The sequence below is a fragment of the Calliphora vicina genome, chromosome 2, assembly GCF_958450345.1.
Source record: "Calliphora vicina chromosome 2, idCalVici1.1, whole genome shotgun sequence".
Classification (NCBI taxonomy): Eukaryota; Metazoa; Arthropoda; class Insecta; order Diptera; family Calliphoridae; genus Calliphora; species Calliphora vicina.
In genome coordinates this window covers 121,732,863-121,804,951 of record NC_088781.1, presented here as the reverse complement: position 1 = coordinate 121,804,951, position 72,089 = coordinate 121,732,863, and the positions used below count along the sequence as shown (strand labels likewise).

The following is a 72,089-nucleotide window of genomic DNA, read 5'->3' as shown; positions in this document are numbered from 1 at the left end:
TTATGAATATTAATAACACGAATAAAAAAACCGAATATTAATGAGAGTCACTGTGTATCGAAATGTGTAAAAATAGTTAAACATATAAAAATGGAACGTATTTTCGAACGCCGTCAATTCGCAAGCAATTTCACTTTAAATCTAAAAATTCAATTCGTCGACATCTATGTTTTTCGCTCAACCAATTATGATTTTTGTAGTTTTGCGCAATGCTTGGAAACACCTCGCGAATTTGATAGGATTTTTATTCGGTAAACGGCAGAAAGCTATAGGAAATTGAATAAATCCTGACGAAATGTCAACGAAGATTTTTATATTGCCAATGTCCAGCAATTACTTTTAAAGAACTTCTCCAAATTAGTTACTTTGAATGAACTTCTCCACACGCATGTTCGTAGTCAGTTTGTCAGTTAGTTCATCGGCTGCCAATAGTATCATAGCACCACCAAACCGTCATTGATTGTTTCGTGAAACTTGCATCGTTTTGCTTAATCTCTCCAAAGTCTTTTTATGCGCCATTGTACACTCATTCCAAACGATCAGTTTGCTTTGCTGCAAAACATTGACGATCGCACTGTTCTTGGAAATGTTGCACGTTGGATTCTCATTGATTTGCTTATTCAATGAGAACTTGAGTGCTGAGTGAGCAGTGTAGCTGATATTTCTGATGAAGCAAGTGCTAGAGCAATATCATTCTGCGAGCGCATCCTTGCCAAACTCAGTGCGACCAAAAAACTTTTTCCAAAAAAACACATCCTTCAAGTTCCCTCACAACTTTCGTAAGAGTGTGGTACTCATAGTTTTGTTGTGGATTTAATAGTGCACAGTGGGGCAGAATCAAATTTTTTTGGAAATAAATCTACCATTTCTAAACTGCTGGTCCGATCGGGATAAAATTGAACGCCGGGATAGCCAAGGAGTATTAGAGTTTAAATTATTAAAATGTACCCTACAAATGCTCCAGGTCGACACTATGGATGCTCAAATTAGGGTACCTTCGACATCTAAAATTTTTAAACACGTGCCATTTTTTTGTTACCCATCCGATTTGAAAGATTCATGGAAAGCGCTCGGCTAGGCCTAGAAATGTGCTATATATCTTTTATAATTTCCGAGATATATGCATTTCAAAACTGAAATTTTAAAATTTTGCCAATCTTAAAAATATAATTTTGGACCGAATGGACTCGAATTTTTTTTGTTAGTTAGACAACTAAAATATACAAAAGATTTAAGAGCAATATCAATTATGGATCCAATAGATTTTTGATGCTTTTTGGCCGAAAAGTTGACTTAACTCTTTTTTATTAAAAAAAAAACTTTCTTTAAGAATATATAACAATTTTATATTTTTCTATAAGTTATCTCTACAGAGAACATTTTAGTATAAAAAACATGTCCTATTATTCGACTATGCCGCAACTACGCTTTTGGAATTTGTTATATTTTTATCAGAATTTCAACTTTGGGTCACATGTTCTAAAATCTCAAAGCTGGGATCAGAAAACGAAAAGCAGCCTTGGAAACCTTGATGTGTTCTTTAATTATTCCTAAAGTAATTTCTCAGCCCCCAAGGAAATGTGGACCCTATGAGGAAAATGGTAAAAATACAATTTTTGAGATTTTCGGTAAAAGTTTTAAGAATTTACGGAATTTTCCTTAACTTTTTGACAAGTTTTTTTACATTTTATTATTTAGAATGACAAATTTAAAAAATGGTGAATATTTCATTGAGTTTTGTTAATAAATAAAGATTTTATTACACATTACATACAGTGGTCGACATAAGTCTACGAACGACCAAAATTTTTGCCACTTTATGAGAGAAAACCCGGTAAAGAAAAAAGTAATAATGCAGTTTTGTTTGAAATTTATTTTTATTGCTATGCACCAAAAAAAATGTTGTTGCAATGTAAACTTGCAAAATTATTCATAAAAAATATTGAGAAAAGTCTACATACGACTACAGCATGTCCTGGTTTTTTGAATACTAACAGATAAGCAATACAATTTATTAAGTCTACAGTTCAAAAAATATTCAGTGACTTTGAAAATACTGGTAGAGTTAAAAACAAGCTGCGAAGTGGTCGCCCAAAGAACCTACATCGTAGAGATGTAATCTTCATTTTAAAAGTCAACAAAAACCCAAAAGTAAATACCACAAAATTGGCCGAAGAACTCGCAACAAGATCAGAAGTTATTGTTCATCAACGAACAATTCAAAGAACCTTAAATAATAATGGCAATTAAAGCAGAAATCATCGTAAATTAGCGAACGGATCGTAAACTTCGTTTGGAGTTCGCCCAAAAGCACTTTGAAAAGGACATGGAATTCTGGAAGCGAGTTTTGTTCACTGATAAGTTGAAGTATAACATATTTGGAAGTGATGGGAGAGATAAAGTATGGCGCAAAACAAATACAGCAATGGATTTGAAAAACTTACTTGCTACAGTTAAGCATGGTGGTGGCAGTGTAATAATTTGGGGTACTGTCGCTGCTTCTGGAGTGGGAAGTTTGTGATTATTGAGGGTAATATGGATAGTTATCAGTACAAATCCATTTTGGAATAAAATTCGAGAGCACCGGTTGATATTTTAACTCTTGGTTAAAGTTGGATTTTTCAGCAAGATAACGATCCGAAATATACATCTCAAATTGTTAAAGATTGCCTACTCTATCATGCCCACGACAATTGTACATACCACCTCTAAGCCCGGACTTAAATGTTATTGAGCACGTGTGAGAAATTCTACAACATAAGTTTCGAAAACATCTTATTACTTGTGAACCAATGTAAAAGGAGAGCTTCCAGAAGAATGTCAAAATATAAAGTCCTCAGAACTGGAAAATTTAGTTACTTCGATGTCCAGACGCTTGTAGATGCCCGTGGTGGCCCAACGAAATATGAATTTAATGAAAATTTGTATTCGCTGAAAATTGTTTATTTAGACTTTTGTCAAAATATTTTTTTAATTTTTTGTGAATTATAGTTTAAATTAATTATAAATTTAGCGATATTTTTTTGTTATATTACTTAAAATGCATTTGAAATAAAACTGCATAATTACTTTTACTTATTATGGTTTAGAAGTTAGTTACGAAAATAATGGTCGTACGTAGACTTTTGTCGGTCACTGTATCTATTGAGTTTCTAAAACTAAAATTTGTATCAAAATTTTAATAGGATTGCAAATATTAGGAACAATTTGATCCACATTTATTTCGAACTAATTTTAGGTCTTACAAAAAAATTTCAAGTCAATATCTCAATTAGATTAAAAAATATGCCACTTTAAAACTCCTTCCTTCAAAAACGGAATGACAAACTTAGTATTACTTTGAAAAATGTGCTGCATATTTTTAGGGTTTTCAATAAAATTAACAGTGAATAAGAATTATTGGATGATCCTTTATTAAAGTAGTTAAAAAGAACCCTAAAATACATTTAAATTAAGAAACTCAAATAAAAGTTAATAACTTTGAATTGACAGCAATTTTGTTCTGAGTATAATTAGATAAGATATTTCAGGTCTCCAACAAATCTCTTAAAATAACAATAGAAATTGTGTTAAAACTATTCAAATGAATCCTTGAGAAATCAATTGGTATTTAAATAATATAATTTTCCTTTCCAGTACAATTTACGGTTAAATCATGTCTTTAAATATAACCCCTATATCTTCCTATTTAACAATTAAACATCCTTGTAATCTAAAGAGTCAAAATATTTATTTTCACTTAAACAAATATACTTGAAAGAGCAAAAAAAAAAACGAAAACTTAAAGCGTCGTCTCTTACAAAAAAAAAAAACAAGAAAAAGCTAAATAAATAAATAAAATACATGCTTAAAGTGCTGTTGAAGTTCACAAGAGTGTTAAAAATTTATTTTAAATGAGTTACAAACAGACACATTCATACCAGCTCATTCCAAAAGTTAAACAAGGCCCTGAAATGCAATTGAAAATTAAAAAGACACAAGACACAACACTTACAATACAAGACGTCGTTGTATTTATACACTTCACACGCTAAGAAAACTCTTTCGTTTTTCTGCTGTTTCTTTTTTTTATTTTGTTGCTTATAAAAAATTTTCTTTTGAATTCTCAAACAGCATAAAATATTTGGTTACTAAACAAATACATGCTAATGTTAAGAAAATATTCGTACGTGTTTTTAATATATAATTTTTGTTTTTTTTTCTTTTTATTTAACATTTTCACTTTTCATTTTCTTATTTATTTTTATATAAATATAAATTTCTTTGCGTTTAAAATAAGATAAATCCACTTACACTTAGACTGTGAAGTATCGCAAAGAATGAAAGAAATGGCTTAAGTTTGGCTGTGAAAAGGAGAACAATTTTGTATGTTTAAATAGGGGTATTTTGGAAGGAGAATTATTCTGAAGACCTTGATTACTTGTAAACTTTTTCATACATATGTAGGTTATATTAATAGTATAAAATTAAAACAGAATATGAGTTATGTATGTAAGTACTTTTGATACATGTTATCATGACAAATTGTTATCAGGGGCCGAATTGCCGCATTAATGATCGAATAAGCTATCGTATCGAAAAATAATTTCGATATTATCACAAAATATACTAAATTGCTTACTCGATATCGAATGCCATAATCTCAAATAAGAAAATTACGATCAGTTTTACTCAATATCTAATACGGTAATTCGGCCCAGTTCTCAATATAAAATAGATTTTCCTTCAAATTAAAATCTCAACTTTTTGATAAATTTTAATTATTTGTGATTAGTTTTTTTTTTTCAATTTTCATAGAAATGAAAGGTTTGTGGAAACAAAATTATTTTAACTTTCATTAAATATTTTTCTACTGATCTCTTGAGCCGCGTGGTTGTGTGTTGGTAAAAAAAAACTTTCTAAATGCAAGTATAAGTTACACATACAAACATCATTATATTTATATGAGAAAAATCAAAAATTTTGCAGAATCATTGAAGCTGCATTCAGATGGCTTGTATTTTTTAAAGCTTCTTAATCCATTGTATGCTCGCATTAGTCAAATAAAATTTTGAAATTTGCATTTAAAATTATATTGTAATTTGTAACAGTTAAAAGTATATTGATGCCTGATCATCATAATGATGGCTGATCATTAGAAATATAATACAACCTTCTCTAACTTTAAAATAACACTGTCCAACAAATTGAGACTTTTCGATTTGGAACAGAATAGCGACCTTATAATTCTGAAAGGGCATGTTGATTAGATAATTTTTTAGAATAAATTTATAGTTCAGCTTGTCTGAATTTTTTTATAGTGGTTCAAAGTTTTCACTTTTTTGTTGAAGGCAGCATTATACTAAATGAAAAAAGTGTTGTCGTTGATGTGTGAGAGAATTCTTATTGTCAGAGTTATATTGTGGAATTTTTTGATGATCATATTTGTGGAAGATCTTAACCCTCTAGATCCTCTCTTTAAGGGTCAACTCCTTTCAAAAAGTACACTTAAGGATTAAGATATTCTATGAAAATCAGCGGGGGTCACCAAGTTGTAAATAAATAAAAAAATTATTATAATTATTTTAAATTTCAAAAAAAAAATTTAGTGAAAAAAATGTAAGACAAAATATAATTTTTGCTGGAAAAAAAATTGCTTTAAAAAATATTTTTCCCGATTTTGACCCATCGCACAGTGGGGAATCTGAAAAAAATAGTGGAAATAAATCGGTAACTTCTAAACGAATAGCCCGATTTTAATAAAATTTTTGGGCTTAAACAACCAAGGGGGGGCCGAGCCACAATGCCCCAAAGTAAGGCACCTCGGGTATATCAAAAATTAAAAATGATGCCAAATTTTTGTTTGCGATCCGATTTTAAAGATTTTTTATATATGGAATGTACTAGACGAGATCTACAAAAAACATTGCTTATAGCCATATATTATCTCTTATAGTTTACGAGTTATTCGCATTTGTAAAGTAAAATTTTATTTTTTTTGCCTACTTTGGTCTGCCATTTTGCTAATAACGGATCCAATTCTTTCCCGATTTTCTTGAAGTATCTTTTTTTGAATTAACAACAAATTTATTAATAATCTTAAAAAATATCTACTGAGTCAAAAGTTATGTGCATTCGTTTTTTCGCCATTTTTTTTCGAAAAAAGTACCTACATTAATTTTAAATTATACAGAAAATGGGAAAAAAATAAATAATGTATTTATATTTTTCTGAAAGATAACATTTCGGGAAATATTATAAAAGCAAAATAATATCAAAATTCGTATTATTGCGTGATCCAGAGCCTTCCGAAGTAGACCTATTTTTTATGTAAATTTCAACTTTAGACAACATATTCTAAAATCGCATAGCTGCTTTCAAAAAATTAAGACCAGTTTTGTATGTCCCAATCTGTTCTTCAATATCATAGCCCCGAGCTTGGTACCTTCAATAGATCCAAAAATCAAAAAAATCCCAATTTTTGGATTTTTGGGAATTGTGGGATTGTCATTAACAATTCACAAATATCTTTTTCACTTTTGGATTTGCATCGAACGTTTCTATATAAGTGTAAAATTTCATTAAAAACGATTCATAAACAAAACTTTTATTGCATTTTAAAATTTTAAATTTTCCAAAAAAATCAGCTATATTTTTTTATTCGCATATTTTTGAAAAAAGTCTTCAATAATTTTTTTAATTCTTAAAAATTTTGTACATTTTTGAAAAGAGGACATAATTTCCTACACGCTGATATATAATATTTATATCTTTTCTTTTCCGCTAGTCAAATTTATGGATTCAAAATCAACAACAAACAGAAAATTATAAAATCTTGCCGTTTTGTAATACAATTTATAGCACTGCCTTGCCGACTGATGCATAACCAAATACCGGTGAACACTACAAGATGAAGCTAATTACTGTGAGTTATCTAGAAAAGATATACATATTATACACACAGCCTCAAAAGTGAGTAAACACCACAGAATTTTTTTGATTTTTTTAAGATCATGAAAATCATTATAGTCCGACTTAAATCTTTATTTTTCTTATCCGATTCTATTATTCAGCCCAATCTCCATCTAACCTAAACGTTTAAATTTTAATCGACGGATAAATTTTAGGATTTTTATTATATTAAAAAAAATCAAGTATTTTGTGGTGTTTACTCACTTTTGAGGCTCACTGTATATCAGCGTGTAGGAAATAATGTCCTCTTTTCAAAAATGTACAACATTTTTAAGAATTAAAAAAATTATTGAAGACTTTTTTCAAAAATATGCGAATAAAAAATTATAGCTGATTTTTTTGGAAAATTTAAAATTTTAAAATGCAACTTAAACTTAAACTTATCGACACCTCCTCTATAGCCATGGGAAATTTTAATAAAATCGGGCCATTCGTTACACATTTATTTCCACTTTTTTTTTCAGATCCCCCACTGTGCATCGTCGGTCTAACGATCTAACCTTGTTTATATCAATGACTTAGTAATCAAGATATACACACTGCCTCAGAAGTGAGCATACACCAGTGAATTTTTTGATATTTTTAAGATCATAAAAATCATTACATTCCAATTTAAATCTTTTTTTTAAAAACCGAATCTATTATTCAACTCAATCTCCAACAAACCGAAACTTTTAAATTTGAATCGATGGATAGATTTTAGAATTTTCATTATCTAAAAAAAAACCAATTAATTTTTTGGTATTTACTCATTTTTGAGGCTCACTGTAGATAAAAAATAGGCCAAAAATCGAGGTTGTCCTGGTTTTTCCTTGTATCTCAGCCATTTGTTTACCGCTTATCTCGATTTTAAATAGCAACCGAGCGGAAAGAATTCCTGATATATTGATGTAACAATCATGTTTGTACGTTATTCGCTAACTATGGCGATCCAGGATATATATACTTTGTGGGGTCGCAAATGAAAAATGTAGAAATTACAGACAGAGATCAGCTGAAACAGCTGCTAAACACGAATGACGTCTGGAGGAAAATCGCGAAAGGGCATTTACATCTAGAACCGCAGAAAAGGAAAGAGAAAGCAAATGCGTAGCAGTGCATCTTGATCGAGAGCTGCAGAGACATTTCAACAGCATATCGAAAGACTAGAAGCCAATCTCTCCCGAATGGCTCGATCAAGAGAAAGAGTTGATTTAAAGTTGAGGAATTTTATTACAATAAGGACGATGGCTTATTCACAAAAGTATAATAAACTAGATATTTATTGTTTATTTCACATAATTTGGAAAAAAAAATTTAAACATTTTGCTCTACATCACAGAGATTTCTTGTATCTAGCGTATGTGTCCCAGGGCGAGTTTTGAGGTTTAATATGAAGTTTTTTCATACTTCAAATTAAATGACCGAAAAAACTGTTGTCACTTATTGTTCACTACTATTGACATTCTATAACCAACCAATATCTTTTTTGTATCACAAAAACTAAAGAAGTTAGCACAAAAAATTCGCACGCTGAAATATTTTAACAGCTTGTTGAAAAATCATTAATCGCGTCTGGCTCACATCATATATAAAATTAAACTTTCAGGGATGATAAATAATTGACAAACGAATACATAACTTGATAATGTAACAAAATCGATTACTCGGTTTTTAAGTTATTCGGTGTTGGCAGATGTGCCCCTATGGCGAATGATCCCCCTTCTACCCTACTTCGGGGCAACAAATATCGTAAAAAACGTCGGCTTCATGCCCACTTTTAAATTTCAAGGCCAAATGTACCACAGAATTGGATCCCATGATGATGCGAAATTCCTTCAAATTTATTTCACTGTAAATGAAGCTACAGAAGCCGAACGCTATCGACAAACATTCGTGTGCATTTGCTGCAAGACCCTTCTGCCGAATAATTTTAAAAACAATTGTTGGTCATCGTAAATGGAAAAATTCCAATTGATACCGCCATAAATGAGATTTCGTTTCCGAACTACTGCCATATGCAAATGAATATTCAATACTTATACAAAATCGTCGAGCTAGATAACATTTATATTATGAAAAATTATAACGCCAACAGTTTAAGTATCAGCGTATAAAACTGCAAAACACCGTTCGTAGTTTTTTAAATATTTTTTATTCAATTCTCCAAAATTTTTGATTTGCTTCATATATATGTTTGTAATTTTTTAAAACAATTTCATATAAATTGTTATACACATGTACTTAATACGTGTTTGGTTTATTAGTAGGTGTATTGTTTTACTCTAATTCATATTTGTATCTGTAACTGAGAGAATATGTATGCTATATATCATATGTATATGCAGCTTCTAAGTGTGTGTTGGTATAAAAGTTTTGACATTTATTACAAACTGAAATATTTGCACGTACATTCTTTTGAAACAATATGTTTTTTTTTTAAAATAATTTTTATTTCTTGGCTGAAAACAGTTTAAATTTTTAAGAAATAAAGAAATAATCCTAACAATTAGTGTTGAAATAAGGAGTAAAGCAGATCACTATTATAATTATAATATACTCCAACTCTAGTCTAACCCTAGACTAACTCTAATCTAAATCTAGTGTAACTCTAGTCTAACTCTAGTCGAACTCTCTTCAATCTCTAGTGGAACTCTAGTTTAACTATAGTCTAACTTTGGTCTAACTCTAGTCTAATTCTAGTCTAACTCTAGTCTAACTCTAGTCTAATTCTAGTCTAACTATAGTCTAACTCTAGTATAACTCTAGTCTAACTCTAGTCTAACTCTATTCAAACTCTAGTGGACCTCTATTCAAACTATAATGAAACTCTAGCCTAACTCTTGTCTAACTCTAGTCTAACTCAAGATAAACTCTGTTCTAACTCTAGTCTAACTCAGGATAAACTCTATTCTAACTCTAGTCTAACTCAGGATAAACTCCATTCTAACTCAAGTCTAACTCTAGTTTAAGTCTAGTCTAAATCAGGATAAACTCTATTCTAACTCTAGTCTAATTCTAGTATAATTCTAGTCTAACTTTAGTGTAACTCTAGCATAACTCTATTCTAATTCTAGTCTAACTCTATTCAAACTCTAGTGGACCTCTATTCAAACTTTAGTGGAACTCTAGTCGAACTCTCTTCAAACTCTATTCAAACTCTAGTGGAACTTTAGCCTAACTCTAGTCTAACTAAAGACTAACTCTATTCTAACTCTAGTCTATCTCTAGTCTAACTCTAGTTTAACTCTAGTGGAACTCTAGTCTAACTGTGGTCTAACTTTAGTCTAACTCTAGTCTAATTCTAGTCTAATTCTAGTCTAATTCTAGTCTAACTCTAGTCTAACTCTAGTTTAACTCTAGTCTAACTCTAGTCTAACTCTAGTCTAACTCTAGTCTAATTCTAGTCTAATTCTGGTCTAACTCTAGTCTAATTCTAGTCTAACTCTAGTCTAACTCTAGTTTAATTCTAGTATAACTCTAGTCTAACTATAGTCTAACTCAATTCAAACTCTAGTCTAACTCTATTCAAACTCTAGTGGACCTCTATTCAAACTATAGTGGACTCTTGTCTTACTCAGAATAAACTCTGGTCTAACTCTAGTCTAACTCCAGTCTAACTCAGGATAAACTCTATTCCAACTCTAGTCTATCTCTGTGTTTCTCTAATCTAACTCTAGTCTAACTCTTGTCTTACTCAGAATAAACTCTGGCCTAACTCTAGTCTAACTCCAGTATAACTCAGGATAAACTCTATTCTAACTCTAGTCTATCTCTGTCTAACTCTAGTCTAACTCTTGTCTTACTCAGAATAAACTCTGGCCTAACTCTAGTCTAACTCCAGTCTAACTCAGGATAAACTCTATTCTAACTCTAGTCTATCTCTATTCTAACTCTATTCAAACTCTAGTGGACCTCTATTCAAACTTTAGTGGAACTCTAGTCGAACTCTCTTCAAAGTCTAGTGGTACTCTAGTCTAACTCTTGTCTAACTCAAGACTAACTGTATTCTAACTCTGGTCTAAGTCTAACAATTTTCTGCTACCTTCATCATATTTCTTCGATGTATACGTTAGGATTACTTCTTATATTTTAATTTTTTCTTCATCGAGAGCTATTTCTCACAACCAATAAGCTAAATAGCTACTCATGCCTATTTTTGCCTCATATGCTTGTTTAAATAAAATTCTATATATTTCTCTCAAGGCAGCATACACCTTGAAATAATCATATAAAATGTTTACTTTATAATTCCTGGCGTAACATTGCTAGCTAAAAGCAAACGAGGCAACAGCAGCAATAGCTTGAAAAGCAAAACTGTAACACAGCCAACTTAAGGCCTCTTGTTGACGCTGCTCAACTAAATGTTAAACTCTGTATAAATATTGTATCCTTGAAAGAAAAATTTCTTTGGCATTGTTTTTATTTAAACCTTTTTATTTTGCCCCTAGCATGTGTGTAATAGATCTTTGGTGCCTTTAGCGCAGAAAGTAAAGGTGATGTTACACGTTGAGAAATTGTTGGATACTAAAGGCGAAAATTGGATTGTAGAAATATGAATAACAATGAATGAAGTATATTTAAATTTATTTCAATTTGTTGAAATTAAAGTAACATTATTCCTTTCGAAAATATTAAGAAAACTTTTTTACAATTTTAGAAACTATTTAGCATTTTTGAAAGTGTATTTAAGATTATTTACCAAAGGATTTTTCCCATATGACTGTTGGCTGGGTACAGTTTTAAATGTGTATGTACTTATATATTTTATATTTATATATGAAAGACTAGCTTGGAGAACGTGCTGGTGTTAGAATTTTTATAAGTGATATGGCGAGAAATCGGAAGAGGGAGTAAAAGTATAAACATATTTTACATATGCTTGACTTTAATTCCCTGCTGAACATTAGCGTAAAATACATACGTATATACAGCGTAAAATATGTATGTGGCAGAAAATGAAAGTCACTTTTTCTTCTTGTTGCTATCGTTTCTGTTTTTATTGTAATTGTTGCTGTAATTTTTGTCATACATATGTGTGTATAATAGGTTGGTCCTTATTTTGCACTTTTTGGAATTTAAATGTTCCCAGAGTATCTGAAATTGTCTTGATTCTTTCTTGGCCACAAAAGATGAGTAGTTATTTTGGCGCCGAATTAGGGTTCCTAAATTCCAGGGAATTCCCAGGGTCTTGTTATAAATTTAGTCTTAATCGCCATAAAATCAACAAATTCTATAGTTTGTTGATTTTGTTTTTTTTTCAAAATTGTTTTTGAAAATTATAAAAAAAATGTTGTTTTCAAAATTATAAAAAAAAAAAAATTAAAATTTATTAGTGAAAAAAAATGTATGACAAAAAATTTTAGACAATGAGGACCAACCTATTATTAATGTCTTTGGTTGGATAAAAACAATGAATGCTTGTTTGTTTGGTTGGCTGATTGTCTAGTATGAGTTGTTTTGGAATGGTTGGTTTGGTTTGGCTGCATGGTTGCTTTTCTTGATGTTGCTTTCATTTTGTTCAGTTTCTTATACTTACATACATAGTTGGTGCTTGCTGTTGTTGTCGTCGTCGTCGTCACCGTCCCCATTGTTGTTGTTATTGTTTGGTGTAACATTTAGTGTCATGCTGTGTCACGTTATTTATTTATTTTATTATTTTAGCATGCTAGTGGCTTTATTTGCATGTTTTGTTTTTATTTGTATGTTGCATACATGTTTGAAGGTTTTTACTGTTTTTTTTTTTAAATAATATTTGTTACTTATAAATATTTTTAAAGGAAATTAAATAATATTTCAAAAATTATTTATCACTGACGTATGATTAACATGCAATTGCAAATATTTATGTAAATATTACTCATACGCACTGTGGTAGGTATTGTTTTTAAGAATGTGTCAAAAAAGGTTGCATGAATTCATCATTTAAGGCATATGGTTTGAAATATTAATATTTATTTTGAAAACTTTGAAGGAAATACGATCACATACGTATGAATAATGGGCAATTAAATATATTAGAATATTACTCATACGCACTGGATTCGTTTTTAAGATTGACTTTTGCATATTAGAAAGAAGTCTTATGCCCAGTTTTTGACTTGTTATTTAAATACGTATTTACTTAATTTTTACTTAAAATTAAGTTGTATTTAAATACAGTTTGAGTTTTTCAGTGCTACATAATTTGTCTTATTTAAATAAGATAAAAGTATGGCAGCACTACTAAATATCAAAAAATTATCGATAGTTTTGCTTAAAACAGCTGTTCAACCAAAACAAAAATTGTTACATTTTGCCCAATAAGAAATGAAAGTTTATTAAACAATAAAATTATTGGTAGGAAAATGCACAAAAGAAGCTCCAATTGCCCCGCATCGGAATTGTAGTTTTTGCAAGACGCTTTTTTTAGCAAAACGCTGCAGCGCGCTGCTGTTTGGTTTTTTTTCACTACAATAGAGTCGAAAAAAAAACTAAACAACAAAAGTCAGCTGTCAAAAACATATGGTAGTTTATGAAACTTAAATAGAATTTAAATGGCCAACGTTGGCCATTTAAGTATCATTTAAAAAAGCACTGAGAAACTCATTTTCGTATTTAAATAGAACTTAAATATAATTCATATTTAAATACGAAGTCAAAAACTGGCTCTTAGAAATCTTATTACAAATACATTAAACATTCAGAACGTATGAGCAATATTATCTATATACTTATATAAGAGTATCGTAACTGACTTACTGATTCATCATCGCACAGCCCAATCGACTGAAGCTAGAAGCATGAAATGTTAACTGTGGGTTCCTCGCTCTCCAAGATGATCCACTAAGAAGGGATTTTTGGAAATTAGAACGATTAGGGGGTAAAGGGTAAAAACGGGTCAATTCGGTAACCTTATATCTACAAAAAAACTTAAGATTGCATGTTACTCGATTTAAAAATTAAACTGACAGGTGTTTGATGCTTTTTCGAAATTCGAAATTTTTAAGGGGGCAACGCGTTGCAACGGGTAGAAATTGTATTTTGGTACTTTTTTGGCAAACTATGTATCTTTAAAACCACTAAAAATAGAAACAAATTTTAACTCGAATTCTTTACTTATCAAAAATTAGCAAATATGAATTTGGTACTTTTTGGAAATTCGAATCCTTTAAGGTATAAAAATTGTGTTTATTTTTGGTACTTTTTTTATAAAATATATTTTTCTCTAAATTGATATAAACATATGAATATTTTACTATGAGCTTTCACTACGATACCGAAATTTATTTGAATTTATTTACCACAGAAATGGGGATAAAATAAGTACCAAAAATGGGAAAACATTTTTTTTTTTTGAAATTATTAAGCCAATATTTATACAATTTTTAACATTGGTTACTGGATTCATACAAAAAACAAGTAAGAAAGTATGGTCGGTCAAGCCCGTCAATACCCTACACTAAGTAAAAGAGCAAAAACATTTTTCTTTTAAAGTTTCAATAATTTATATTTTTGATTGATTTTCGGAAGTGGGCCTTATATGGGGGCTACGACCAATTATGGACCGATCATCATGAGTGTGATTTGGCTATATAAAAGTTTACTATGTTGAATTTTGTGAGTATACCAACATTTTTAAGCTATTTATGCACGTTAAAGTGATTTTCGGAAGCGGGTCTATATGGGAGCTATGACTAATTATGAACCGATCGTAACAAAATTTGGTGACATGAATTTTGTATATATAAAACTTATTTGGAGCGCAATTTGTGGAGATATATTTATAAATTAAAAATTTATGAATGATAAAGTCAAATTTCGGAAGGACATTTGTATGGGGGCTAGGTGAAATAATGGACCGATTTCAGCCAGTTTCAATAAGCTTGGTCCTTGGGCCAAGGAAATAATATGTACCAAATTCGATCGAAATATCTTCAAAATTACGACCTGTACTCTGCGCACAATTTTTACATGGACAGCCAGCCAGCCTCCTAATGAAACTTTTTTTATATTTTGAATTATTAAAATTATCGATATTAGAGTTATGAATAGGTACCGAAATGTGTGAACGGAACTATGGATACTTTTCGTTCTTCTAATGGTACTTTTTGAATTTCCATTATTAAGGACCTAGAAATAGGAAATAAATCTTATATGATTCTAAGTGAATAAGAATCCAAGGTACTTTTTTTTTATTGTAATACATTTATAATAATGGACGTGGAATCATGAAATTAGATACATCTCAAAAAGGTCTATTTAGTGGTACTTGTTAAATATATTTTTTTATTACTCATACGCATTGTGAAAGTCTATACAGAGAAAACAGGTTCGTGATAACAGCCGAATTTGTTGCCAATCCATTGATTTGGTTGTACACATAGAATTTTTCGGTTCTATCAACAGAAAGTCAGTTGATAAGGAAGAAATTCAGTTGAGCAACCAAACTTTTGTTACCCTTTCTAAAATTTTTTAGCCACAATTCTGAAATTCGGTCACTAAGGTAGAATAATGCGAAACGAAGTCCGAGTAGAAGTTTCCTTAAGATTATTCCATGCACTAGATAAATGTTTCGTAGAGACTCACCAATAGTTTGTCTACGACCTACAATAAGACTTAAAGGGCTGGCAGGTAGCATTATTCAGAAGCTGAAGTGTTTTCGATCGGTTTTTTACATTGAAAAACTTCTTTTTACAAAAAATTACTACAAATATTTTGTGTAATAATTCTTCAAAGAAAGTCAATGTCTTCCAAGTACTTTTGTTTCCTTTTTATTCAATAGTCTCCCATTTTGCAACAACCATTAGTTTAACTCTATGATTTCCGGCAGCATTATTACATACGAGAAATGATAGCTAATCATTCATTGCTTTTTTTTATCAACTGGTGCCGACATTTCTTTTGAATTCACACGAGATTTATCAGGTAAAATTTTCCAAAATTAGCATTACTGCTGCTAAAAAAGTCCGTGCCTTTTTGAATTTCCCGCCTCTGAACAAGCTGCATCACTAAGTTTGTGTTTGACATCCATTGAGAGCAGAATACCGCATGATTTGAGGACAAAATGGATAAAAATTAATTTCGTGTACTCATTATGCACTATTTATTGCGGAAAAAACGTCACTATAACTGTTTACGCGTAATTTCAGTTAAATTTTAAGTGCGTATATTTCAACGTCCCTTAGTGTAAACATCTCCATTCGTAAAGTTGTTTTGTACTCTCTCCCTGATCTCTATGCTATAAACCTTCTTATATGTACGTGTAATTATAAAGAAAAGAATTGTAACATTTTACTTGTTGATCAAACCCCGAAAGAAAAAGGTACCCGTTTTTATATTTTTTTTATAAAAATATTTGGAAAAATCTTTCGATTTCTACCCCAACAATAACCAAGGCTAAGCATTCCAAATACTACGGAAACCCTGCACTATAAATTTCAATAGTAAGAAAGTGGTGTACTGAATTTCGTTGTGGCCGTACAAAAGCAAAAGCAGCTGCAAAATTTGGACACTCGTCTGAGGTCTCTACAGCTGAAATAATTGATAAATTCACGATATGGTGTTGGCCAATCAGATATTCAAAATGCGAGAGATTGTGGAAGTCATAGGCATATCATATGGCTCAGTGGTTTCAATTTTAAAAGTCCACTTGGGTATGAGAAATCTTTACGTAAGATGTCTTTCGCGTCTGCTCACAATTGGTTACACACCTGTGCAGTTTCCATTGATCTATGAATTAGGCTACAAATTGCTACCTCATCCATCATATTCACCGGATTTAGACCCGAGTGACAATTTCTTGTTTCCAAACCTGAAGAAATATCTTGGTGGAAAGAGATGAAATCATCTCACAAAAAAATCGTATTTTAATGGCCTCAACAAACCTTATTTTTTGGAAGGGATACAAAAAATTGGAAAAACGTTGGACAAAGTGTATAGAGCTCAAAGGAGGCTATGTTGAAATGTTGAATAATAAAATTATTTTTGATCCAAAAACCTGTATTCAAAAAGTCACGGACTTATTGAAACGCCCTCGTATATCTGCTCCTTTGTTAAACATCCTAGACAATTTCCTTATTGAGTTTACCCAAAAACTGATCGATAGAATCATTCTTGTTCGACAACTTTTCTCCACATAGTTGTCAGCCTATCCATTGCTGGCCTTGAAGCCATCTGTTTTTTCCTGGATTTTTTTCATAGAGTAACTTGGATTGTTTTCCTTCATTTTTTATTTGTGAGTTGTGTGCTCTTTGATTTGCTACCCATTTTGACAAGGATTTTCTTTTGCCTAGGCCGGTTTCATAGCAATCTCAAAACGTTTTCGATCAGCTGGATTCATCGAAAAGTTGGAAAATTGGGTAACAAACGAATGCTGAATGAACTATATAGAATGCACTTCACTTTGGCACATAGTTTCCGATATTAGCTTGATTCGTTCTTGTCTCCAAACGATGAGTAGTTCTTTTGGCTCGGAATTCATATGTTGCCAGACAGATGGGAAAAGGTCGTAGCTAACAACGGCAAATACTTTGAATAAATTTGTATTGCCAAATGTTTCAAAATAAGTGCTAAAAAATTTTTAAAAATATTTGCAAAAATCACACCCAATTATAATACTGACGTATGATTGATAAACAATTTAAAATATTAGTATATTGCTCATACGCATATGTAGAAAAATTAAATTTTAGGATAAATAAACTATTGTCTAGAATAATGATATTTGGCTTAGGAAATATAAAAATCTATTAATTAGGATGTAATAAACCTTCTCACTAACATTTTAAGTAATTCACCTAAAAGAAAATATTAACTCCCAAGTAATTTAATTTTGTTTTTCAATATCTTTAACAATTTATACAAAAAAATCCACTACCATCAACCAGCTTCTTACAAAAAAAAAAAACCTGCCATCTATTATTCCGTTTTCTCTTTTATACAGATTTCCCTTTTATACAAAACACTTACAATTAGAGCCAACCAACAAATGAACACCGTTACAAAATAAAATAATTATATAAATTGAATTTTTTACCTTTATAAAAAATAGAAAATGCTGCAGCAAAAAAAAACAAACTGAACTTTAGTTCAATATTTATTTAAATTGATTAGAATTGCTAGAATATACAATGTTAAGAAATATAATTATGAAAATTAAACTACCAGCATAAAAGATGATTGAAATTGAAGGTAAATGTAGATTTGTTGGTGCAGCTGAAAATAATAAATCAAAATAAATATTTAGTTTTAATAAATTTTTAATTAATTGTTAGTCAAAGAAGAAGATAGATAGTAATGTAAATAAATTCATTTAGAAACTATATAATTGTAAATGATAATAATTGCATTTTTATGAATGTATAAGGAATTTAGAGGTATCAAAATAAGTTTAACAATTAAATTTCAATGAAATTAAATTAGAATTTTCAAGTGTGTATAACTCTTTAACTGTAAGAGATAAGTAGTACACACAAGCATAATACTAATGGAAATCTTCAATAATGATTTAAAATCATTGATTTTAGGCAAACCAAGTGTTTTAAAATTCTGAAAAATGCTGAGATGCCCTACTTTGAGACCCCACAGTGCCTCTCCTGGATGGGGAGGCTCTCAAATTCTCTTCTAATATGCCTGTGTGGCTGTCAGTCGCACAAGCGAGTTAGAAATGACTTATTTATTTCAAAAATATTTTGTTTTTGCACCAGTTTGTAAATTTTTACGCAAATGTTCTTCACACCCAGCAAAAATTTTGTGAATTTTTGTAATGACAACTAGTTATTTCATGCATTATTTTGTAATGAGTGGTGGTTACCCAGCAAATTATTTTATTTACTAGAATAAGTACTTATTTTTATACAGGTTGGTAATGAACTTTTGCATTTAGCACAGCTATCTAGTGTGTTTGACTGGAAAACGGGAGGTTAGTGGTTCGCCACCTGTCAAAACCATTTATTTTTTTGTTCATATCATATTCATTTATATGTTGATGTTAAAACTATTGTTAACTTACAATAAAATAACTCGTACATGGAGCAGTGAGTTAGCAGCTTGACTATCAAACACAAGCAAATAATGTGACTGTTCGATTCCTACACAAGGCAATATTTTTGGTGTTTTTTTTTAGCTGTGAATTTACTAAATATTTCTTAACTGATTGTAAGTACATTTGTAAGCTTTACCCATGATTTTTTTAAAAATCTCGAACAAAGATTAGTAGTGCTTCAGTCAAATAATAAGTAGTTATCCCTTGGCTCCAACATTACTTGCTGGCTTACTAAGTAAGTAAAGTTTTTGCTGGGCATCTTCATCTCCACATCAAATTTTGGTTTATAACTGGAAGATTTCCCTTTACAAATGAAGACATTCAATTAGATTAACATTATTTTTCTCCTAAACTTCAATGATGTAGTGAACGAAATAAGTAATTTTCAAGAAAGTCGAGTGTAACTATGTTACTGAGACTTAACTAGTAAACAAAACAGTTACAAGATCAACTATTTTCAACAAACTGAGAAATTGTGACTGAAATATCTGGCTCCATCTAGGTGGTGCAACTGCACACACAGATTGGACCATTTTAATGGAGCATTATTTAATATATATGAGGGATTTCATGTCAAGTGAACCAACTTTTATAATAGATGTCTTCCGATCGGGATGAAATTTGCATCGAGGTTAGAAAACACACAGCCTCAAAAGTAAGTAAACACCCGCGAAATTTTTGATTTTTTTAGGATCATGAAAATCATTATAGTCCGACTTAAATCTTTTTTTTTTACAACCGAATCTATTATTCAACTCAATCTCCAACAAACCGAAACCTATTTGGTTGGTTAGTGGGCTGCGAGTGGGATATATAGCAAAATAAATGTTTTGTAACTCAAGATATACAATTATTGTTTTTTTTTTTTGGCAAAATCGATTTTTTTTTCCAAAAGAGGGCCTTTATAATTTTTTTTTTGCTCAAAAGAAAGCTGAGGTCTATTCCTTTGATCTCTTAGTAGGATGTGAGAGGGATAGTATCAAAGTAAATGTTTTAACAAAAAAATTTTATGTCTTGAGTTATAAAATATTTATTTTGATAGATATTCCACTCGTATCCTACTAAGAGACCAAAAAGCTCTTAAAGGAATAGACCTAAGCTTTCTTTTGAGCAAAAAAAAATTTAAAAAATTGGAAAAAAATCGATTTTGGCAAAAAAGAAATAAACAATTTTATATCTTGAGTTTCAAAACTATAACTAAACTATAAACCTATGACTCAGAAAGTTCTTGACCGATCTTCTTGAAAGATTGTGTCTGAATTACTATGCAATAGGTCTAACCTCGGTGCAAATTGCATCCCGATCGGAAAGCATCGATTTTAAAAGTAGGTTCACTTGACTTGAAATCCCCCATATATTTATATAATATAATTTCACTGTCTCTGATTTCTCTGTTTCAGACTTCTTTCTTTTGGAGTCCGAAGGTTTCGCCAGAACTATTGAGTGATTACGACTTTTTTAGACTTTTTATCCTATTTAAATGTTACAAATAGGGTGGTGCAGAATGAGGTGACTGTTATTATTTCATTGTTCTTTTCAGCATTTTGTGAAGAAGAATTGCAGAATTAATAACTATACCACTCATGGTGAACTGTATAACAAGTGGCATTTTAATTTGTTATTGTTTGATTCCTATTATTAAATTGTTGTTGTTTTGTTTCTTAAACATATAAATTATTTTACTTATTATATCAAATAAGCTCAATAAAGAAAGATACTGAAAAAATATGAAAATAAACGAAAAGAGTTTTATTTTCTGCCAGGAAAAATAAATCTCATCAAAAGAGTTTTATTTTTTGACGCGAAAAATAAAACTCCTCAAATGAGTTTTATTTACAACGGCTAATTAAAAATCTCTTTATAAGATTTTCTATCGAACTTTTTTTTTTCGTTGAAAAATGACGGCTTCAATACGAATCTATCTATACAGTATAGGTCTCCGTTGATTCTAACATGGAGTGTGTTTGAGTGTAAATTTATGCTGATTGAAATTTTTTTTTTATAAATACTTTCACATAGTAACATTTTAGTGTTTTCTCCTATTCAAATCATCTTTGAAAAAGGTTTCGAGTATTTTTGCTTTTTCAGTCGTGATTGTCATTCTCGTGGAATTGTCCACATGATATATGGCAGCTATGACTAATTATGTATTTTGACACCGATATTTTTAATGCATTTATGCTTGTTAATGTGATTTTCGGACATGTGCCTTAAGCTGTGGTCAGTTATTGGCCGATCCTCATGCAATTTAGAAATATGTATATAATATGTAGATATTTCTACATTTTTACCTTTTAAAAAAGGTGGTTTATTTCCATAGGATACTTTTGATTGCAAATAAAATCAGTTTAGTAGTTTAAAAATTTTAACAAGTCTTTATTAAATTTTACACTATAACACACAGTGGATTATATAAGGTATGCATCTCATAAATGATTTTTGCAACTGATTGAAATTAACCATAAAATAAATTGTAACGTAAAGTTAGGATGTCAGGTAATAATTATTTGCTAAAATTGTAGTTATTATATCAACAGAAGTATTCGAAAATGGCGACAGAATACACTACTTTCCACTTTAAAGATTTAGGGAGTTAAAATCATACCTTATTCAAGGGCGTATTTTTAATATTTATGATTATTTTTTTCAGAATTGTTATACCTTATTGAAAAGGGTCCAGATTCTAATTTGTAAAGAGTTTTGTATATATTGTTAGCAGATTTAAAATTTATTAATTTAAAATATATAATGGTTTTTGGCTTACCTACGCAACTTTGACTAGGATTTTAACTATTGAAGCCGTTAACCGCCGATCTAGTTTTAACATAAAATTAAAGCTTAACTTATTATCTAAAATATATATCAAAATTAGCTGCCTTTTGTTGCTTATAAACAAATGGCAACTCAGAAATTTAAGAAAAAAAATTATCAATTTTTTTTTTGATTTTAGTTGCTTTTCATAGCTTATTTTGCTATGATAGGTTATACAAATTTATAACCATATATAAAGCAAATCTAGTTCTTAACAAAACAGTGTTTTAATTATTTCAACTGGATGAAAATTGTAAAAGTTATTCAACTTTTCATTAACACCTTTTATAGTATTTTCTCAGCGTATCCCAGCAAAAACATTACTTACAAATAAGCCGCAAAATAAGGGGAATTTGACTATTCGACTTCTTATTTTTCTACTGTAAGAAGTCATTATTTTTGTTCACGATGTCCCAAAGTAATCCTTTATATTTTGGCCGGAATTAAGTTGTTTTGTTAGTAGAGTTATTTATAGAATTTTGTATTTGCAAACAAGAAATAAAAAAAAAAATAAGTCGCAGCCAAGAGTCGAACCACCAACCAACCGTTTGCTAGTCTGTTGTTGTACTCACTACACCACTGCTTAGTTATTTCATTGTGCGTCAAATAATGGTTTTCACACAGTAATGCAATATTCTTTTCTGTTTTTCTAAAAATAAACATGCAATGACAAAAAATGGGCAAATTGAAAAAAAGTAACAGCTTTTTTGTTTTGTTTGTTTATTTTGTTTTTTTAGACTTTACTACTTAAAAAGTAAGTTATTAAAAAAGACATTATTAAAAAGACATTGTAGCTTTTTAAGCGAAGTTTTTGCTGGGATATGTATAAAAAAAACAAAAAACTTTGTATAAAAAAAAAATTTTGTACAATTTTGAATTTACAAGGTAAAGTTTTTGGAAAAAGTTTAATAACTTTTGCAAATATAAACCGATTTTAACAAGTAGTGTCTCATTTTTGTCCATAGAAAATTGTCTTTAAAACACTATGCAAAAAAAATTGGTTTTCATAAAAAACATTAAAATAACTATTGTAGAATTTGAAAAATTACGAAAAAAAAAATAAAAAAATTCTAAACTTTTTATAAAAACTTACATAATGTCATGAAATATTCAGACATTTATGAAAGACTAATTCGGTGTCTCCCCATAATTGTATAAAATTTGTAAATCGGTTTAAAAATATGTGATTTAGAGGTACTATATATAGTTCTTACAGTAGAAAAATAAGTAGTTGAATCGTCAAATTCCCCTTATTTTTCGGCTTATTTGTAAGAAAAGTTTTTGCTGGGTAGTTCTATTACTTTTATACAAAAACTCAAAAAATATTAATAATGTATTTTTAACCGTTCATAACTTTTTTTTATAATTGGATTTTTATGATTAAAAACTTATATTAAAGCTTAAAGTCCCACCTATTCAACAAAAAAAAATCTTACAAAAATCCTCATCCATTCAATTGTTACAGATTTTTGATCCGAAAATTACCAAAATTTTCCAGTTTAAATATTCACTATTTGTTTTTTTCCAAATACACGTTTATATTTCACAACTTATAGAGCACACTGAAAGTAAATTTATCTTTTCTGAACAATGCTTCCAATTAGACTGACTGATACTGCATTACCATTCAGATGTTTCCAGCACCATCTTCAATGCTGTTAATCGTCCGGCAAACAACATTGTCCACAATTAGAAGTTTCCAGAAAAAGAAATGTTGCAAATTTAAACCATCCGTTAGAAACCATTATGTTTGAATTCAAATACAATTTCTGGTATGTTTTCCAATTCAATTTTTTTTTAAATTTTACTGCTAAAAATAGTTCAAAACGAAAATCACCAATAACCGAAGAATAAATGTTGGTTTTCAATTTGGTTTTTGAGCCATGAAAATCGGGAGTTCTGTTAACACCGATCACGATACTACGATCTAAAATCGATCAAAATTGGATATGTTGTTATTTAGTTTGAGAAGCACTGTCTTCTTGAAAAGAACTGTTGTATCTACCGATTATAAATGCAAACATTCGTCAATAAAAAAACACTGCCAAAAAGTATACTACAGATTTATAAGCAATAATTAAGCAGCAGAGAATATTGTGAGTTTATACAGTTTTTTACTCATAAATAAAAAATAAATTTTAAGGCAAACAGTAAAAAATTAAAGACAAAAAATATAATGAGTAAAATTAACTGAGTATGATACCACATGACCCTTAAAATAATGCTAAAAAAAATACTTAGTAGGCGTCAGAGAAAAACATTCTTATACACTTCTACAAATGTTTGAGGTTAGTTTAATTATTTGTGGCTTAACTTTAATTACTTTCAACTCATACTCATAGCTACTAAATTCCTTAATGTGCCATATTAAATACTTAAGAGCATTAAAAGAAACCTTTTTATTTTGTCCCCATAAACTTGAAATATTATTTTTTTGAAAAAATTTAAAATTTCTCTTGAAAACAAAACAAAAAAAATGTACAGAAAATCCTGTTAATGCTCCATGTTTTTGGTTGCTAGCACCCCACTAACTAACTGAACACAATATAATAATATTGTATGGCTTGCTATAACAATGACTATTGTTTCCTTATTGAAAGGGAGTTCCTGTTGAACACAAGGACTTATGCTTACACATATCCACACATACATGTGTTCTAGCAATACTTTGGTTGTAGTAATAAACTTGACAATCACTCATGTGTGGCTTATTAAAGTTGTGTAAAACTACCCACACAGTTTTAAAAAGGGATTCATGCAACACTCGTACTAGCACTAACTATTTACACTCACACAATAACGCATTCACATTCTTGTACTTGTTTAAGGAAAGCTGCTTCCCTTTCACATTGTGGCAGACTTATTTATGCAGCATTTAACATCGTCAATGTTTGTGTGTGTCTGTATCAGGGGTCATTACTGTGGTCTTACACATTTATTTAATGTCCTTGCTTTAGACTCAGATTCAGTTATTTTTTTGTGGCTGCATGACTTTGTAAACATAAAATTAGTTACGCCCTTCATCAAGCTTTTTTGAGTTTAGCTTTTTATTTACATTTTTTTATACTCTGTGTTTTCTTGAAAATAACTTTTGTAAAGTTTAATATGGTCAAATGAAAATATGTTGTTAATAGCTTTAGTTGTATGTTGTGATTAAGATTTGGAAATATTAATGTAGGATTTTAGTTATTTAAGCTTAATGATATATTTTTCATTATATTTTAAAAGGGAAAGCTGTGTTATAAAGACTTGTAAGATAGAGAATGTGTAAAAAACTAGTTAAATCCTGCATTTGATTTTAAGAAATCCTAAATGATCTGCACCTTAAATATAAATTACTCATGAATCGTATGAATTTACGATATAGATAAATAACACGATATTCTGAAATTATTGGTTGCTCAGATGAGTATTCAGTATTAGTGCTTTTCACTTTTTCATTAATTTATGAAAAATAACTAGTGAGAGTTACTGTTCCTTAAATCGACTTGCGAACAATCGAAGCTCAAACTGTCAAACAATCCATTTCGAATTGCAAAAAAAAGCAAAAAATAATTTACTAAAATAATTTTGAATTGAAAGTGCAGTAACTCGATAAGCCATCATTCAAAAAAATATTTGATGTGTTAATTTAAGTGCTAAAGATTCTTTCAGTAAGCGCTTCCTATTTAAAAAAAAACTCTTTATTCGTTTAAGAGTTCTTCCGATGCAATTATGTATTGTGCAAATGTCCGCCGCGGATTCTCTGGGTGGCACGCATTCGAAATATAAAATTTTCCATGACTCTGGCTCATAAATCGGGCTGAATTTGACCGAAGGCATGAGTAATGTTGGCTTTGAGGCCCGCTGTGGTTTGTGGCTTATTCGTATAGAGCTACGAGTTAACCCTTTGACGACGAAGAATTTACCGCTGGAAATTTTTAAAATTGTTTTGCTGGTTCTTACTCAGAAAGGCTACATTACGAGACTAAAGTGTTGTCAAAATTTAAAAACTATTACTCCTTGTACGAGAAAAATCATGGGACATATGTGTCCCATTCGTCGTCAAAGGTAAAAATTTGGAAACAAATGCATTGAACAATTAAAAGCATTTTTCCGTTTGAAAAAGTGAAGTACTGCTTTATTTACATTGCAAAACCATTAAAATCGAACAATGCAAAATGTGTTCCCAAACCTAAAGCAGCCAAAGAATTTTTAGTTAAATTTCTGAGGAAAAAAACAAACAAAATTACGTTTCGAAAGCTTATACCGACCCTGATTGCATATACGGGCAGGTTTTATACCCAAAGGTATTTTAGAAGTGTTCAATACAGTTTGAGAGTTCGACACACTAATATAGTACATAATTTCCCAAACGAAACGTTCTTGTGATCCGAAAGGTATAATATTTTTCATAAGTAAAGAAGAATTGAAAGCAGTGACTATCCACAAATTGCCAGAAATAAGATTATACTGGTTTACGATGGAATATAATCAGTACCGTTTATGTCCATGGTTATGATTCGAGGCAGTTTTGAAAATATTTTTTCAAGGCTACATTATACCATTGAGCCTTCAAAATACAACCAGTAATACATAATTTCAACTCAGCATTTGGAAAAACTTTGATACAACGCTAATCATTATTAGTATACAGACGAGCATATGGTAAAATTTAAGGGCCGCTGTATACACACAGACAAAAGGACACATAGAGAGTTTGACATTGGCGAATCTGTGGTTCAAGATATGACAGCAGACCTAGAAAATGTTATATTTCGATAACATTTCCAATAATCTAATATTATTATATAAACTTATGATTAATCGAAGATCAGATTTTATGTTCGTCTGATGACTGAACTAGTGGACTCAAATTTATCTATTACACTCGGTAGAACTAGTATGGCGACCTTAAAATAGCGCGCGGAACGTTAACCGAACTCCTATTTTGATAAAAATATTTTAACCTTTGACAATATGGCCGCTATCAACTATCCCTATTGGAATACCCTTTATATGCCCGGCCAACTCCACTAAAAATATTTTCGTTAATTTCTAATATTATTTATTTGGTGAATGGTTTTTCAAAGAAAACTTTCAGGAGCTGTTGAATCCGGTGAACGTGGAGGCCAGTTAAAATAGCTTGTGTGCGAAATAATGCGTTGCCGAATATGCCCCATACCAAAGCCAGTGAGGAACCTACAGTATGTGATGTGGCTCCAACATCTTGAAACCACATGTTTGGATGGTTTTCCACAGCTAGCGTTACAAAATTTTCCAACATTTCCGTCTGATATATACCACCGTTGCCAGAGATTGAAAAACCAATGTCATTTTCAATAGATATAGATTTCAGACGATACAATGCACTGATGAACTGCTTTTGGATTCTCCGTAGACCAAATCCTGCAGTTCTACTTGTTTATATAGGCATTTAATAGGAAATAGGATTCATTGCTCATTATCAAATTGTCGATTTTCCTCTGCTTTTTCACGGAAAGGAATGGCACAGTTAAGAGGTTGCTGGTAGTCTGATGTCTTCAATTCTTGCTCAAGTTTAACTTTAAATGGGAACAAATCTAATATACTCAAAATTCTCAGCTGCGACCGCCGTGATAGTCCTAGTTGTATCGAACGTCTCCTCGCTGATGTACATAGTCTTGGTACACGTTCAATATTTTGAGCAGTGCTGATGGAACCAAGAAGGAATCTTTCAGACCCATATTGACGAAATACCAAATGGTTTATTGCTGACACTGTGGGTGCAATGCTCACATTTGAAAAAATAAAATTCATTTGTTTTTGTTCGTATATATAAGTTTGTCATTCCGTTTGTAATTTATACATTTTTCATTTGCGACCCTACAAAGTATATAGAGGATTTCACGTCGAGTGAACCAACTTTTAAATCGATGTCTTCCGATCGGGATGAAATTTGCACACACGCAGATAAAAAATATAATTGGGCATGGTTACTGTAACCATTTAAATAGTGTTACAAGATTTTTAACAATAACAGTAACCATTTACATGATTGTGGTAACCATAATATGGTTAATTTACGATTCACATGATTGTATCAACCATATATATGGTTACAGTAAACAAATATATGTTTGTGGCAACCATATTTATGATGAATAATTTTATCATATGTTGTTCTCAGATTATGATAAGCCTTAAGCCGAGAGCACCATAATAAGTCCTTCATCATATGAATGGTTGTCACAAACATATATTTGTTTACTGTAACCATATATATAGTTGATACAATCATGTGAATCGTAAATTAACCATATTATGGTTACCACAATCATGTAAATGGTTAATGTGACTATAATATAGTTAAAAAACTTGTAACAATATTGAAATTGTTACAGTACCATGCCCAACTATATTTTTTCTCTGCGTGTATATAAGTTTGTCATTCTGTTTGTAATTTTTACATTTTTCATTTGCGACCCCACAAAGCATATATATTCTGGATCGCTATAGATAGTGATGTCGATATAGCCATGTCGTCCGTCCGCCTGTATGTCGAAATCAACTTTCCCTAGCCACCAAATAACTTGCACACATGATTCATACATCAATACATCGGGAATCGGCCCACGACAACATCGGTCCACAAATGGCTGAGATATAAGGAATATACTGTGACATCTATAAGTGGATTACTAAGTCATCAATATTGACAATATGGATATCTAATGACATATATTTCAAAGTCCATTGCAACGATCTAAATAAGGCAATAGTTAGTTGGACATATAGTAAGTTGGACAATGGGTTAAAATCAGAACAAATATTTTTTAACGAACATTTTTTAGCAAAATAGTTTTGCAAAATAGTTTTGTTTGTTAAAATTACAAAACAATTGGGAAAAAATTAGAACAATTTTGAAAAAAAAAAAAAAATTTGTTTACTTGGAAATATTTTAAAAAAATAATTTTAAAGTATAATTTGGTGAAAGGAATATAAGAATCGGCACAGTGACCAGCGCACTATAGGTCAAATGACCACTTTTTCTGTGCTAAATTCATAACGACTACAAAATCGTGTTATTCAAACCAAAACCTGTAAGAATTTCATAAGTAAGAATAATTCTATTAAAGAAAATGGAATTTAACCCACCAACCACCAAAAATTAACCCTTTTGCAACCATTAATGTAAACACAATACATTGTATTCATTCATTTATTTTAATAATACTAAAACATTTAGTAATTGCTTAAGTCTAATTCATTTTGTAAATTTAAATCAAAAAGGTCATCTTCACTTTCATTAATTTCATCGTCTTGGTGGGTAAGGTGAAATTCTTCCATGGGTTCACTGCAACATAATAATTCAATTACTTCAGGTGGAAGTGTGGAACGTTTCCGCTTTTGTAAGCGTTATTTCAGATCCATTAAGAAATTAATTTATCTGAAATAACAACAGCTTTATATTAAGTCGGAAAATTCGACTTCTCCGCTTCCATTGCAATTTCAACAATTCTTTCAGCAATATGCAGTAAAATAGATTGCAACGAAACTTTGGCAATGTCTCATTTGCCTTTAGCATTTTTCTTTTAAAATTTAAATAATTTATATTCTTATGGACCGATCGCCATGAAATTAGGTCGTGTGATAAATTTCTATATGAAAGTTATTTCTGTTGAATTGTATGTGTATACCATCATTTTTAAAAAATTAAATGTCGCTCCAAATGAAATAAAATTTATTTGGAGCGACATTTTTGTTGGTACCTTTATAAATTAAACATTTATGACTAATAAAGTCCAATTTCGGGAGCATATTTGTACGGGGAATAGGGGATACCCACTGTGGTGGTGTAGGGTATACAAAATTTACTGTTTGCGTTATATGCTTCTCCACTTCATCAGAAAATATGTTAACTTCAATTTAAAACGGCATAAATTTTTTTTTTTTGCTGTGCAGTCTTTTAGTCATATTTCAAATAGATAGGTTTTTTATACAGAGGTTACTAATTATTATTTAATCTACTATTAAAATTTGAAAGAGGTCAAATGGGGTCAAAATTTTTTATCGCTTACGAAAAGTCAAAGTTTTTGCTTTGAGGTTATGTAGGAAAATGAGTTATTTTGAAGTATAGGGACATATATATAAAGTAGCTTTACTTAAATACATTTATACTTACTTGTCTCCTTATTTTCCATTTTATACCAATGAATTGTTGCGAACACAATTCGAGAAACATGCACTTAAAGTTGAGCAAGCAGTACTGAAATTGCAAGCACATTTATAAAAAAAATTACATCTATTGACTTTGACGCATAGCTGTGTAACGGTGCTTGACATTTAACTCAAACAAAAACAGGAGTCTTTTATTTGAAGTGTTTTTAATTAAAAAACAACAAAAACAAATGTAAAACGGCACTTTGATTTTAACACTTTTGCACAGAAAAAGGTGTCATTTGACCTAATGTGCAGCGGTAAGCTTTAATTGTCAATTTACATAAAATGAGTTTTATTTTCTGACGGAAGAAATAAAACTCCTCAAATGAGTTTTATTTTCCGACGGGAAAAATAAAATTCTTCAAATGAGTTTTATTTTCTGACGACAAATTAAAACTCTATTTTTAATAACTTGGCCGAACTTTTATTTTTACATTGAAAAATAACAGTTTTAAGTAGAATTTTATTTTTAAAGTCATAAAATAACTTTTTTGATATCAATATAACCCATGAAAAAATATGTTCTACAAATTTTGATATTCTTGATGCCCTAACTACAACATAAAATTTTTTTTAAAATATTTCAATATAAAATCCAATTAGATCAAATCATATGAACATACTGTTTCACAACATCTGCTGTTTTGTGAAATATCTACCAGTTAATAAGTTTAACACTGTGATGGATTTTATTTTAAATCCCCATTAACAATTCCACCACCATTTTCAATATTTAACCCCCTGTTATATGTGTAACTATTTGGCAAAGAAAACAAATTGTTACACATGTCAAATAATGTCACACTTTTCCAAAAATTTAATGCAGAATTTATTCTCTTTATTTAATTTTTGTGTTAGATTTTTTTCTTGAGCTTATGCAACTAATACTATGATAATTTTCTATTAATAAAATAAATATTAAAATCACAGCTGAAGTTTAAGTATAACTGGGGATGGAGGCTGTGTTTGCACTTATTTGCTGGGATAGAAATAAAATAAATAAATAATTGAATTCAAGTGGGAAAGCAAGTGTAACAGAGTAGTAAAAAAAAGTGTAGAAGAAAAATGGAAAGAAACCAGTAAGAAAAGAAACCAATAAAGCAGCGGGTGTTAAATAAAATTTAAGAAAACAAAAATTATGAGCAAATGCTGCTGGAATAATTTCTGCAGCAGAACAATGATGCAGACAGTGGGGTGCTAAACCAAAAGTTCAAATCAATTGGGTACAAATGTATAAATTTGTCACTAAAACTAAGAATTATTTTCAAAATAATAAGTTTATTTTAAAATAATAAAACAGAATTTTAAATCCTGTTTCAAATTTGGATTTTAAATCGACTTTAAGGCTTTTGTGGTTAGGCTGAATTAATTTAGTATTTCTTTAGGTTATGGGATCATTGTTATCTTATATAGTGGCACATCTGTCGAGATTCCTCGCCCCACTGTTCCTGATTGTTCACTTGAAAAATCTTAATTTTAAAACCTTTAGCTAAATATCAACAAATGTCAAGCAATCCCAGACGAAGTTGGAAATGGAAATGGGGCAGAGGCCTTTATTAAAAATGTAACCACTAATTTATCCCTTGACAATTGGAGCACAAAAATTCAAATAAAATTAAAGACTGCCTGGCATTAAGACAGAATTTTTCTCTTCATATTTTCAGTGTTTTTTTTTATTCTGTTTTGAAAAAAGGGCAAATAATTGAAATCAACACAAGATGTCGCTTATATTATTATGACATAATAAAATAAGATTTCTTTTGCGAAACATTTTCCCAATTTCATAAGGCTGAAAAGTTTGTGGGGGAGAAGGGTGAAAGATTGGATGTTTAGCTCTTAAAGCCTTAAAGGAAGCAGAAATGATGTGTTAATTTTGTTTGTTTGTTGGCTTGTGTTTGGAGGATTTAACGAAATAAAGCAAGAAATTCAAATTCCCTCCCCTTTTTTCTTGCCAGACTTATGTTTACGAAATCAGTGGCTAATTTGCTTAATTTTATGTTTTCTTACTTTTTTGCTATTTTTTAATATTTGTTTTTTTTTTTTTTTTGAAACAGAAATGCAGTCTGTTGTGAATAATCCTTTGTAAGAACTTCTAATTGAATTAATATAAGGGACGAAATGGAGAATTTCAAGCACATAAAAATTATAAAGTAAAAGAAAAATGGAGAAAATCGGAAAATATTTTGATCCGCTGTTATAAAAAAATTCTGTAGGGTGGGTAAAAATGTTGAAATGTTGAACCCGCAATCCTCTGATTAATAGTTCAACACCCCAAATGCGAATATATCCTACGTTATAAGAAGAAAAATTATCGTTTTAAAAACTGAACAAACCCGAGGTGCCCAACTTTGGGGAATCCTGGCCGCACCCCGAGTACGCTCATGAGGTCAAAATTCAAAACTTAAACTCGAAAATACTTCTTCTTTGCACGTCTTAAATTTCAGTGAAATCGGACATCCAAATCATTCAATACAGATTTATTTCCCTCTTTCTATACCCTACACCAACATAGTGGTGAGGGTATAATGCGTTTGTGCAGATGTTCGTAAACTTTGTGCCCAGAGTACAGTTCGAAATTTTTAAGATATTTCGATCAAATTTGGAAAATCACTCAAAAATATAAATTATTGAAATTTTAAAAGAAAAATGTTTTTGCTCTTTTACTTGGTGTAGGGTATTATACTTTCATACTTGTTTTTCTCTACCACTATGCATCGCTTTAAAAGTTGAAAGAATTGTTGTGAATATTTTAAAAATTCTTATATTGAATTGAAAAATTTTGACCAATTTCAAAATTTGTATGACTATAAAGAACCTATTCTCCATAATTAAATTTTTTATCAAATTTTAGCATGCTTGAATGGATAAAGTCAGATGACTTTATTATTTTTCAAGACTAGGCCGATTGAGATTTTGGAAAAACAGATTTTCCTTAACAGTTTGGAGGTTATGGGAAATAAGAAAATGTTTTTAGAAAAAAAAATTCACTACTATTACGAAAGACATTTGCGAAAAACAACATAAAGGTTTGTCACCATATATTTCACTTCGTGTTCTAACAGGGAATCACAAATTTAATTTCCTGAAAACTCCTATACGATTTGTTTGTAAATGATTTTACAATCGTACCAGTACTTTAAAAGAAACAGACTTATTAAAACTTTTCTTCCGATCTACACTACTGTGTAGATTTGAGTGGAATTATCAAGGTTTTTGGGACCAGCATATGCTAAAATGATTCTGAAAACAGAATAAAGACTTTTAAATTTTTGCTACAATTTTAATGTTATTTTTTGTATTCTCTCTCTTAATAAATATCTCAAAGGTTTTTCCCGAAGTTAGACTGCCCAAATTAACAAAACCATAAATGTTTCAAATCATGAAATATACAATCTGAAGTTTACAACCTTGCACATATTTCTAATTAGGTATGTATTAATAATCATATTTTATTTTTAAATTCATAAATTCCAATTTTAAACTAACTTATCCATTTTAAAATCAATAATCATTTTGTCAGTGATTCCTTTTGACCTGAGAATTGTCTTTTTTCATTATGCTAAAAATTTCTTTATATGACACTCGGTGTTTTGTGGCAAATCACACATGCCTTTCACAGCGTTAAAGTATTTATCGCCACAGCTGAGGAGCATTGCTACACCTTTGTTACAAACATAGAAATCGTTGCAATTCGTTAACGAAACCAATTTGAAGCCATCGGCCTTGTCGCGGCACACGAAACGTGTGTACAAATTAAAATTGGAAGGTTCCTTAGGTTCTGGTTGGTTTAGGGCAACAGCATTGGCAATAGGACATGGAGCTTTGGTTGTTGTTACTTCGGCACAAGGAGCTTTTGTAGTCGTAACGCAGGGTGCTTTGATTGTGGTAGTGCATGTTGTAGTTGGTGTTGTACATGTGGTAGTTGTTTTAGTAGTAGTTGTTGTTGTTTTTGGAGTAGTAGTGGTCTTTGTAGTTGTGGTTTTTGTAGTTGTGGTTTTGGTAGTTGTAGTCGTGATAACCTCAGTGGTTGTACAAGTTGTGGTTGTACATGTGGTAGTGGTTGTTGTACAAGTTGTAGTTGTAGTTGTTGTGGTTGTAGTTGTTGTTGTTTTTGGAGTAGTATTGGTCTTTTTTGTTGTGGTTTTTGTAGTTGTGGTTTTTGTAGTTGTAGTCGTGATATCCTCAGTGGTTGTACAAGTTGTTGTTGTACAAGTTGTTGTTGTACAAGTTGTTGTTGTACAAGTAGTTGTTGTACAAGTTGTTGTTGTACAAGTTGTTGTTGTACAAGTTGTTGTTGTACAAGTTGTTGTTGTACAAGTTGTTGTTGTACAAGTTGTTGTTGTACAAGTAGTTGTTGTACAAGTTGTCGTTGTACAAGTTGTTGTTGTACAAGTTGTCGTTGTACAAGTTGTTGTTGTAAAAGTTGTTGTTGTACAAGTTGTTGTTGTACAAGTTGTTGTTGTACAAGTTGTTGTCGTTGTGGTTGGTTTAGTAGTGGTAGTTGTTGTTGTGGTTTTTGTAGTTGTTGTTTTTGGTGTAGTAGTGGTTTTTGTTGTTGTAGTGATGGCCTTGGTGGTTGTACAAGTGGTTGTTGTACATGTTGTAGTTGCTGTTGTACATGTGGTAGTTGTTGTTGTACAAGTTGTCGTTGTAGTTGTACAAGTTGTCGTTGTAGTTGTAAAAGTTGTCGTTGTTGTGGTTGGCTTAGTAGTGGTATTTGCAGTTGTTGTTTTTGGTGTAGTACTGGTCTTTGTTGTTGTGGTTTTTGTAGTTGTAGTCGTGATGGCCTTGGTGGTTGTACAAGTGGTTGTTGTACATGTTGTAGTTGTTGTACAAGTTGTCGTTGTTGCGGTTGTAGTTGTTGTTTTAGGAGTAGTAGTGGTCTTTGTTGTTGTGGTTTTTGTAGTTGTGGTTTTTGTAGTTGTAGTCGTGATATCCTCAGTGGTTGTACAAGGTGTTGTTGTACAAGTTGTTGTTGTTGTGGTTGGTTTAGTAGTGGTCTTCGTTGTTGTTGTTTTTGGTGTAGTAGTGGTCTTTGTTGTTGTGGTTTTTGTAGTTGTAGTCGTGATGGCCTTTGTGGTTGTACATGTTGTAGTTGTTGTTGTACATGTGGTAGTTGTTGTTGTACAAGTTGTCGTTGTTGTGGTTGGTGTAGTAGTGGTCTTTGTTGTTGTAGTTTTTGTAGTTGTTGTCGTGATGGCCTTGGTGGTTGTACAAGTGGTTGTTGTACAAGTTGTTGTTGTTGTACAAGGTGGTGTAGTGGTTTCAGTACATGGCGGTTTCGGTGTTGTTACCTCTCCACAGCTTTCTGCAGCACTACACTTCAATGTTTCCAAATTGAACATCATGTTATCCTCACAACTGTTCTTTGAGAGAACGCAATTGTCCTTGCACTCATAGTAAACTTGATTGTTAACAGGATCTAAAGCATAACCACTGGCGACGCCACAACAGGGACCACTACAGCCAGCAGGTACATTTACTTCACCGGCCAATGTCTCCATACAGCCAGTATCCTTGGTTACACAGATTTGATGCAGGGCATCAAAGAAGCGAGGACAGGCACGTAATTGTGATACACTATTTTGACATTCATAATACTGAGAGCAGCTGCCTGGTACTAAAGCTTTAAAGCCATTTGCCTTATTACGACACAGGTATTTGGCATAAAGTTGACTGTCTAATTTGGCCGCCTGGATGGTGGTAGCGGCCAAGCCCAGTAGAATACACGATAAAACTAAGAAAGTTATAAATATATAGCATCATTAAGAAAATTTTATGTTTTTTTTTGCAGCATTACTTACCAATAATAGTCTTCATGTTGCAGATACCAATGTGTTCGATTTTTGTTAAATTCCTCCTGCTTTATATATGAAACCTATTTAATTTTTGCAGAATTTGTTTTTAATTGAATTTATATACATAAATGTATATTTCTTATATAGCTAAAATGTTTCTTTTAATTGATTTATTTTGTTTCCCAAAAAAATAAACATAAACACCATTTTAAAGTGGATTTTTACTACTTATATTTGTTTAAAAAATGAGTTCTTATCATTTACCAACAAAAAGTAGCTGACAGTTAGTTACATACATATTTATCAGCTTCCGATATTGTTATCATTTCGATTTCTTTTTTGACATTGAGATATTTATTTTTTTGGTTTCTTCCAAATTATTTTAATGCAATTTTATTGTTCTACAAGGCCCTTATCAAAACAATATTTTAACAACATTATGGTTGAGCAAACATTTTTTAGTAAAATAGAAATATAATTGAATATTTGTAATAATAATTTTATAAAAATTCAATGTTTGAGCAAGATTAAAAAGAGAACGACTTAATCAAAGTCAAGGACGCATCGAAATTTAAAATTCTGAAGCTAATTATTAGCTATAAAAACATTATATCGAGGTTTTATATTCAATAAGGACTATCAGTAGTACAAATAGCCCTACAGATAGATTTTTTTTTGTATTTAAGCCCTCCGTATATCTAGTAATTAATAAATAAAAAGTGTAATCGGAGGCCATTTATACCATTACAGTATTTTCTTCAGGAAATTTCTCAGTTTCTTTTTTGTTCTTTAAAAGATACACATACTTTTAAAAAAGGCTACTTGATTAAGTATTTTTTGTTTCCCAAATATACGTCACACTTTTAAGAAAAACTTGGATTTATTTTCCATCTACTTTTATTTGAAAGCTTATACATTCCAGTTTAAGGTATCGTAAACATGTAAACAGGGAGTCACAAATTTAATTATCTGAAAACTTATGGCTTTCTGTAAGATTCGTTTGTACATCATTTTGCCATCTACCCCAGCGCACAGAGGGTTGAAATTAGAGATGCCAAACGGGGAATCCCGTTCCCGAAAATACCGGGGTTTTCGGGACTTCTTAAACCCCGAAGCCCGGGATTTTTTAATTTTAAATCCCGGGATGTTCGGGATATTCCAAATCCCGTTTTTCATAAATAAATAGGGGAAATTGTCATTTTTGTGTGCCTATTTTATGCATTTTGACATTCTACATGCCCGAATATCGCAAAGTGATGTTCAGCAAAGTTGTTAAGCTCAACTCCTGCTACAACATAGTTAACAAAGGAAAGCGGTATTTTTGGTTTTCCTAGAGTGGGGCTCTGGAAAATCAATTCTTCACATTTTGTTGTAAGTTATCTAACAAAACTAAATTTAAATCCTCTTAAAACGAAATTGATTTTATCTCAAAATATTTCAATTGCTCAAAGGCTAAAAGATATTATTAATAAATGTAAAAAACCCAAATAACAATAACGAAACCAAGTTATAATGTAGATTTGCAATTTGCAAAAGAAATAGATCACTTTATTTCTGAAGGAACAAGAGGAAAATACTTGCAGATTTTTTATAAGTATTTGCAAACGGTTTTGCCAATATGAAAGATAGGTTTCGCCAGCAGCATATGTCGAAAACAAAATTCGTTCCAGAATGGCAGACGAAACCATAGATGCAATAGTATGCTTTTTAGTGTCTAATAAAAATTAATTGCTAAATAAAAAAATTACTTTCAATTGTAAAGACATAATTATGTACGTTTCTTTCTTATAATTTCGGGATTTTAGATTTCCCGAAAATCTTTGCCAATTCCCGATCCCCGGGATTTTCAAAAATCAGTCCCGATTAGCATCTCTAGTTGAAATGTACCAAAAGTGGCGATTAATTCAAAAGCTGAACTTTATCTGTTTCAGTCATGTTTGGTATTGGGTTAAAGTGCATTAAATAATACATCACAAACTGCTAAAATTACAGTTGTGAGTTACTTTATTGGCAGTGAGCGGTCAAAGTCAAATAATTTTTACAAATTTTGCGTGCTGTGGTTAAAATTGAAAATTGTGATATTTCGACAGCTTATATTTTTATTAAATCTGTTAAAAGTAGAAATATTAAAATGGAACCACCAAATTCAGGTATTTGGGAACATAAATAAATAATTTTTGTTTAGATAAATGTTTTGATAATATTTTTTAAGATTTTTTTTAAAGTTCTCCATTATTGGGGTTTTTTCGATATATAGATTGAGTTTAAAAAAAATCATTGCGAGATCGGGTAAATTCCATTAAATGCTCTTAAATATGAACTTTCAGCTTCTATATACAGAAAAAAACTCGTGCGGGTTTATTGAGGTTTTTTACTTATTTAAGTTATAGTGAAAGAACTCCTCTTGCTAAAAAACCTATTCTGATACAGAATAGGCCCAATAAACATTTTTACTGGAATTCAAGTTGAATGCAAGTATAATTCAAGCCTTTAATTATAGTTAAGCAATTGAATTACAGTTAGTTGTATTACACTTTATTTCAATAGCATTCTCCAGTAAAAAGGAAACATAAATTCAAGCCATATGTTTTTTGTTTGAAAAATATTAATTTTTCAAATATTTTTCGAGTTTAAAACATAATTACATTTGCATTCAAGTCAAATTCCAACAAAATGTTCAAGTGCTTGAATTTTTGGGGCTTTGGTGCTTACTGGGGGTTAAAACATTTTTTTCTTACATTTTTTTAAAGTTGTGTTTTTATGTATTTATGATTGTTCATTACAAAAATTTATAACATTGTCTTTTGTGGCTTTTTTTTTTAAAAAATTTGTACATTTATAAAATTTTGTGAAAAACAAAAATTAGATTTTAAATTAAATTTATGCTAATGTATGTAAATACATATGTATAATAAATTTATGTTTTGAATTTTTTAATAGCATATTAAGTATGCATTTATTTCCAATTTAATTCATAAATTTATCGCTTTCCATTCCAAAGTTACAGCATAAATTGTGAACTAAGGTCTTTTTTTCCAAAAAAACAATAATGCGCTTAAAGGGTTAAAAAAAATTTTTTTTTAACCTTTTTTTCTAAAATGCTGTGTTTTTATGTGCTTATAATAACTCATCAATAAAAAAATATAATATTTTAAAACTACGGCTTCTATGAATTAATCGCCACTTTGGGTACCATTCAACCCACTGTGCAGCGTATATATTTTAAAGAATTTATCAAGGTTTTTGGGACCAGCATATGCTAAAATGTTTCTGAAAACAGAACTAACACTGCTAGTTCTTAATTTATTGTTCCACTTTCATGTTATTTTCAGTATTGTCCTTCTTAATAAGTATCTCATAAGTTTTTCCCGAAGTTAGACGGCCTAAAATAATAAACCCATATATGTTTCAAATCATGATCAAAATCCATGTAAACTAGTGTTATTTTAACACAAAATAATAATATTTTAATTTCTGCTCATATTTCTATTTTTATTAATAATCATATTTGATTTTTAAATTCATAAATTCCAATTTTAAACTAAATTATCCTTCTTAAAATCAATAATTATTTTGTTAGATTCCTTTTGTTAGATTATTTAAATAACAGTCGGATCATTGCTAAGGAGCATTGCTATACCTTAGCTACAAACAAGGAAATCATTGAAATTCGTTAATGAAACCAATTTGAAACCATCGGGACGAAACGTGCGTACAAATTAAAATTAGTAGAATCTTCAGATGGTTCTAGTTGATTTAGGACAACGGCATTGGCAAGAGGACAAGGAGCTTTGGTTGTTTCGCAGGGTGCCTTGATTGTTGTTGTGCATGTGGTAGTAGTTGTTGTTGTTTTTGGAGTAGTAGTGGTCTTTGTAGTTGCGATATTGGTTGTAAAAGTGGCTGTTGTACATGTGGTAGTTGTTGTTGTACAAGTTGTCGTCGTTGTGGTTGGTTTAGTAGTGGTAGTTGTTGTCGTGGTTTTTGTAGTTGTAGTCGTGGTAGCCTCGGTTGTTGTACAAGATGTAGTTGTACATGTGGTAGTTGTTGTTGTGCATGTGGTAGTTGTTGTTTTTGGAGTAGTAGTAGTCTTTGTAGTTGTGCTTTTTGTAGTTGTGGTTTTTGTAGTTGTAGTCTTGATATCCTCAGTGGTTGTACATAGCGCCGCCCCAGGATTATTTGTGGGACCCATTTTAATAACTTAAACTCGAATACTCCTTGGCTATGCCCAGTTCAAATTTTATCACGATCGCACCAGCCGTTTAGAAATGCCAGATTTATTTCCAAAAAATTTCGATTCTGTCCCACTGTGTGTCGGTATATACACCAAATTCAACATAAATAACTTTCATAGAGACCTAAATCACATGACCTAATTTCATGGTGATCGGTATATAATTGGTCATAGCTCCCATATAAGGCCCATTTTGAAAATCACTCACGAATATAAATTATTGAAATTTTAAAAGACAAATGTTTTTGCTCATTTAGTTGGTGTAGACAGTTGGGTGGATTTGACGCCCGTGGTACAAAATTTACAATATTGTTTGAATATGACTCAAGGACTTTTTTCCAGCACTCTGTCCTCTTTTTGAAGAAAGATAAAAGCCGTTTTTGAAGACACTCCGTAATATATGTATCTGTGTATGTCGTTCCTGATATCAAAAATTATTGGCTTCTTTTGCTACAACTCCCACTAGATTATCCAGAAACGAAAATCGTTTCGACCAGTTTCAGGTTTCTTCAGCTTTTCGGTTTTTCGACAAAAATTTAAAAACAAATTAAGCTTAATTTTTGTCAAATATATTAATTTTTCATACTTTGTTAAATATTTTGAATCTGATTATATTTCCGCCTGTCTCTTCTAAATTACTGAACCCTTTGCATTGAGATTTTAAAAATAAAAATTTTACTTCTGTTTTGAAACAAATTTTGGCAACTATTTCGAAAGATATTTGCGAAAAACTAAATAAAGTCGAGGTAAAAATTTAAATTTTTAACTAAAATATATTTTAACGTATAAAAGAGGTAAAAATCGAAAATTTTAACTAAAACATATTTTAACGCATAAAACAGATACCGTAATATATAAACAGAATTTTTTTATTTAACCTATTTTTTTTATAACGAAATTTAATTTAATATCTATCAGTATTTCTACATCTATACCTTTATTAACACTTTTCTTCTTATCTACCCTGCAGTGTAGATTTCAACGCAATTATCAAGGCTTTTGGGACCAGCATATGCTAAAATTTTTCCGAAAACATAATTAACACAGTTAATTCATAATTTATTGTTCCAATTTTAATGTTCTTTTGGACACTGTCTTTCTTAATAAGTATCTCAATATTTTTTTTCCAGAAGTTAGACGGCCTAAATTAACACATCCGTTATTTTACACAAAATAATAATATTTTAATTTCTGCTTATATTTTTTTATTTATTAATAATCATATTTTATTTTTAAATTCATAAATTCCAATTTTAAACTAAGTTATCCATTTTAAAATCAATAATCATTTTGTCAGCGATTCCTTTTGACCTGAGAATTATGTTTCCATTATGCTAAAAATGTCTTTATGTGACAGTCGGTATTTTGTGGCAAATCACACATGCCTTTCACAGCGTTAAAGTATTTATCGCCACAGCTGAGGAGAAATGCTACACCCTTGCTACAAACATAGAAATCATTGCAATTCGTTAACGAAACCAATTTGAAGCCATCGGCCTTGTCGCGGCATGCAAAACGTGTGTACAAATTAAAATTAGAAGGTTCCTTAGGTTCTGGTTGGTTTAGGGCAACGGCATTGGCAAGTGGACAGGGAGCTTTGGTTGTTGTTGCAGCGCCACAAGGAGCTTTAGTTGTAACGCAGGGTGCCTTGATTGTGGTAGTGCATGTTGTAGTTGTTGTTGTACATGTGGTAGTTGTTTTAGTAGTGGTCGTAGTATTAGTCGTTGTTGTTTTTGGAGTAGTAGTGGTCTTTGTTGTTGTGGTTTTTGTAGTTGTAGTGGTGATTGCCTGGGTGGTTGTAGAAGTTGTGGTTGTACATGTGGTAGTTGTTGTTGTACAAGTTGTCGTCGTTGTTGTTGGTTTAGTAGTGCTAGTTGTTGTTGTGGTTTTTGTAGTTGTTGTTTTTGGAGTAGTAGTGGTTTTTGTAGTTGTAGTCGTGGTAGCCTCGGTGGTTGTACAAGTTGTAGTAGTACATGTGGTAGTTGTTGTTGTTGTACAAGTTGTCGTCCTTGTGGTTGGTTTAGTAGTGGTAGTTGTTGTTGTGGTTTTTGTAGTTGTTGTTTTAGGAGTAGTAGTAGTCTTTGTAGTTGTGGTTTTTGTAGTTGTAGTCTTGATATCCTCAGTGGTTGTACAAGGTGTTGTTGTACTAGTTGTTGTTGTACATGTGGTAGTTGTTGTTGTACAAGTTGTCGTTGTTGTGGTTGGTTTAGTAGTGGTTTTTGTAGTAGTGGTTTGTGTAGTTGTAGTTGTTGTTGTTTTTGTAGTTGTAGTCGTGATTACCTTGGTGGTTGTACAAGTTGTTGTTGTACACGTGGTAGTTGTTGTTGTACAAGTAGTCGTTGTACGAGTTGTCGTTGTTGTGGTTGGTTTGGTAGTGGTTTTTGTAGTTGTAGTTTTTGGTGTAGTAGTGGTTTTTGTAGTTGTAGTGGTTGTGGTTGTACAAGTGGTTGTTGTACATGTTGAAGTGGTTGTTGTACAAGTGGTAGTTGTTGTTGTACAAGTTGTTGTTGTTGTGGTTAGTTTAGTAGTGGTATTTGTTGTTGTGGTTTTTGTAGTTGTTGTTTTTGGAGTAGTAGTCTTTGTTGTTGTGGTTTTTGTAGTTGTAGTCGTGATAACCTTTGTGGTTGTACAAGTTGTTGTTGTGCATGTGGTAGTTGTTGTTTTTGGAGTAGTAGTAGTCTTTGTTGTGGTGGTTTTTGTAGTTGTAGTGGTAGTTGCACATGTGGTAGTTGTTGTTTTACAAGTTGTCGTTGTTGTGGTAGGTTTTGTAGTGGTTTGTGTTGTTGTTGTTTTTGGGGTAGTAGTAGTCTTTGTTGTTGTGGTTTTTGTAGTTGTAGTCGAAGTTGTGGTTGTACATGTGGTAGTTGTTGTTGTACAAGTTGTCGTGGTTGGTTTAGTAGTGGTGCTTGTTGTTGTGGGTTTTGTAGTTGTTGTTTTTGGAGTAGTAGTAGTCTTTGTTGTTGTAGTGATGGTCTTGGTGGTTGTTGTACATGTGGTAGTTGTTGTGGTACAAGTTGTCGTTGTTGTTGTACATGTTGTCGTTGTTGTGGTTGGTTTAGTAGTGGTACTTGTTGTTGTGGTTTTTGTAGTTGTTGTTTTTGGTGTAGTAGTGGTCTTTGTTGTTGTGGTTTCTGTAGTTGTTGTCGTGATGGCCTTGGTAGTTGTTGTACAAGTTGTTGTTGTTGTACAAGGTGGTGTTGTGGTTTCTGTACATGGCGGTTTCGGCGTTGTAGCTTCTCCACAGCTTTCTGCAGCACTGCACTTTAATGTTTCCAAATTGAACATCATGTTGTCCTCACAGCTGTTCTCTGAGATAACGCAATTGTCCTTGCACTCATAGTAAACTTGATCGTTAACAGGATCTAAAGCGTAACCACTGTCGACGCCACAACAGGGACCACTACAGCCAGCAGGTACGGCATGGGTGGTGGTAGCGGCCAAGCCCAGTAGAATACAGGATAAAACTAAGAAATTTATAAATATATATCACCATTTAATAAAGTTTAAAATAAGTTTTATTGAAGTATTTTCTTTGCAATATTACTTACAAAAAATAGTCTTCATGTTGCTGATGGCAATGTGTTCGATTTTTGTTGAATTACTCCTGCTTTATATATGAAGCATATGAAACTTTTTTTTGGAAATTTTTTTATTAATTGCATTTATATAAATATATTTTTATAGAGAAAAAATGTTTTTTTAATGGATTTATTTTGTTTTGCAAAAAAATAGACAACATTTTATAGTGTATTTTTAATATTTCTATATATTTGTGTACGAAGAAGAAAATAAAAGAATGAATTTTTATCATATAGCAACAAAAATTAGCTGAAAGCTAGTTCCATATATATTTATCAGCTTCCAATATTGTTTTGGTTATAAAAAAAAATCAAAACAAATATCTTAGCAACATTGTTGCACTTTAAAAATAAAACAAATACTAAATAAAATAAAAATATATGTGAATACTTGTTACAATAATGTTATAAAAATTCAATATTCGAGCAAGATTAAAAAGAAAACAGCTTAATCAAAAATTGTGGTGCTAATTGTTATGTACGAAAACATTATATCCAGGTTTTATATTCAATAAGGACTGTTTGTAGTACAAATACGCCTGCATGTAGATTTTTGTTTATAAGCCCTCTGTCCATCTGGCCGCATGTCTGTCTGCGGAAAATTTCTACAAATACTCTCTGTTTATAAAGTTTCTTTGGTATTGAAAATAAGTAATATTGGGCAATGATTTTATTTATGTTACCACTGCTTGTGAAAGAGTCTTTTTAAGAATCGCCAAAAGCCATGAAAATGCGACTTAACATCTCTCGATTGAATTCTCTTTTTTTTCTGATAAATCAGTAACAATCGACGGCTTGGAGTCCATCAATGTTCGCGTTATCCCTGACATACTACCATCAATGCTCGTAAAAGTGGCCCAAAGTAGACAACCAGAATGCGCATCGTCAAGAACAGCCCCGAAATCATTTACAAATGTTTATGCCAGGAATTGATGTATCAAATAAAAAGTTTTTGTTTAAAATTTACTTTTTTGTATGATTATTTACAACCTCAATTTCTATTGGGCCTAAAAAACACCTAATTTCCCTCGTAACATTCCATGACAAAGTTTCAACTACAGCACAGAAAAAACCAAAATACAAATCCAATTACAAAATTCACAAATTCAATTGAATATTTTATAGGTCCCATCTATCACAAAAATCACAAAATCAAACAACCACAGAAAAAAATTTTTCTTAAACCGTTTCAATTCAATTATTTGTCACATATTGAACTGGTTTAAATTATTTCATAATTAAATCAAGTATTCATTTGCTCAAAAACAAAATTTCTTGATATTTTCTATTGAATTTTGAGTTTTGAATTTGATTATTTTAACAATTGAATATACAATTTTCGTTATTGGTTGAATTTCAAATACAAAAATTATTGAATATTTTTTGTGTTTCAATTACGAAAATTATCTATTCAATAATTTTTGTATTTGAAATTCAACCAATAACGAAAATTGTATATTCAATTGTCAAAATAATCAAATTCAAAATTCAATAGAAAATATCAAGAAATTTTGTTTTTTAGCAAATGAATACTTGATATAATTATGAAATAATTGAAACCAGTTCAATATGGGATAAATGTTTGAATTGAAATATAATTTTTTCTGTGGTTTTTTCTGCCTTTGAATGTTCTATAATCAATTTTCTGTTTGCTGGCGATATTTGTGGACCTCGAGGCGCCATATTTTAATTTTTTTTTAAACTTGTCAAAAGTAAGCTATAGTACACTCTCGTTACTTCTAAACATAATGTGCTTGCAAATTGTCCCGTTATAAAACGCAAACAATACGATGTTGCCATATGTCCCATTATTACTTTGTGTTGCATTTTGTAACTTATTGTGAATTATTATTTATAGTTTTATTTTGCCCAAATATAAATATATAATCTGTTGAGGTAACAATGATCACTATGTTAGCTACACAAAAACATAAAAACTAGGCCTACAAATCTGTGTAGCGCTAAATAAACTCAGTTTAAAAATTTCTGGTTTTGTCCCAATATTACTTTGAGCCTCTGATATTTCTTTTCAAAATATACAGTAGCCCAAGAAAGTCTACATACTGGAAAAAATATTGTGTTACTTTAATTTAAAGCAGTTTTTTTAGGTTTTTTATGAGTTATATAATAATACATGTCTCATGTCGTTTTTAGCAACAAAAAAAAATTCAAATAACGCACAACAGTTCACCGTTATTAGAGTTATTGATTCTGAGTAAAATGACGAAAAAATTATTCTCGGTCACGCCTACTTTTGGGTGGGCGGGACTATTTCATAATATTTTGAACATTAAAGCACAAAAAACCCAAAACAAATTTCGTTATTTGACTCAGAATCAATAATTCTAATAACGGTGGAATTTTGGACATGATTGGAAATGTTGCTAAACCCGATTTAAGTGATGTTGTTTTAATTTTTTTAGTGTGAATTTATTTTTTTAACAAATATATTTCATTACTTTTAACTTACAAATACAGCTTTCAACGAAGAATTTTTATTTTACAGCTGTTTGTCAAAATTCACTATAAATTTGTTTTTGTTTCAAAGTAAACAAAAATGTTTTCAATCATTTAAAAAATTGTTTGATTCTATAAAAAAATTCAAACACAATTTTAATAAAGAAAATATTTTGTTATGTACAAGTGTTGTCTATTATTTATACTCTGCACCACCATAGCACATAGGTCTGGCGACCCACTTTTTTTGGCCAAAACTAAAATATTCACTTATATACATAAATTCATACAAATGATACAATTAATAACAAAAAACATAATTTTTTTTAAGTTTTTAATAATTTAATTTTTTTTGTTTATCTTTTTTGTTTAGTGTTTGCTACTACACCCTAACAACAAATATAGGAAAAAGAGTTTTGAGTTTTGGCCAAAAAATGTGGTTCGCCAGACCTATGTGCATAGTAGGGAGGGTATTATGCGTTTGTGCAGATGTTTGTAACGCCCAAAAATATTAGTCTAACACCCAGTATATAGTATACCGATCGACTTAGAATCACTTTCTGAGTCGATCAAACGATGTCCGTCCGTCCGTCTGGTCGGCTGGCTGGCTGTCCATGTAAACCTTGTGCGCAGAGTACAGGTCGCAATTTTGAAGATACAGTACGGGCTCGATTTGTGCAACTACCTATTATTGCAACTGACCGATTAGCGCAACAGAATATTTTTTAATATTAGAGTCTTTATAACTGCAACTTTTTTCAAAAAACAGTCGCGATAAGTGCAACTTTATTTTTTTTTTCATATGTAATATTATTCAGAAGTTATTCTATTCTCTTCTCTATTTATTCTGGTTGTTTTTTTAATCAGAAGCGTAATTCAAAACTATTTGCCAAATCATAGGCACCTAAAAATATTTTCACGACGACACTGCTCTCATAAAGAATTTTGGCTGTTTATTCACAGTTGTTTTTTATTAAAATATTTTTTATTTATTCGAGTACATATTATATTTATTTACACCATTTATTTTTACTTTGTTTTGTTTAATAAATGAATTAAATACTTTTTGTTAATTAAATTGCATGTTTTTATTAAAAAAAGAATAAAAAATAATAGCGTATATAGTGGTTGCTTATTGCAACATTTCGAATATCGCAACAACCTCGATTTCCTTTCGGTTGCGCAAATTGAGCCCGTGCTGTATTTCGATCAAATTTGGTACATATTATTTTTTCGGCCCAAGAACCAAGCTTGTTGAAACTGGCTGAAATCGGTCCATTATTTCACCTAGCCCCCATACAAATGTCCTTCCGAAATTGGACTTTATCGGTCATAAATGTTTAATTTATACATGTATCTACACAAAATTCGCTCCAAATAAGTTTTATATATACAAAATTCATGTCACCAAATTTTGTTACGATCGGTCCATAATTAGTCATAGCTCCCATATAGGCCCGTTTCCGAAAATCACTTTAACGTGCATAAATCGCTTAAAAATGTTGGTATACTCACAAAATTCAACATAGTAAACTTTCATATAGACATAAATCACACGACCTAATTTCATTGTGATCGGTCCATAATTGGTCATAGCTCCCATATAAGGCCCACTTCCGAAAATCACTCATGAATATAAATTATTGAAATTTTAAAAGAAAAATGTTTTTGCTCTTTTACTTAGTGTAGGGTATTATATGGTCGGGCTTGACCGAAATCACTTTAATATATGGATTCCAAGCCAACAGAACTGCTCAACTTTGGAGGCCAAGAACGAATCAAGCCAATTTCGGATACTCTGTTCTAAGGTGAAACGTATCCCAAAGAGAGAGCGTTCTACATCGACCGAAACAAATAGTATTTGGACGGAGCACGGTCTTTACTATAAGGCGGGTGAGGCCAAACTTCCCAACCACTTCATTGAAAATAGATTTTTAACAGGTGTTAGTTACATAATGTGGCCGAGAGTTCTCATCATTCTGCAATTATTCGCTTAAAACGAATCAGTTTCATTCAGTTCAGGTTCCATGAGATCGTCTGGCCAGATTTCAGCAACTCACAATATATAGGAGCCTGGTGGGTGCACAAGGAACATTACCATCAAAAGTTGTATATGAAAACATTACAAGTAATTATTTTAAATTTCTTTGCGAATATTAAACTAAAGAATTCCGTTAAAAAATTGTACCATATTTCTTCAATTAACTTAAAGATATTGAAATTAAATTATAATTTCTTTCTCCTATTGTCTTCAAAAGGAAGTTTAACAAAATTTAATTTTTTTTATAAAATGAACTCAGATTTAAATATATGATAAAATGTAGAATACAACAAAAACCTTGTCGATTATGTAGCTGATATGAATTTTTTAATTCATTAAAAAATTAATAGAAAACAAAAAGACTCAATTCTGTTGAAACTGAAGCTGCTAAATAATCAAAAAAGATGTCTTATCATTTACATGCCAACAAGAATCAGCAGCAAGATCTGATGCAAACATTTTAAATGAATGATAATTTATCAAAATGGTTTGATACTATATAAATCAATGATTCTCAGCAAATGTATAACACTTACAACTAAGAAGTTCTTGAATAAAGTTTTGGAATACCATGCTCACGAAAATAGGTAAATTTTTACATCTAACATATTGATGAAATCTTACTTAATCATAATTTATTTTTAATATTACAGTTGTATCCTGTTTGTTGGTGGCATTTGCCATATCGTCATGTCAAGCGGCCACATTAGATACAGCTTTATATGCCAAATATGTTTGCCGTCAGCATCCTGATGGCTTCAAAACCCTGGTACCTGGCAGCCCTTCTGAATACATTGAGTGTAAAGATGGAAAGGGAGAAATAAAGGAATGTCGTCATTTCTTTGATGCCTTTAACAAAGTTTGTGTTAATAACAATCCTGTTTATGTGGATACACAGAAAGAAAGTGGGGATGTAGCTAAACCACAATGTACTACAACGAAAGCTCCATGCACAACCACCAGATGTACTACAACAAAAGCTCCATGCAAAACCACAACATGTACTACAACGAAAGCTCCATGCACAACCACTACATGTACTACAGCAAAAGCACCGTGCACTACAACAACTACGTGTACCACAACAACATGCACCACAACTACTTGTACTACAACAACATGCAGCACAACAACTTGTACCACAACAACTTGCACCACCACTACATGCACTACAACTACGTGTACCACAACAACATGCACCACAACTACTTGTACTACAACAACATGCACCACAACAACATTCACCACAACAACTTGCACCACAACAACTTGCACCACCACTACATGTACTACAACCACTTGTACTACAACAACTTGTACCACAACTACTTGTACCACAACAACTTGCACCACAACAACTTGCACCACAACGCCTTGTACCACAACTACATGTACCACAACTACTTGCACAACAACTACTTGCACTACAACCACTTGTACTACAACAACTTGTACAACAACAACTTGCACCACAACTACTTGTACCACAACAACTTGCACCACCACTACATGTACTACAACCACTTGTACTACAACAACTTGTACCACAACTACTTGCACCACAACAACTTGTACCACAACAACTTGCACAACAACAACTTGCACCACAACTACTTGTACAACAACTACATGCTCTACAACAAAGGCTCCCTGTACAACTACTACTTGTACAACAACTACATGCACTACAACAAAGGCTCCCTGTACAACTACCACTTGCACTACAACAAAGGCTCCCTGTACAACTACCAAATGCGCTACAACAAAGGCTCCCTGTACCACAACTACTTGCGCGCCAAAGAAAGCTCCTCCTAAAAAACCCTGTGCCGACAAACCTAGTGCTGATGCACCCAGCAGCGATAGCGGATTGAAGGATCCCTCTAAATATGTTTTGCCCTCAAAAATGACCAAAGAAGAAATTGAGGACTATATTAACTATGGATGCATAGCTAAACCAGAAGGTTTCTTATTACCATCTTTAACGAAATGCAATGACTATTACATTTGTCGCAATAATATCGCCTTGCCGGTATCCTGCGGCAAGAAATATTTCAATGTCAAGAAGGGCTATTGTGATTTACCCAGTAATACTGGCTGCATTCAAGCTCGTTTAGTTTGAAAACAATTATCACTTAAATAAATGTTGAAAAAATTAATTGAGATGAGAATGATGTATTATACGAGTTAAAAAATTAATAAATTATCATATATTAAATATTACATTTTTTTTTAATAACTACAAAATTTATTATAATGATAGCTTAGTGTGCAAAGGTGATAACTTACAGAAGACACAAAAAAAATTCTGCAATCCTTTGTTTTAAGTAGTTTAGTAAACAGTTAATACAGTTTTATTACTTACTAACAATATGATTTAATATTTCCATAAAAATATACAATATTTTGACTTTTAAAGCAGCAGTATACTTTAACTTATTTTAACGTTTTGTATTAAGATTCAAACTTTCATAACATTTTCTCACAAAGCTAACAAATTATATATTTGCTTCTCAATCATTCCTAAAAAGCTGCACCGATTTTATTTAAATTCGAAAAAATATATACTTACTTGGAAGCGTACATAGGATATTTTTTAACCTGTAACAAAAAGTAACAAATACGGGAAAAACGGAGAAAATTGTAGTTACCAAAATACACAAGTATTAGAAAAGTACCCCTTTAAAATATCTCATTAGCAACACGCATTTGGGCAATTCAAACTAAAGAAAAGGGTATATATTTCAGAATTTTAACACAAATCTACTTAGATGATACTTTAGAAAAAAATTCGACCATCCGTAGGCCATACATTTCTAAAAATCTAAAAAGAGAAACTAGCAAAATTAAAACAAGTAAGAGTACTATATTCGGCCGTGCCGAATCTTAAATACCATCCACTTAAATATGATGGTAATAACAACTGAAATAATATAACAATTGCTAGAAAGACTAGTTTACGCAGAAGATATTTTATTTCAAATGTACAAAAAATTGTATCTAATTCAGTAGTTTATAATTGAAATTCCTATTAGAATGTATGAAATTTAACAATTCATATAATTAATAATTAGTTAATACGTTTGGGTCAACATTTTTCCTTTTTAACCTCAAGTGAAGCAAAAGAGTATAAACAAGTAAGAGAGCTATATTCGGCTGTGCCGAATCTTATATACCCTTTACCAAATTATACTTTAAAATAAATTTGTTTAAATATTTTTAGGTAAACAAAATTTAATTTTTTTTATTAATTGTTTTTCCAAATTTTTTTTTTTAAATTTTTTTTTAATTATTTTTAAAAAAAATTTTTAAATTTTTCTTTTTTTTTAAAAAATTGATGAAAAAAATAATTCGGGTTAAAAAATATTTTTCCCGATTTTGACCCATTGTAGGTCCAACTTACTATAGCCTTATCTACATCGTTGCAATGGACTTTGAAATATCTATCATTAGATATCCATATTGTCTATATTAATGACTGAGTAATCCAGATATAGATAAAAAATAGGTTAAAAATCGAGCTTGTCCCGGTTTTTTGCTCATATCTCCGTTATTTATGGACCGATTTTGCTGATTTTAAATAGAAAACTTCTCGAAAGCATGTCTGACAGAATTATTGAAGATTTGGATCCCGAAGATATCTGGGGTCTTCAGAAAATTGATTTCAACAGACAGACAGACGGACAGACAGACGGACATGGCTTAATCGATTCCGCTATCTATAAGGATCCAGAATATATATACTTTATAGGGTCGGAAATGAAATATGTAGAAATTACAAACGGAATGATAAACTTATATATACCCTTCTCACGAAGGTGAAGGGTATAAAAAGGGTATACAAATATATTTAGACAAATTTCAAAATATTAGGTTGTTGGACTTATATGGGAGCTATGACCTTTTACGATTCGATTGTCATAAAATATTTTAAAGTGATTTTTATGTATTTATATGTGAGCTGTGACCAATTATGGACCTATATTTTCAAAATTCAGCAGTACGATTTTTGAATACAAATTACTGATCTGTGTACTATTTTGGTTTAATATATGGATAATATGACCTATTATGGTCCTAAGTATTTGAGGGCTATTTTTATAGAATTTCATATAAACAACGCTATTAACAAGAGTGGACCTTATATGGGAGCTATGCCGAATTATGGATCAATATTTAAAAAATATTGTAGTACGATTTTTGGATACAATTTTTTAGATATTTGTGCAGGTTAATGTGTTTTCCTGAAGTGGTTCTTATATGGAGGATATGACCAATTATGGGCCTATCATCATAAAATTTGGTACATCGATTTTTGTATATGTTGAATAAAATTGTTTTGAATTTCAACCTGATAACTATATTTGTAAGAAATTTATGAGGATTTTAGTGATTTGCGGGAGTGGACCTTATATGGGAGCTACGGTTAAATATGTACCGATATTCAAAAAATCCAGAAGTATGATTACTGGATACAAATTACTGGATCTGTGCGTAATTTAATTTTGATATCGATATGTTTTTAATAATTTTTAAGGAAATGGGCCTTATAGGGGAGCTATGACCAATTATCGGCAAATCTGCATAAAATTTGGTACAGTGATATCTATAGATATGAGTATAATTTTTGTCGAATTTTAACATGATAAATGTATTTGTAAGAGATTTATGAGTACTTAACTGATTTTTGGAAGTGGACCTTATATGGGAGCTATGTTCAAATATGGACCGATATTCACAAAACCTAGTAGTATGATTTCTAAATATAAACTATGGATGTGTGTGACATTTTGTTTTGATATTTATATTTTTTAGATATTTATGTAGGTTATTGTGTTTTTCGGAAGTGGTCCTTATATGGGAGCTTAAGGTGGACCCCCAATGTATGAAAATTTAAAACTCATCTGTTTCAAAAACGAAGGGCAGTTTTGTGTGAGGTTAGGATAAAAAAAAATCTGAAAAAAATTTCAGCTCGATCGGTTAAAAATTGGCGTGCCGCACGGGGGTCAAAGTTAGTGAGAACGAAATTGGTGGTAAATGGATAGAAAAAGGTGCATAACTACTCAGGAGTCACCCCTAGGTAGGTAAAATATATGAGCAACCCCCATTATTTTCGTATCCCCAATATTTTTCTAGAACACACATACCCCCTATCTCCAACCGTTCAGGGGCTCCCCATACAAAAAAACTGAATTTTCACGAAAATTTTAAAGCTGTAAATTTATGAGCTGTGAAAGTGAATAATTCTTCATTTAAATTAAAACTAACAGTAGTTCTGGAAAAAGTGAGTACAAAGAAATAAAACAATTAAAACTAAAACCTAAAAATTAAATTTTTCAATAGAACAGGTTCGCATTTGAATTGCAATGGCATCATCAACGACAAAAATTAATTTGAGATCGCAACAGCATAACATTTATTTGATTGAATATGTTATTCCGCAGCTGTTGGGATCAAAATTGCCGTCTAAAAAAGAAGTTCTTGGAGTATTTTTTTTTCACACTCGTACACTAAAATTGGAAGTGCGAAAAAGTACAACAATGGCTGCAAACGAAGTGCTCCTTTTCTGGAATAAAGCACGAATTCCGACCCGAGACAAGTCTTCGGTCATAAAGCAAATTGAGAAGCTGTACCAGAAGTGAACAAGAGCTCAACAAGAGGAGGAACGTCGCATAAAGTAAAAGAGGATAAGTTTGTCGAAGAATTAGACGATCTCTTCGATATTGCTCATGTTAATGCACTCACCACGATTAAAATAGAGGAGGATAAAAAGTTTTTGCTTGCACAGAGGAAAAAAGGCCGCCCAGGCAGCATGATTGGCATTGACATGGCTCTTGTAGGCATTGAAAAACGAAAATTAGAACGAGAAGAGGCAGATGAACGGCGATTTCGAGCAACTACTAAAATTAATACCTTAGCAATGGGTACAGTGCAATTCACATCATCTACCGAATCGTCAGGCAATGTTGGCGCTGGTGGAATGGAATTGGAAGTGGACGCTCTACCGTCGGCTTCGGAAGTTGTTAAAAGAGGAACACAGTTATTTATCAATGAACGGATCGTTTCTGCTTTGGATAAATGCATGATATCTGACCGAAATGCAATGCATTTAATGACCGCAGTAGCTGAAGGTCTTGGTCACAACGTATCAAATTTGGTATTAAATCGTTGCTTCGAAATTAATTACTGCTCCAGATGACATCATTACTTTTAGCATGGTCCAACTACAGAAAAGACAACGTCGTAACGACTATAAGGAACTATTGGAACTGGTTGTTTTATTCCTTGGAGGCGATTTTGGCGAAAATAAGTTTAAAGAACTCATACCTATTCACCACGCACGATGGATGTCTAAAGTAATTTATTCACTGAAAATATTTATGTTCAGAGTCCAATTTAAACTGGCAAAGTCACAATTGGATGGAATTCGAGATGTCTGTGTGTTTATTGTTCGTCTGTACGTGAAAGTCTGGTATCGCTGTACTGAAGCTGTCAAAGCGCCCAATAAGGACTTCAACTTTTTGAAAGCACTTCACTCATATGCAGACTTGGATAAGAATTTGTCAAAAGTAATGGTAACAACGTTTATCAGACATTTGTGGTATCTGGCGGAGGAGGCTATAGCTACCGCCTACTTTGATTCAGATGTTTCGTGTGACATAAAACGAAAAATGTTGGCAATTATGTGCATATATGATGGAAAAGAAATCCTTGAAGAAAAAGACAAGGAAGTTCAACTTGAAAAAGATGAAGAAACTGGAGAAGAATATGATGAAGGACCTATCCGAAGCATGAAAAAAATTGCGGTTAATTTTGCAGAAGTAACTGAGCAATTTTTGTCGAATGACTTGAGCGCTTTCGTAACTGTGAAAACTATAAACTTTTTTCTACGCTTCAACTTGCCGCATGAATTTATACGATATCCGCCGGAAACGTGGCCACAGCGCGAAGATTATCAGCAAGCACTAAAAATTGTTGAAAAAATTCACGTAGTAAACGACACCGCTGAAAGAGGCGTGAAAATGATGGAGGACTACAATAAAATATTGTGCAGGAACGAAGAGGAAAAGCAATATTTGATTCAAGTTGTCGGTGATTATCGCAAAAAATATCCGAGTTTTGAAAAAAGAAATTTAATATAGCATAACATAATTATTCATAAATAACATCAATAAACTAATTTATTTTATTGTAATAGTAATTGTATATATTTTTTTTCTATATTGGAAAATTTTCGTGAAAATTCAGTTGTTTTGTATGGGGACCCCCTGAACGGTTGGAGATAGGGGGTATGTTTGTTCTAGAAAAATATTGGGGGTACGAAAATAATGGGGGTTGCTCATACATTTTACCTACCTACGGGTGACTCCTGAGTAGTTATGCACCTTTTTCTATCCATTTACCCATAATTTCGTTCTCTCGAACTTTGACCCTCGTGCGGCACGCCAATTTTTAACCGATCGAGCTCAAATTTTTTTCAGATTTTTTTTTATCCTAACCTCACACAAAACTGCCCTTCGTTTTTGGAAAATCGAAAATAAAAAAATAAGGTCCACCTTAATGGGAGCTATAACAATTATCGGCCGATCTTCATAGAATTAGTTACAGCGATTTTGGTATATATGGGGATTATTCATGTCGAATTTCAACTTGATAGCGACATTAATAAGATTTACGCTTATTTAAGAGATTTTCGGAAGTGTACTTTATATGGGGGCTATGGTCAAATATGGGCCGATCCACGAAAAATTTTGTAATATAATTTCCTTTACCACGAAACTTATTTTTGCTGAATTTCCTGTGGATATTCCTATTCTGTAGGCATTTATAGACCATATAATCATATTTCGGGAAGAAATTTGTATGAGGGCTAGGAGAAATCATGGACCGATTCTTATAATTTTCACCAGAGTTAGTCCTTTTATCATGAAAGTAACGAGTACAAAATTTTATGATATTAACTGCAATATATTTACAAAAATGATCAAAAATATATGAAAATTATCAATTTTTTTTTTGAGGTTGTCCCCCATTTTAATTTATAACTTTGGTTCCACTGTATCGATTTCGCTGATTTTCAACACCAAACTGCTTAGGACAATAATAAAAATTTTTCTTGCAACTCTACTAAGTTTGTTTGCGTATTTTGGACGTGAGCGTGTTTTACACAGACGGACAGACGGACGGACATGGCTCAATCGACTTAGAATATCATAAGGATCAATAATATATATTTTTTGTTGGATCTCGTTACACACGGAATGACAAACTTATATATACCCTCATTCACCACTTATGGTGGTGGAGGGTATAAAAATACGTGGTCAAAATTGAATTATGAAAAATGTTTAAAATGGGTGAATTTACTACTTTCTAATACACACTACAATATTCTTAAGTGTGCTTTCCTTAAAAATCAAATTTTGATGAGCACTATTGAAATTGACAAGGTTTTTTATGAGTGTATAGGGCTTGGCCAACTTTACCTTGTTACTTGTTAATCGTAATTTATCGTGTATTAGAATCAAAACAAATTTTCATTATTTCTTTATTATTTTATTTAAATATCAGCCGTTCTAATTGAAGAGTTTGTCGTCAAAAAAGGCACATTTTAGATAGCAGCTGCTTTATTTTTATATTTGTATTTCCAATGAACATCAATGTGGCTCGTGTCAACCTAAGAAGCGATACTAAATCTAAAATAAGACACCCTGATTGAGTATTTAAACAACGTTGTTCCTTTCTTGGCAATTTTAGCTAACTGTTTTCGCGTTAGTTTTGTTAACCATCCATGTTTAAAGTTGTAATATCTACCAACGGAAACAATTATATCTTCCTCAAAACAAATAATAAAATTAATAATAATAATAAAAGATAACTATCAAACAAACACATTTTATTAGAATTTTGATTAAAATCTGATTTATTTAATGGTTTCTTATCGCTTACATACATCTAATATCAATCACTACATCATAGATTTGATATATGTATAGTGCGCTAACTGATAACAAATTAAAATAATTACATTTATAATTTTAGGTATAAAAACAAAGGAAATATAACCAAATAATAACTTAAATAAACTAGAGGTTCTTGAGTAAACGTTAAGAATATCATGAACTCAAAAATAGGTAAATAAAATTCGAAAAAAAACTAAGTAAAATTATTAACAATATTTCGTTTTTAGTTGCAGCCTGTCTTTTACTGGCCTTTGCCATTACATCCAGTCAAGCGGCAAAACCGAATAATGCCTTAAATGTCAAGTACTTATGCCGTTCCAGGCCCGATGGTTTTCAGGCAATTGTACCAGGAGTCTGTGATCAGTATTACGAATGTTTAGGTGGAAAAACCCAACTGAAAACCTGTCCACGTTTCTACGATTTTACGAAAAAGCAATGCGTTTACAATAATCCTGGCTGTGTGCCGACTGATACGAAAGCACGTGATAACAAGCATCCTTGCTCTGGCATTAGCGATGGTGGTTACGCTGTGGATCCCAAAAACCCTGCAGTTTACTATTTGTGTAAAAATAATGATAAGGAAAATACACTTCAGTGCAAAGACGGCCAAGAGTTTGATTTGGTGAAATTGGTATGTGCTGAACCATCGACAAATTCAAATAAACCTTGTGTAACAACCAAGGCTCCTTGTACCACAACAAAAGCTCCTTGTATTACAACAACATGTTCTACAACTAAAGCTCCTTGTACCACAACTACTTGTACCACAACAACTTGTACCACAACCACTTGTACCACAACTACTTGTACCACAACAACTTGTACCACAACCACTTGTACCACAACTACATGTACCACAACTACTTGTACCACAACTACTTGTACTACAACAACTTGTACAACAACAACTTGTACCACAACAACTTGTACCACAACACCCTGTACCACAACAACTTGTACCACAACTACTTGTACCACAACACCCTGTACCACAACAACTACACCCTGTACCACAACAACTACACCCTGTACCACAACCACTTGCATTACAACACCCCCTCCCTGTTAATGCTATTAAAATATAGTGTTGCTATAAATTCCTTAAAATAAACTGAAATATAACTTCTATTAACTTTTGTTTTAATTGGCGAATAAGGTCAATCATATCAACGAAGGTTTAAACGCGGCAGGTTTAAACGCAGACAATAAAAAAAGAGGGAAATAAATCTGTAACGTATAAACCCTTACGCCGATTTGAATGAGTTTAAGTTTTGAATTTGGACCTCATAGGACACCTCGGGTATGTTAAATTTTTAAAATGATCCTATTTCTTCGTTTGTGTTCCGATTTAAAAAAAATTACACATACAGAATCTCCTCCACATACAGAATCTCCTCCTCTCTATCCGAGCACTACACAAAACCTCATAGTAGCTATTTATTATCTCTTATAGCTTAGGAGATATTCGCATTTGAAAATTTAATTTTCAACATTTTTATCCACCCTACACCAGTTTTTTGGTGACCGTGGTGCCAAATATTCTCCGATTTTATCCATTTTTCTTTTATAGGGTTAACAATAGATCTATATATCAAATAAAGAATGAAGGACTAAGTCCAAAGTTACATGCATTTGAATATAAAAAATTAAAAAAAAGGCGATTTTTCGCAATTTTTTTAGGACAAAAGTACTTTTATTCTTTTTAAGTTATCTAAAAATTTTCTAAGAGGATGTATAATGAGTTTATACTTTTTGAAAAGCTAACTTTACGGCAAATATTTTAAATGAAAAATACATTTATAATGTTTGATACCGACAGGATTTGGTCCATTCTAAAAATGCCTATTTTTTATGTAAAATTCAAATTTAGGGCAAAAATTCTCAAATCGCATACTCGATATCAAAATATAGTAACCTATTTTAGATGGCCCAGTAAGTTCTTAATTATTTTGTAAAGGGTTCCGATAACCCCGCCCCTGGTATGGATATTATAGCCAAAAAACGAAAAAATCCCATTTTTGGGATTTTTCAAGATTTTTTTGGGAATTGCGGGATACTTGATTACAAATTTCAAAATTTGTTTTTATTTTTCCATTTTAAATAGAAAAATCTACATAACTGTGAGATTTCATTAAAAAATATTCATAAATAAAAATTTTATTTCAATTTGAAAATTTTGTATCTATGCAAAATTCAATAAAAAGCATTTTTATTTTTCAAAAAAGTATTCCATGAATTTTTTAATTGTCCAAAGTTATATACATTATTAAAAAGTAGACAAAATCCTCTATCCATTGGTATATAACATGTCTACCTTGTGTTTTTTACGTGTCAAATAAATTAGGGAAAACTAAACAACTCGCTGAGAATTTACCTAACATAGAAATTCATAAAAAAGCTTGTTGCCAACATAATAACATTTTTATGAATGTAAATAACAGTGCCAGGTAAACAGAAATAGGATCATTTTAAAAATTGAACATACCCGAGTTGTCCTAATTTGCTCCCGCTCCTGGTGGGCGCATGAGGTCCAAATTCAAAACTTAAACTCGACTACACTTCCTCTTTGCGCATGTGAAATTTCATTCAAATCGGCGTAAGGGTTTAGAAGTTACAGATTTATTTCTATCTTTTTTTATTCTCATACCACTGTGCGATGTCGAAAGTAAAATGAGTCGAACAAATTTGTATGAAAAACACTCAGTTTTTAAAATTCTTTCGAATAGTTTTCATAAACATTTTTTCGAATCATTTTTCTTTCGACATCGTGAAACAGGCCTTTAACCTAAATTCCAAATTTTAATCAAATATAGGGAAACCCCTATACATTTAAAAAAACAAAATGTAAAAGCTTCACAAGTTCATATAAAATCGGTTAGATATTGTGTCCAATATAAATTTTGTAAAAGATGTAGCACACGCCATTATGTTTTTATAGGCATAAGAATAACATCAAATCTTTGGTTTTGGAAAAAGCACAAAAAATTCGCAAGCGTTTAGAAATTTTACATGTGTGAGATGCCCAAGTTTAAGGCGACACTGCTGAAGGGTCCGTTTTCTAAACCCCTTTACATTAAAAAAAATAAAATGTAAAAGCTTCACAAGTTCCCTAAGGAACTCTTTTGTAGGAAGCCAAGTTTACCATTTTCATATAAAATCGGTTAGATATTGTGTCCAATATAAATTTTAAATGTGTGAGATGCCCAAGTTTAAGGCGACACTGCTGAAGGGTCCGTTTTCTAAATTGTTTTTTTGTATTTTTTGTACGTTTATTATAATATTGTTTCTGCCTTTAATGTCTAGGCCATACAAATTTTTTAAATTCTTCATTGAGAAATGGATAAGACACAATTACCAACCCTCATCGCTTGGATATTATTTCCACAATGATTTCGAAAAACTCTCATAGACAAGACATTCTATTGGCCAAAATACACAAAGTTTTTAATTTTTGCCAATTATTTTAGCCACATTGTTAAAATATATCTAATGAAGTAAAAACACGGATTTTTTTTAAATTTAAGTAGTCTCAGTTAAATTCATTATATTTAATAAAATTTTTAAAGTTTACCATTCATTTAGAGCAGATAATAGTGAGATTGTATGCATTTAGTGTTTTCGGGTAAATCGCAAATACCTAAGAAGGCATTGAAATATTTGTTGCCACAACTAACGCGCATGGCTGCACCATTATTGCAAATATAGTATTCGTTGCAACTTCTCAAGGAAGCCAATAAGTAGCCATTAGGTTTGTCACTGCAGGCAATGCTCATATAATTGTCGATATTCTTTTGCAGTTTAATACGTTCAGCGGAATCAGATGTAGCTTTGGGTTTTTGCGTAGTCTTAACTGTGGATGGTTTCGGAGTAATAGTTTTCAATGTAGTAGTAGTTTTCGTAATAGTAGTTTTCAATGTAGTATTAGTATTCGGAGTAGTGGTTTTCAATGTAGTAGTAGTTTTTGTAGTAGGAGTTGGTATTTCATTGGTACAGGTAGTTGTGGTGCATGTTGTTGTTGTACAAGTGGTTGTAGTACATGTGGTTGTGGTACATGTAGTTGTGGTACACGAAGTTGTGGTACAAGTAGTTGTGGTGCATGTTGTTGTTGTACAAGTGGTTGTGGTACATGTGGTTGTGGTACATGTAGTTGTGGTACATGTAGTTGTGGTACATGTAGTTGTGGTACAAGTAGTTGTGGTACAAGTAGTTGTGGTACATGTGGTTGTGGTACATGTTGTTGTGGTACAAGTAGTTGTGGTACAAGTAGTTGTGGTACATGTAGTTGTGGTACAAGTTGTTGTGGTACAAGTAGTTGTGGTACAGGTAGTCGTTGTACAAGTAGTTGTGGTACAGGTAGTCGTTGTACAAGTAGTTGTGGTACAAGTAGTTGTGGTACAGGTTGTTGTGGTGCAAGTAGTTGTGGTACAGGTAGTTGTTGTACAAGTAGTTGTGGTACAGGTAGTCGTTGTACAAGTAGTTGTGGTACAAGTTGTTGTGGTGCAAGTAGTTGTGGTACAGGTAGTCGTTGTACAAGTAGTTGTGGTACATGTTGTTGTGGTACAAGTAGTTGTAGTGCAAGTTGTTGTAGTACAAGGTGTAGTTGTAGGTTTACATGTGGTTGTTGTCGTGCAAGGAGCTTTTGTTGTAGTACAAGGTGTAGTTGTAGGTTTGCATGTGGTTGTTGTTGTGCATGGAGCTTTTGTTGTTGTACATGTGGTTGTAGTGCATGGTGGTTTAGTTGGTTTACAGTTAGGGCAATTCGCTGGTGTGCCACATTTCATTTTTATCAAATCAAACATTTGATCATTTGGACAAACCTTCTCCTCAGCCACACAATTATTTTTGCACAAATAATATTTAGCCTGATTTTTAGGATCCACAGCATAACCACCATCCGCAACGCCACAACATGGCCCTTCACAATTTAATGTTTTGCTTGTATTCTCTAAATAGCCTGGATCCTTTAAGACACATTGCTTTTTTACAGGATCATAGTATTTGGGACATGTATTTAGCAGAGTTTTACCGCTCTTGCATTCATAGTATTGAGAGGCACTACCGGGTACCAGCATTTGAAAGCCATCACTACGGGAACGACATAAATACTTGGCAATTTGGTTATTGTTCTGTGATGCCGGCTGACTGGCAGAAATTGTCACACCCAGCAGCAGTGCTGATATAACTGAAGGTTAAAGAAAAATAAAATGTTTTACAGAATTTAGCATTTTTGCACTCACTACTCACCTAAGAACGTTTTCATGTTATTCAAATTGTTAGATCACAAGTTTTAGGTAACGACTGTGTGTGTTTTGCAGAAATTTACCTTCATTTATATAAGAGAAACGACGAAGTTTGTAATTATTTTAATGACTGATCGGTTATCTTGATATTGTATCAGCATGTGTTTTTGTTAAAATATTTAATATACAAATTGAGCATCCATGTGAAGGCAGAATAAAGTTTTATCATTTCATTTTTAAAATTGCCAGATGTGGAAAAATTCAGCAGCATTTTTGATATTGCTGATTTTTTAAAAAACTTCGGTATCTCCACTTTAGGGAGACGGATTAAAGCGGCCATAAATTTTAAAAGAAACAACATATGTGAACATTTTATACTTGAAACTAAAGATAATTTATTAGGCTTTAAGAAATATATAATGGGAAGTTTATATGTCTTTATTTCGAATAAATTATCTGTCTTCTATTTTAATGCCTCCCATCAACCGCTGCACAACTTTTCTTCCCACTTCTCCATCACTGGTGCATATTCCTATAAACGCATACTACTTTCTTTTTAAAAAATTTTAAAAAGTGAACAAGTACATATTTAGGGGGCACCAAATTTGTTTATTCAATTAGTTAAGACTTCACATACAATATTGTTTACAAAAAAAACTCATTTGTTCTTTATTTATTTTTTTTACATAATTTTAGAGATTAACAGCCATTTTTAAGGGTATTATTGTTTCAAAAATACGGTCTGGCATTGACTCCACTAATTTTTAAGCAGATCGGAATCAATTTCCTTCCAGACTTGTTTAATTCTTAGTTTCAGCTCTGTCACAGTCATTACGCTTTCATTTGGCAGTCATTACGCTTTCTGGGCATTATTTGCATAAACTTTACGGGCCATGTATCCCCACATTGGGGATTGGGTTTAAGTTCGGACTACAAGCCGGCCAATCCAACAGAGAAATGCTTCATTCATTAAAAAAGATTTCGATTGCTTAGAAACATGGATTGCAGCATTATCTTGTTGGAATATGTAATCTTCATCTATGTTTTCATCCATAAATGAGAGAAGAGCATCTTCCAACAGTTCGTTATAAATCGCACTATTAATTTTTGTTGGAACAAAACATATTTTCGACTTGCCAACTGCAGAAAACACCGCCCAAACCATAACACTGTCACCACCGAAATTACGTTTTGACATCCGAACATCGTTTGATCTCAAATCGTGCCAATAACATGAGTATGAGTCAGGACCGTCTAAATTAATTTTTTTTCGTCAGAGAAAATTACTTCATGTGTCCACTTCATATATTTTCTTGCGAATTTTAGACGATTTTCCATTTATGTTTTCGGCTTTTTCCATTTTATGTTTTCATCGTTTCGTAAAATGTGTGCAACGTGTGTGGAAGTCACTGGAAGATTCAATTTATTCTTTATTTGTGTTGAATTCAATTTGTTGCGGGTTGCTTCTTGTTTTATTAGATTAAGTTGTCTTCTTGTTAGTTTTATATTTCCCTTTGTAGGTTTGCGAACTCCATAATTTTGACCTTTCTTCAATAAATTTCGCCCCACACTTTCCGAACGATCGACTTTACGTCCAATTTCTATATTGGAACATCCTTGGTCGTGAAAAAATTTAATTTTAATCTTTTGTTGATCGGACAAAAAAGTTCCCTTGGGCATCTTTAAAAGTAATGAAATTTATTGATTCAAATAGAAAAGGTTGCAGTAAATTGAGATGTTACTATTAGAAAAGTACCTTTGGTTGAAAAAAAAACTAAAATTGATATTTTATTTTTGGTAGCTTTTTTAAAAACAAATTTCACGTCTACGTTTATACGACATTTGAACATTTGATCGTATAATTAAGTCAAACAACTTTCAAAAGTACTGTTAACTTGTCTCTCATTAAAAAAGTTAAATTTTGCTTTTGGATGAGAACAACAAAGATATAACAAAAATACAGAAAACAAGTAAGAAAGTATGGTCGGTCAAGCCCGACCATATAATACCCTACACTAAGTAAAAGAGCAAAAAAAATGTTTCTTTTAAAATTGAAATAATTTATATTTTTGGGTGATTTTCGGAAGTGGGCCTTATATGGGGGCTATGACCAATTATGGACCGATCACCATGAAATTAGGTCGTGTGATTTATGTGTATATTAAAGTTAACTATGTTGAATTTTGTGTGTTTACCAACATTTTTAAGCGATTTATGCACGTTAAAGTGATTTTTGGAAGCGGGTCTATATGGGAGCTATGACTAATTATGGACCGATCTTAACAAAATTTGGTGACATGAATTTTGTGTATATAAAACTTATTTGGAGCGGAATTTGTGGAGATACATAAATAAATTAAACATTTATGACCGATAAAGTCCAATTTCGGGAGGACATTTGTAAGGGGGCTAGGTGAAATAATGGACCGATTTCAGCCAGTTTCAATAGGCTTGGTCCTTGAGCCGAAAAAATAGTATGTATCAAATTTCATCGACATATCTTAAAAATTGCGACCTGTACTCTGCGCACAAGGTTTACATGGACAGCCAGCCAGCCAACCAGACGGACGGACGGACGGACATCGCTTAATCGACTCAGAAAGTTATTCTAAGTCGATCGGTATACTTTAAGGTGGGTGTTAGACTAATATTTTTGGGCGTTACAAACATCTGCACAAACGCATAATACCCTCCCCACTATGGTGGTGTAGGGTATAAAAATTAGGTTCGTTTACAGGAATATGCACCAGTGTATTTATTTCACCTTGGTCTCATCAAAATCTGGTTATTCGTTTAACAATTTGTTTTTATTTTATTCAGAATTTTATAGCTGATATTTTAGAAAAAATTTAAACAAAATTAAATAAACCTAAATATCTCTTGAACTAAATATCCCTACACAGCGTAGTTTTTGTTGCTCTTCTTAAGGCCTCTTTATATTTTTGACGATATAAAAAAAAAATATATATATGACACCCGAAGTGAGCAAATTTGAGGAGCCGGTATTCGGCTTACGAAACTAAAAAACTACAAATCAACTCAAAACCAGCTCAGTTCCAGCCATATTAAATTTCGTTACAATATCTCGAATAGTTTCCGAGATACAGAGTCTATAGCGGATATATTGATGTATAAATCATATATGTTTGTTATTTCGAGGCTGCGGAAAGATAATTTCAACATACGGACGGACAGAAGGACATGTAGAAATTACAAATGCAATGAAAAACTTATATGTATCTACCCTTGCCACTCTTAATGTAGGGTATAATAAAGCCGAAAGCCCCAAATTTGTATTTCCTCACTCAGTTATATGTTTAATTTTATGTTTGAGGGTCGATTCTTGTTAAAAATTAAAATGTAACATTGGAAGGAAAACCCGTTTCAAAATGTAAAACTTTTAAAGATCACATTTCCATTATATCTAACTAATTAAATTTCTTAAATAACACAATAAAATAACACATGCTCTCTCCCAATAGCAATACTACAATAAACCGATCCAAAACTTAAAAACTCCATAAGTGGTTATGGCCATAACCAACTAATACTCCCTACAATTACCCAATAACTAAGAACTACTTATCATTATAATCATCGTCATCATCATTAAAAATACATACATACATCTATCTATATGTATATTCCCCATTCAGCTGCAACTTTATCACAATAGTTATCATAATCATCAGCATCATCATTATCATTATTATCGCCACTAACACCAGTTTATGCCACCCAGCATTTGGCAACAATATTTATGCATTTGCATAAGACTGTCACTTGCAATTGCAGCCATTTTGAATTGTAATTTGAGTGGTCACAAAGTGTCACCACATGGTGATGTTAATTTATCAAAGGAATTTTACAATTGTTTAATTAATTAGATATCGTACCAAATGCATACATAGCCAAACATGCCTGTGTAATAGTGGGGCAATACAAACGTACTTGTGCCAGTACATTTACAGTTAGAACCAAAAATGTTATGTTTGAAAAAGCTAAAGCAAGATACTTTTGCTAACTATCTTCTTTTTATCAACCACTGTTTACAACAGCAAACAAATATTTTAGAATTTATCACATGTTTTCCAAAACAAAATAAAACAGAATTGTTTATAAAATTCTAAATATCCAGAGCAAGGTTTCGAAATAAAACTAAAAACATGAAACTTTATCATCCTCACAATCATTGTCAACAGGAATATCAACACTATTGCCGTCATCACCTAGTAACGCAACACTTGCATATAAATACGAGTACATAAGTATTTATATAAACCCAAATGTACAGTATTTATAGGGCAATATGAGCTGCATATAGCATCAAATAGTTATGCTTTTTATATGTATACATATGCAGTTATATGCATTTAAATGTTATACATTATTTACATGCAATATAAATGTTTACAAATTTATACAACATCTGAATGCCACCAATTTTAGAGAACATACACGTGAGCTTCAGGTATATTGCTGGTGTATTAGTGCAATTACATGTGTATTCATTAGGTAAGGGAACTGAACTGAACTAGAACTGAACTAGAACTGAACTAGAACTGAACTAGAACTGAACGAGAACTGAACTAGAACTGAACTAGAACTGAACTAGAACTGAACTAGAACTGAACTAGAACTGAACTAGAACTGAACTAGAACTGAACTAGAACTGAACTAGAACTGAACTAGAACTGAACTAGAACTGAACTAGAACTGAACTAGAACTGAACTAGAACTGAACTAGAACTGAACTAGAACTGAACTAGAACTGAACTAGAACTGAACTAGAACTGAACTAGAACTGAACTAGAACTGAACTAGAACTGAACTAGAACTGAACTAGAACTGAACTAGAACTGAACTAGAACTGAACTAGAACTGAACTAGAACTGAACTAGAACTGAACTAGAACTGAACTAGAACTGAACTAGAACTGAACTAGAACTGAACTAGAACTGAACTAGAACTGAACTAGAACTGAACTAGAACTGAACTAGAACTGAACTAGAACTGAACTAGAACTGAACTAGAACTGAACTAGAACTGAACTAGAACTGAACTAGAACTGAACTAGAACTGAACTAGAACTGAACTAGAACTGAACTAGAACTGAACTAGAACTGAACTAGAACTGAACTAGAACTGAACTAGAACTGAACTAGAACTGAACTAGAACTGAACTAGAACTGAACTAGAACTGAACTAGAACTGAACTAGAACTGAACTAGAACTGAACTAGAACTGAACTAGAACTGAACTAGAACTGAACTAGAACTGAACTAGAACTGAACTAGAACTGAACTAGAACTGAACTAGAACTGAACTAGAACTGAACTAGAACTGAACTAGAACTGAACTAGAACTGAACTAGAACTGAACTAGAACTGAACTAGAACTGAACTAGAACTGAACTAGAACTGAACTAGAACTGAACTAGAACTGAACTAGAACTGAACTAGAACTGAACTAGAACTGAACTAGAACTGAACTAGAACTGAACTAGAACTGAACTAGAACTGAACTAGAACTGAACTAGAACTGAACTAGAACTGAACTAGAACTGAACTAGAACTGAACTAGAACTGAACTAGAACTGAACTAGAACTGAACTAGAACTGAACTAGAACTGAACTAGAACTGAACTAGAACTGAACTAGAACTGAACTAGAACTGAACTAGAACTGAACTAGAACTGAACTAGAACTGAACTAGAACTGAACTAGAACTGAACTAGAACTGAACTAGAACTGAACTAGAACTGAACTAGAACTGAACTAGAACTGAACTAGAACTGAACTAGAACTGAACTAGAACTGAACTAGAACTGAACTAGAACTGAACTAGAACTGAACTAGAACTGAACTAGAACTGAACTAGAACTGAACTAGAACTGAACTAGAACTGAACTAGAACTGAACTAGAACTGAACTAGAACTGAACTAGAACTGAACTAGAACTGAACTAGAACTGAACTAGAACTGAACTAGAACTGAACTAGAACTGAACTAGAACTGAACTAGAACTGAACTAGAACTGAACTAGAACTGAACTAGAACTGAACTAGAACTGAACTAGAACTGAACTAGAACTGAACTAGAACTGAACTAGAACTGAACTAGAACTGAACTAGAACTGAACTAGAACTGAACTAGAACTGAACTAGAACTGAACTAGAACTGAACTAGAACTGAACTAGAACTGAACTAGAACTGAACTAGAACTGAACTAGAACTGAACTAGAACTGAACTAGAACTGAACTAGAACTGAACTAGAACTGAACTAGAACTGAACTAGAACTGAACTAGAACTGAACTAGAACTGAACTAGAACTGAACTAGAACTGAACTAGAACTGAACTAGAACTGAACTAGAACTGAACTAGAACTGAACTAGAACTGAACTAGAACTGAACTAGAACTGAACTAGAACTGAACTAGAACTGAACTAGAACTGAACTAGAACTGAACTAGAACTGAACTAGAACTGAACTAGAACTGAACTAGAACTGAACTAGAACTGAACTAGAACTGAACTAGAACTGAACTAGAACTGAACTAGAACTGAACTAGAACTGAACTAGAACTGAACTAGAACTGAACTAGAACTGAACTAGAACTGAACTAGAACTGAACTAGAACTGAACTAGAACTGAACTAGAACTGAACTAGAACTGAACTAGAACCTGAACTAGAACCTGAACTAGAACTGAACTAGAACTGAACTAGAACTGAACTAGAACTGAACTAGAACTGAACTAGAACTGAACTAGAACTGAACTAGAACTGAACTAGAACTGAACTAGAACTGAACTAGAACTGAACTAGAACTGAACTAGAACTGAACTAGAACTGAACTAGAACTGAACTAGAACTGAACTAGAACTGAACTAGAACTGAACTAGAACTGAACTAGAACTGAACTAGAACTGAACTAGAACTGAACTAGAACTGAACTAGAACTGAACTAGAACTGAACTAGAACTGAACTAGAACTGAACTAGAACTGAACTAGAACTGAACTAGAACTGAACTAGAACTGAACTAGAACTGAACTAGAACTGAACTAGAACTGAACTAGAACTGAACTAGAACTGAACTAGAACTGAACTAGAACTGAACTAGAACTGAACTAGAACTGAACTAGAACTGAACTAGAACTGAACTAGAACTGAACTAGAACTGAACTAGAACTGAACTAGAACTGAACTAGAACTGAACTAGAACTGAACTAGAACTGAACTAGAACTGAACTAGAACTGAACTAGAACTGAACTAGAACTGAACTAGAACTGAACTAGAACTGAACTAGAACTGAACTAGAACTGAACTAGAACTGAACTAGAACTGAACTAGAACTGAACTAGAACTGAACTAGAACTGAACTAGAACTGAACTAGAACTGAACTAGAACTGAACTAGAACTGAACTAGAACTGAACTAGAACTGAACTAGAACTGAACTAGAACTGAACTAGAACTGAACTAGAACTGAACTAGAACTGAACTAGAACTGAACTAGAACTGAACTAGAACTGAACTAGAACTGAACTAGAACTGAACTAGAACTGAACTAGAACTGAACTAGAACTGAACTAGAACTGAACTAGAACTGAACTAGAACTGAACTAGAACTGAACTAGAACTGAACTAGAACTGAACTAGAACTGAACTAGAACTGAACTAGAACTGAACTAGAACTGAACTAGAACTGAACTAGAACTGAACTAGAACTGAACTAGAACTGAACTAGAACTGAACTAGAACTGAACTAGAACTGAACTAGAACTGAACTAGAACTGAACTAGAACTGAACTAGAACTGAACTAGAACTGAACTAGAACTGAACTAGAACTGAACTAGAACTGAACTAGAACTGAACTAGAACTGAACTAGAACTGAACTAGAACTGAACTAGAACTGAACTAGAACTGAACTAGAACTGAACTAGAACTGAACTAGAACTGAACTAGAACTGAACTAGAACTGAACTAGAACTGAACTAGAACTGAACTAGAACTGAACTAGAACTGAACTAGAACTGAACTAGAACTGAACTAGAACTGAACTAGAACTGAACTAGAACTGAACTAGAACTGAACTAGAACTGAACTAGAACTGAACTAGAACTGAACTAGAACTGAACTAGAACTGAACTAGAACTGAACTAGAACTGAACTAGAACTGAACTAGAACTGAACTAGAACTGAACTAGAACTGAACTAGAACTGAACTAGAACTGAACTAGAACTGAACTAGAACTGAACTAGAACTGAACTAGAACTGAACTAGAACTGAACTAGAACTGAACTAGAACTGAACTAGAACTGAACTAGAACTGAACTAGAACTGAACTAGAACTGAACTAGAACTGAACTAGAACTGAACTAGAACTGAACTAGAACTGAACTAGAACTGAACTAGAACTGAACTAGAACTGAACTAGAACTGAACTAGAACTGAACTAGAACTGAACTAGAACTGAACTAGAACTGAACTAGAACTGAACTAGAACTGAACTAGAACTGAACTAGAACTGAACTAGAACTGAACTAGAACTGAACTAGAACTGAACTAGAACTGAACTAGAACTGAACTAGAACTGAACTAGAACTGAACTAGAACTGAACTAGAACTGAACTAGAACTGAACTAGAACTGAACTAGAACTGAACTAGAACTGAACTAGAACTGAACTAGAACTGAACTAGAACTGAACTAGAACTGAACTAGAACTGAACTGGAACTGAACCAGAACTAGAACTGAACTAGAACTGAACTAGAACTGAACTAGAACTGAACTAGAACTGAACTAGAACTGAACTAGAACTGAACTAGAACTGAACTAGAACTGAACTAGAACCTGAACTAGAACCTGAACTAGAACCTGAATATAAAAAATTCAATATTATGAATGGACTTATGGAATGAAAGGCTGACATTCTTTAATTACGGATTTAGATTTTAGTAAATTAAGCTCAAATATTATTAATTAATTCGAAGCTATTTCTCATTATATGATTATCTATTATCCAACGAAAAACTGCAGATTAAAAACATTTGGTTTTCTCATTGTCTCATTCTGTCGCAAAGCTAACCCGACCACATCTGAAAATTATTTATTTATCGTACGTGTTTTTGTAAATGAAATTAGAACTAGAACCTGAACTAGAACCTAAACTAGAACCTGAAGTAGATCTGAACTAGAAAATTTCCGAAACAAATAAACAGTTTTTCTCACAAACAAATTCTAAGTGTTTAATCTATATGAATATTTATCTCCCAATTAAACCGAATAGACTTTTTCTCCAGCCTATATTACATTATGTGTTTGTTTTAAGGGCCATAGTCTAAACGAGATTGTATGTTTTGCCTGTTTATGAAATGCAAATGTTTGGCACTGAGATATTACTTGTGAATTACTGTGGCTACCTTTAGTACCATTTATAACTGAGTAGAAAGTATTTGGCGTAATTAGAAATTCATGGAAATATAAATTTATAGGTTAGATTCGGCATGGTTAACATAAAAAAATAGTATACATGATTTATAGTTAATATATTTAATGTTATATTTATCCTAAAACTATTTTCCTACAGCATTTATGTTATTCCCTGAAATTTTACTCTTTATGTTATTTCAATAAAAAAAGTAACTTTATAAATAACACAAATAAAAACTTCTCTAACCCCTTTTAACAAATGTTTACAATATTTTCTCTACGTGCTTTTCAAACTTAAGTCAATACATAATATAATTTCATAAATGGACAAGACCAGACGCCAGCTACTATATGAAAAAGACTATTAAATATTTCATCCTAATTGAATTTTGAATTT

General features: G+C 31.7%; 2 protein-coding genes and 1 pseudogene across 2 annotated transcripts; 2 read left to right on the top strand and 1 right to left on the bottom strand.

Moving 5' to 3' along the window:
* Positions 1-33,378: 33,378 nt before the first annotated feature.
* Positions 33,379-62,309, bottom strand: LOC135950823 (mucin-2-like; annotated as a pseudogene).
* LOC135951418 (salivary glue protein Sgs-3-like) lies at positions 48,584-50,252 on the top strand. The gene is made up of 2 exons (XM_065501067.1): positions 48,584-48,639; positions 48,706-50,252. Exons 1-2 carry the CDS (start codon positions 48,624-48,626, stop codon positions 50,169-50,171), a joined length of 1,482 nt encoding a protein of 493 aa, XP_065357139.1. The 5' UTR covers positions 48,584-48,623; the 3' UTR covers positions 50,172-50,252.
* On the top strand, positions 57,111-58,129 carry LOC135951420 (integumentary mucin C.1-like). The gene is made up of 2 exons (XM_065501068.1): positions 57,111-57,183; positions 57,240-58,129. The coding sequence occupies exons 1-2, from the start codon at positions 57,168-57,170 to the stop codon at positions 58,079-58,081; spliced, it is 858 nt and encodes a 285-aa protein (XP_065357140.1). The 5' UTR covers positions 57,111-57,167; the 3' UTR covers positions 58,082-58,129.
* Positions 62,310-72,089: the final 9,780 nt, after the last annotated feature.